The 72,089-nt window shown below is 36.5% G+C and overlaps 4 protein-coding genes and 1 pseudogene across 5 annotated transcripts; 4 read left to right on the top strand and 1 right to left on the bottom strand.

The window, feature by feature from the left end:
- The first annotated feature begins 5,043 nt into the window (after positions 1-5,043).
- On the top strand, positions 5,044-8,227 carry LOC143604002 (wall-associated receptor kinase-like 14). Its single transcript, XM_077080615.1, has 3 exons — positions 5,044-5,737; positions 6,836-6,910; positions 6,982-8,227. Exons 1-3 carry the CDS (start codon positions 5,044-5,046, stop codon positions 8,118-8,120), a joined length of 1,908 nt encoding a protein of 635 aa, XP_076936730.1. The 3' UTR covers positions 8,121-8,227.
- A 12,886-nt stretch (positions 8,228-21,113) lies between these two features.
- Positions 21,114-21,640, top strand: LOC143603999 (uncharacterized). The gene has a single exon (XM_077080612.1). The coding sequence runs from the start codon at positions 21,125-21,127 to the stop codon at positions 21,590-21,592; it is 468 nt and encodes a 155-aa protein (XP_076936727.1). The 5' UTR covers positions 21,114-21,124; the 3' UTR covers positions 21,593-21,640.
- A 21,437-nt stretch (positions 21,641-43,077) lies between these two features.
- Positions 43,078-46,337, top strand: LOC143604000 (protein DA1-related 1-like). Of its 2 annotated transcripts, XM_077080613.1 has the most exons (11): positions 43,078-43,236; positions 43,634-43,797; positions 44,004-44,220; positions 44,308-44,446; positions 44,520-44,640; positions 44,842-44,925; positions 45,040-45,372; positions 45,465-45,527; positions 45,618-45,733; positions 45,810-45,868; positions 45,968-46,327. In XM_077080613.1, the coding sequence occupies exons 2-11, from the start codon at positions 43,675-43,677 to the stop codon at positions 46,291-46,293; spliced, it is 1,581 nt and encodes a 526-aa protein (XP_076936728.1). In that variant the 5' UTR covers positions 43,078-43,236; positions 43,634-43,674; the 3' UTR covers positions 46,294-46,327. The 2 variants fall into 2 exon arrangements, with proteins under 2 accessions (XP_076936728.1, XP_076936729.1); XM_077080614.1 differs by lacking the exon at positions 43,078-43,236 and having other exon boundaries at positions 43,646-43,797; positions 45,968-46,337.
- A 985-nt stretch (positions 46,338-47,322) lies between these two features.
- LOC143603998 (serine/threonine receptor-like kinase NFP) lies at positions 47,323-49,302 on the top strand. The gene is made up of 2 exons (XM_077080611.1): positions 47,323-47,590; positions 47,695-49,302. Exons 1-2 carry the CDS (start codon positions 47,323-47,325, stop codon positions 49,260-49,262), a joined length of 1,836 nt encoding a protein of 611 aa, XP_076936726.1. The 3' UTR covers positions 49,263-49,302.
- Positions 49,303-49,389: 87 nt separating this feature from the next.
- LOC143603997 (lysM domain receptor-like kinase 4 pseudogene) lies at positions 49,390-68,072 on the bottom strand (annotated as a pseudogene).
- Between the last annotated feature and the right edge of the window lie 4,017 nt (positions 68,073-72,089).

Genomic DNA, 72,089 nt, shown 5'->3' with positions numbered 1-72,089 from the left:
CATCATTTTTAGTTTTTTTTTTTTTTCTGAAGACCATAATTAGTTTTGTTGAATTTTGGTTATGAACTAACACACACAATCACATGTGTTAATGTCCCTGGATATACTTACAACAGATAGCTTTTAGTGCATATGATTGATCAAGAATACACAGTTAATGTTTCATCTTTATGAACTGCAAATTTATTTTTATGATGATTGTTCTTTCTGATTATGTGAAGCAGATTGTTTAATTATGGATTTTAAATTTTAACCTGATTAGACCGTTTCACTTAGTACTTTTTAACGAAGAACCTATTACAGTTACATATGGGTTTGAAGGATACTTGAAATTTGATTAATATTTTGTTGCTTATTTAGATAATTAGATGACCCAAACCAAGTTTTATCTTCATTAAACCAACTTTTACCTTCATTGACCTTGCGTTATGATCTTGCCTCCTTTTATCATAAAACAGAAAACAATAAACACATTTACACTCATTGACTCATTGTATGAAACTTTTTGTGTAAAAACCTATATGTGATTAAGTTGCACCCTCAGAACTTGAGGACTTGAACAAAGTCACAAACTACTCAAGCAATCTAAACTTTTCGTTGATACATTATTTTTCATATTGTCAATTTAACGAGACACCAATTTTATATCTTGAATCACCAATTTTCTTTGTCACATTTAATTCTACTCTCTTTGGTTCTCTTAATCTTAGCCTCTATCATTCAATTCTGTTGAAATGTCCACCTATTCTTGATCCTTGATTCAAAGCTTTAGCAATACGTATGAACCTAAACTTACTATAGCATGATTAAATTGTTGTTGTATAACTATTCTAACGTTTTAAAATATGTGGGCAGATTTATATTCTATGACAAGATACGCTAATGATAAAGACTGAACAGTTGGAGCAAACGATAAGGAATCTCAGCTTAGGTAAACACAGCTTCAGGACTAACTTCCTGCTAATGAACTAGGTCAGGTAAAATTAATGCTAAAAACTAAACTGAGTTTGAACAAGCCTGTTTAATAAACGAGTTTGAACCTAAACGATCCTACTATTTATATATGAATGTTATAGTTAAAATATATACAAAAAATAAATATAAAATATAAGAAAATAGATAATAAATAGTAAACAATAAGTTCGTCGAGCTCGAGCCGAGCTCAAGCTTTAGAAATAGAGCATGAAACAAGCCTGTCGTTTTTCAAGTCGAGCCGAGCTCATGTTTATAAACGTTTAGAGATTGTCTTTTAGTTGCCATTTGCAGTATGACAAAGTTCGGTGTTTTTCAAATGGTTAAAATAGTTAAAATTTGTTTATGATTTATAACTTATGTAACTAATTGATATGTAATTTTAGGATCAGACCATCTCTAAGTTCAAGGATTTTGTCAAAAAACTCAACTCACTACTATAAATGATTGTATGTCTCTTTGAGTCAAACGAGTCATTTTAAAAGCATTAATAATGCAACCTCTTATTTTCATGTATTTCTCATTCCTTATACAACTCACTCATATGTAATCTTTAGATCTGGAAAATTGTGCGGGGCCGGTTTGTGTTACAGGTTAGAATGTGTTTGGATCAGTATGGGTTCAAAGCAAAGTGAGTTGGGCCAAAACGGTTCATTATTAAAGTCATCAATATGATTTGGGTCAATACGGGCTTTCTTTCATATGGACCATAAACTATATTCTGTGATTCATGACTGAAGCTAAAAATTTGATGCAACTATTAATAAATGAGGGTAATTCAGTCTTCATCATAAGTGTCATCATTCTTGACATATCCAATTGTTCGATTATTGATAGTTTGTTTCTCTATATCTGGCATGATCAAGCTTCATGGATTTTTGCAAGGTTGACTGCACTATTTGCAAGATCGGTTCACAAAGAATAATGTCATAAACATGATCACACATGGTTAACAGTCTTTTAAAGTGGTGAAACAAGTGGGTTGAATAAGATTGGCTAATGTTAAAAGTTAAAACATAGGTTGTGGATAACATGTCGAGATGGGTTGCATTTTTTAAACTTGGATCAGCCATGGAGGACCAACTTGGGTTGAACCCTTAGATATTTTCTATGTACAATTTGAAATATTATGTGGACACTGTTTTTTTTTAATTATTATTTGAAAATTTATGAAAGATTAAAGTTCGGTTGACCTGTTTACATTTCTTTCAATTGTATGCGTAACTTTTAATTTAAACCCAATGTAGTACATGTGTTCAAACTTAAATACTATGGAAATTTATCTATCATGTGTTTTCGTTATGTATATATTTTGAATTTTTTGGACTAACAAAATTAAAATTTTCAACCCGTGTGGTACACGGGTACCTAACCTAGTAGTATATATATATTATTTCTTATTTGTGTAACTAACTTATTTACAAAGTTAACGTACATTATTTCTTGTAAAGAGTATATAAGTAAAATAAATAGATGTGTTCATTTGTGGATAATCATATGTATTTCATAGTTTAGCATCAGTAATTTTTTTGTTAAGATTATATTGGTTTGTCCATTTATCATAATCAACTGATTATTTTTTTGGTAGTTTCTCATATTTTGTTTGTAAATAAAACATATATAATTTAATGTTACAAGCATAAGCAAGTACACCTCTACAGACTTTTTATTTATATAGGACCAAGTTTCTTTAAGATTGTGAATTTGCGATGTATCCTGAAAGACTTTATATGAAAAACATGTTAATACATATGTTTTTTTATGCTATTTATGAATCAACATATTTGATTAATGATATTCTTTTCTTATGTAATTCAAGTGTTACCAGCTAGGCATGCACAATCATATATAAACATTTTTTTAGATTTATGATAACTTCATCATGTTTCTTTTTTTTCTTCTATCATTTGTAGTTTATTCAATTTTATAAATTTTTATACTCATTTATTAAAATAAAAATATTATCTATCCAACCTATATATCACAAACTTAATAAATTTGATGTGGCTTTACAAACTTAATAAATTTGATGTAAATGTTACGTTTGTGACTAATTTTGAGAACCGATAATGATACATTTATAGAACATGTCTACTTTGTTGATATAACTGATGAATTATGTAATAATTTGTCTTTTTATATCATAAATGAAATGGTGTTACATATGTGTGTGTGTGTGTATACATATATTATTTCTTATTTGTGTAACTAACTTATTTGCAAAGTTAACGTACATTATTTCTTGTAAAGAGTATATAAGTAAAATAAATAGATGTGTTCATTTATGGATAATCATATGTATTCCATAGTTTAGCATTAGTAATTTTTTTGTTAAGATTATATTGGTTTGTCCATTTATCATAATCAACTGATTATTTTTTTGTTAGTTCCTCACATTTTGTTTGTAAATAAAACATATATAATTTAATGTTACAAGCATAAGCAGGTATACCTCTATAGACTTTTTATATAGGACCAAGTTTCTTTAAGATTGTGAATTTGCGATGTATCCTGAAAGACTTTATATGAAAAACATGTTAATACATATGTTTTTTATACTATTTATGAATCAACATATTTGATTAATGATATTCTTTTCTTATATAATTCAAGTGTTACCAGCTAGGCATGCACAATCATATATAAATATTTTTTTAGATTTATGATAACTTCATCATGATTCTTTTTTTTCTTCTGTCATTTATAATTTATTCGATTTTATAAATTTTTATATTCATTTATTAAAATAAAAATATTATATATCCAATCCGTATATCACACGGGATACTAACCTAGTAAATATAATACACATATACATAATGGCATATCACAAGCAATAAAGAAATAAAAGTTAAACAGCCGATTCCAATATTTAGTTTGAAGCACCGACTCAACCCATAAACCGTTACAATATCAAACCCAAATCATATAAATCTCACACCTTTCGAATTCATCGACTTACTTTCCTTTAATGGTTTGATCAAGTTGAAATTGTCTATTAAAACCCATGCTAACTAGACTTGTCCAGATTAACCAAAGTGAAGAAAGGGGTGATTAAAGCTTTAGTGCTGACGGTATGGTGGGTGTTATGGTGGTTTCGAATTGACTCTATTTTAGACATAAATTACAAGATGGATATCGTTTTTATTTCGTTAATTTTTCTTATTTCCGGTAAATAAAATCGCAAGGTGAACTTGGTTTGGTCAACTAGCTTAAAAGTTCACTCTTGATCATACCTAAGCTTTTATGTAGGGTTATGTACATAATGGATTCATCCGTCTTTTTTATAGAAAAAAAACATTTTAAAAACTTAAGTTGAACTTAAAACTATAAAAAAATCCAAAATATATTGCCTTATAATTGAATTACTCCGTAATTGTCAGGGCATGTACTGAAAGTGGAAAACATCTGGTTACGTCAACGTCACACAGACATGATTCATGATTGTTTTTTCCCTAGTTTTATGCGTAGCGGTTGAAGCCCCTTTGTAATGATTAAATAATATTCAAATTAATTAACAAAAAGAAGAAAAAGAAAACATGTGAATTGTGATTGGTCCATTGATCAAACCCTTGCATATTGTTAAGAAAACGTGCAAAAAGCAAGAAAAAAAAAGGGCTGAAAACTCTTTAGCCGTAGCGGTGTGGCGGCGCTTTAAGTGAAAACGTAGAGGGGGTGAAGGGATATAATAATAGTAACATGATAATTTAAAAGCAATGGGTTTAATTCTAATTTAGGATAGATAATATCCCATTCATAACAGAACACATTGTCCAATTTTAACTTTTCAAAGTGGTCATAAATGTTTGTCTACAGTACACAAACGGAAAAATAAAAAATTGAATATTTGTGAGTAATATAAAGATAAAAATAAAAATATGGAATGAAATGTGTTTTGGTTTTTTATAAATAAAGATAAATTTTACAAAATAATAAATTATAGGATAGAATATGACGGGAGGGTGTAATTCTCTGAAATCATTTATTAAAATCCTCAACTACACACATTTACTAATTTCTCCACCCTTAAATCATTATTTTTCATATTAATTTCTTTCTTTCTTTCAAAACATGTTTCTTCATCTTTTTCTCTTGTATGCAATTACATCATCATTAGCCGCATCAAGTTGCAACAATAACCATGACTTCCCAATTCCTTACCCATTTGGATCATACAACTATTCCAAAATCCCTCTAACATGTTCAAACGCCAACCAACTTCTTATCAAAGGATACCGGGTTCTTAACATAACCCCAGATCACATACTAATCAATCTGCCCGCCAGCTGCAACCGCCCCGTGACAGAATTCCAACAGCTTGTAACCCAAAACTACGCCCCCACACGCCGAAACAGTTTACTGTTGGATAGCTGTAACAACACATTCAACCACTGTGTAGTGTCACCAAGTTTAATCAAAGGCCACTTCAATCTTCCCAAGTGTAAAACAATGAATAGAAGCTTAAGTTGTTACTCAGTTTATGATGATGTGTCTGATACAATGGAGTTTATGAATTTGAATGAATTGGAGAAGGTTGGTTGTAGGGATCTGTATTCGTCGATCACCATTGATTTGGATGGGCGGACGGTGTCGATGGGGTTTCAGTCGGTGGAGTTGGGGTGGTGGGTCCCGGGGGAATGCGGTTGCCACCGGAAGGCGGTGTGTAAGAATGTGTGGATGGATAATGCACGAGTGGGGTATCGGTGCCACTGCATTGATGGATATGACGGGGATGGGTTCGTCGACGGTGATGGTTGCCGTAGAGGTTCGTCTTTTAAACCACTTTAATGCGTGGGTCCTGTACAAATAATTAGAGTAAATTACAGTAATAATTAATACTTTAGTGTTATTATTATTATTATTATCATAGTTACTTGTATGTGTAGCATGTTATATTTATTTGTATATGATCTTAACACATTTATTATTAGGATGATTTTAATTAGTAACAATTAGTTTTTGATTTATAAGTTCATTTTGCTCAAATGCACCAAAAATGGTGATGAGCTTGTATGTTGTTTTTTCATTTAGTCAAGATAATGAGAATATGAACATGAGTCACCACTTTTGAATCATGCTAATTAATTAAGTGAAAATTTAATTTTTATGTTCATCACTTCATTATCCTGCCATCTGTTTTTGTTAGTTGTGGTGATTGATCTAATTGCTTTGACTTTGGGCAATGCCGAATATGTGGATCTAGATAGTTAGATGGTTATATTAAATATATATCTTCTTGAAGAATGATGCAATTACAACCACATATTAGTGTTTATGGAAGACCCCCCTCCCCTCCCCCACAAAAAATAATTGAATAGTAGTAGATATTAGATAATGAGTCACTAGTATAGGCTTGAATCCAACTTCCGCGTTATTTTAGCTGGTCCATTGGTTAGCTGAGTATTAGTTGGACAGTTTACATGGTAATTGGAATCTTTAAATAAAGTAGGTTATCGTTTTCATTTTTGAGAGGACTTTTCATCTATGTAGGCTTTAGGAATGTTCAAAAGGTAATTACTTTGGAATTTTAAGTAGGAATATTCGGTTATTAAGGTCGTTGTGCAGTGAATAAATGGTAATCTACTTGTGATTAGTTTTGAACTTTTCATGATTTTGACTTTAGATGCATAACTTGTATAGTATGTTGAAAAATATAAATCAGATCATATGGAAAGATGCTTTCTTGTAAGGTGTGTATATTGAATGTTGATTTAGTCAAACATGCAACTAATCATTCTTGAATGAGATCCTTCACCAATATTGACTATGCAAATCTTATAATAATTTGATGTTTTTATAATTAGAAAAATTAAAGAATTGCATTAAATATTTAAAAACAATTTATATGTATTTACTGCAACAGTGTCAAATTGTAATGCTTCAAAATACATGTCTGGTGAATGTGGTGGAACTACAAGAGTAGCTGTTCTTGTTGCAGGTAAACAATTTAAATTTTGGTCAATCTTTAAATGTACTTAAACACCATTTAATTATCTCTATACTTTTTAGGGATTATCATTGGAGCTTTATTAGTGTCAGCAATCGCGCTTATTTGTTATTGCATCAGAAAACGAACAAACTTAAGAAAACAAACGAGCGCAAAACGCCTGCTTTCTGAAGCCACAGGGAGCTTAAATGTACCATTTTACCCCTACAAAGAAATCTCACGGGCCACAAACGGATTTTCTGAGAAACAAAGGTTAGGTATTGGAGCTTATGGCACAGTTTATGCTGGAAAACTCAGTAATAATGAATGGGTGGCCATTAAAAAGATTAGACATAAAGAAACACATGGAATTAATCAAGTAATGAATGAAATCAAGCTTTTGTCATCCGTAAGCCACCCGAATCTTGTACGCCTTTTGGGATATTGTATCGATAAAGGCGAGCAAATCCTCGTGTATGAATTCATGCCAAATGGTACCTTATCTCAACATCTACAAAGAGAAAGAGGAAACGGTCTTTCGTGGAAAATAAGGTTGACCATTGCAACGGAAACCGCACAAGCGATTGCTTATCTTCATTCGGCTATGAATCCACCGATTTACCATAGAGATATAAAATCAAGTAATATACTTTTGGATTATGATTATAGATCAAAAGTTGCAGATTTTGGGCTTTCTCGGCTCGGGATGCTTGATGAGTCACACGTCTCGACTGCACCTCAAGGGACGCCTGGCTATGTGGACCCGCAATACCATCAAAACTTTCATCTGTCTGATAAAAGTGATGTTTATAGCTTCGGTGTTGTTCTGGTAGAGATAATCACAGCTTTAAAAGTGGTTGACTTGTCAAGGCGGAACAGTGAAGTCAACTTGGCAGCTCTTGCGGTTAACAAGATCGGGAAAGGTCGGGTTGATGAAATCATAGATCCGTTTTTAGAACTGAACAGGGATGCATGGACGACTTCGTCGATCCATAAAGTTGCTGAGCTGGCATTTCGATGCTTAGCTTTTAATGGGGATGTGAGGCCTTCGATGACTGAAGTTGCAGATGAGTTGGAACAGATTAGAGTCAGTGGGTGGGGCCCGGTTGACAATTATATACGCAAAGATAAAGACAGCTCGCCTGTGACGGTGCAAGACGGGTGGTCAAGTGAGCAGAGCTCACCCTCAACCAGTAGTTTGTTAAGCAACATTGTCCAATGAACGTTAAATTGTTTATCAGTCATCTTGTAAATATTAATATTATGCTTTTGAGTTATGACCTCTTGTTGGTTTTGTTTAATATTTATGTAAGATGCTTATGTTAGATCATTGGTTGAACCAAAGAATATAAACAGCAGACTTGTATGTAGAGGTATAACAAGGATGCCCAATGAAAATCGTTATTTTCAATGAGTACCCCCCCCCCCCCCCCCAATGTTTTGATTAAACGTTGATAACAAAGTCTTAGTGAACTATAAAAGATTTTAAAGTGTGGGCAGAAAGTAAAGACAGGTTAATGTGTTACAGGGTGGTGTGTAAGGACTGTGGGAAGTTCGGATGGGGCGGTTGTGGTGAGCATGTGAAGTTGGTGTATAGGGGTATAGAACAAGGTAAGCACTATATGTGTCGTCGTTGGCCTGGGGTTGTAATTGCTCCATCTGGAACGGCTTCGGCTCCAGCCACTGCTTCCACTGCTACTGTCGCCGCTACATCTACTGCAGGTAATCGTGGTTCTATGTATACGGCCACTTATTTGTTGCCTGTATAGTTTCTAAACCTTAAAAGGTTTGATGACTGTAACATAGATTTCATGTTTCTATATTGGCAGGATAGATTGATGGTTACGAAAGGCGATCAGTTAAAAGGCATTATGATGATGTCTTTGTGTTGGTGGTTTGCCATTTTTTGTTTTGATTTTTGAAATGCAACATCTATAACATTCAATAAAACTTTGGCCGAATGTTGTTTCACTTATGATTTTTCAAAAGTAATTCAAGTATGCTGTAAGATGTGTTTTAATAAATGTCCAAACTGGTCGTAGGTTTGATTCCACTTTGGTCGATAGGTTTTAAAAGTTTCAAACTGTGGTAAATGGTTTGGAAAACAGGCCACATGAAACCGGATCGAACTGTAAGATTGGTATAGATTTTATTCTTGTTGATACATATTAGGTATAGTTAATTATTTATATTGCAGCATTTGGTTTTAATTGAATTCAGATGGGTGATATAGCTAAATGAAGTGTCTAATGGATATCTAATTTTTCTGTACATCTGTTCCTGTTTTGAAGTGAATTCAACTATTTTGACTTCTGTTTCCTGTTTTGAACTAATTTTTTAATGTATGATATCTAATTCAACTATTTTGACTTCTGTTTCCTGTTTTGAAGTGAATTCAACTGGTCGTAGGTTTGATTCCACTTTGGTCGATAGGTTCGGGTCGTGTCGGTGGTTCGGTTTGGGTCGGCGGTTCGGTTCGGGTCGGATCATACAATATGATATCTATATATCTATTTTTTTTTTCATTCATTTAAAAATGATTGTTCTTACAATTAAAAAAAACTAGACCTAAAATATTCATAACAACACGAGAGCCGAGAGGAGGGGTGAGTACCTTAGAAGAAGAATTACAAAGCAGCTTGACGACCTTTAAAATTAACCGACTCACTAGTTGAAGCTCTGTGACGTAACTCGCTTGTTCATCATCCTTTTTTTTTAAGAATAAATTGTATCTTGTTTTTTCATGATTTACCTAATTAAGAAGATTCAATAGGGTAAGTTAGAGTAAAATTTCACCATACAATACCAATTACAAGCTTAACTGACTAATTTCCCTAAATCCCCAATTCACAATTGCAAACCCTAATTTTATAATCCTTGAACTATGTTTAACAACACAAAGGTAAAGCAAATAAACTATTACATTGTGGTGGACCGGGGACCGTGCACGAGCAGTGGCGGTGGATGAGTGGCGGATGGGGTGGGCCCATTTGACTTTTTTTTTTTAAGTTTTGTTACGTAACAATCAACAAGCCCCTAATTTTGAGTTCTATTAAAAACTAAGTTTTTTTACAATTTTTATAACTTTTGTTTATAAAAACCGTGAGGTTTTATAAAAAAAATCAAACGATAGGGTATTATATTTAAAAAAAAAAATTGATGGTGACCGGTAGCTTTTTGGAAAAATAAATTGGCAGTGACCGCGCTTAATACCTATAAAAATTTTTGGTAAAAGTCACGAAATTTACCCTATTAACAGAAAAACCGGCAGTGACCAGGGTTACCCCCGGTCCCTTATGAGCTTCACCCTTTGATCCGATGTTGTTCGGGTCGATGTATATCACAAACACTAAGCAATTTTCGTACAGTTATTTTTCTTTCTGTTATCAACAAAAGCCCAATAGAGCCCAAAGTATTTATTTTATTTTCTTTATACTTACATCTAGAGGTGTATAAAACCGGTTTTAAACCCAAACCGAACCGGTTTGGTCAACGGTTGGTTAAAACCGGTTTGACTCAAACCGGTTCGGTTTATAAACCGGTTTAGACACAAGACAGGCCGACCTGGTCACGTCGGTTCGGTTCGGTTTTAAGCCGGTTTTAAACCGGTTTTTCTCAAACTGGTTTGGTAGATCTTAAGGGAAACCGGTCTTGAAACTGGCGATTTGGGTCGGTTTGAGGGAAACCGGTTTTAAACCCAAACCAATTCGGTTCGATTTGCCTAAAACCGGTCCCAAACCGGTTTTTTTGTACACCTCTTAAGAATCAAATAAATCCCACTCACTCTTTGTGCATGTATTAACGAGCATGTTTGTTCACGAGCCAAGTCGAACCGAGCGAGGCCTTGTTCGTTGCTTGGCTCGTTTACAAATTGAACCAAGCCGATTAGCTCAAAATCAAACCGATCCAAAATCAAGCGAGCATTTTCCAAACGTTTTTTGTGCAATATCGAGTGAGTTTCTGAATATTACTTTTCCTTTATTTTCCTTTAAAGTATTTTTATAAGAAACAAATTTGAAATTAAATATAATGTGTACATGAAAATAAATTAGTAGTTTTAAAAAAAGCCTAGTAATAGCTTGCAAATTTTTATAAAGTTATAGTTTGATATTTGATATAATGTATAGAAAATAATTAATAGTTAAAAAAATATTTATATAATTATGTATACACGAATGTATAATTTGTTTTTATAATTATCTTGAATAGTGAAATATTCGATACTAAATATAATTATTTTTTAGTTATTAATTATTTAATGTACTTTGAGATATTCGATACTTAAAAAGTATTAAAAAGTAATTATATTTAATATATAATATTTCAATATTTAAGATAATTATTAAAACAATAAGTTTGCGCATATATAATTATATATAAAATAATTATAAAAATTCGAGACGCATCGAACCGAGCTGATCTTTATTCGTTGCTTGGCTCGTTTACAAACCGAACCAAGCGGAACGACTCGTTTATAATCGAGCGAAAAAATGATTGAGCATATTCCGAGTAATTTCCGAGATAGTGAGTTCGAGCAACGAACGTTTAGACAGCCCTAGTTAAATGCACTCTCCTCTTCCCAGCCCATGACCACCAAAACTTCCTTTAGCAATGATTTCGCTTAATGCCATACCCTCTGTCATCTCTTTGAGAAATGACAATCCTGGCGTAAGTTATCATGGCAAAATTTTTCTTCATGGCTGCACCGAGAAACATTCTTTACTATTGATAAAGGGGAAATAAGTTATATGGACATGTTTGACCATACTTATAAGAAAATAGGCATGGAACAAAAAGAACTTAGTAAAATAGGCAAAGCCAATAGAACAATGACACCTAATCGTTTTGGGCATCACTAGGCACCGGTGTAGCTCGGACGGAATTTCATGCAAAAATGAGTTGGCAACACCTTATCATGCCATGTGTCTCGACGAAGCTACGTTAGTGCCTAAAAGCAAATAAAAGGGGTACACAAGTCCTTTGTCAGCCAAGGCTCTAGTCAGTAGACCCAACTACGCAGGGGCAGACCCACATTGAGAAGATCAGGGTCACATGATGATGGTCGGTTCATTTGTATATATGTTAGTTCGTTAATTGTGTAGTTTTAGTTGTTTATTGCACGAACTTTGGTACTTTATACGTGTTTGTTATATTTTAGGTTATAGGTGATTAAACAACTATTTTGGACCTGCATGAGCACGGAATGAAGACCCGGGATGACCAGCACGCGAAACGAAAGAAGGAATGAAGTTTGCTGGTGAGGAGACCAATCGCGTACGTGACGAGATGGAAGAGAGCCTATTGCGTATCGCGATGGGCTAGTTTTTTTAGGCAGCGTTGTCTTTATCGCGATGAACCCCTGAAGACCCCACCACGTACGAGACTGGTGCCACGAATGGAAAATTAGGGTTTTGTGATAAAATATGTTTTGGCGACCCTATTTGTATCCAACTTCTTCCAGAGCAGTTTCCAAGGCAAGAGAGACCAATTCCATCCTTCGGATTCATCCCGAGATCATCTGCAGGACCTACACATTCAGTATTAAAGATCTTGTGATGTCGAGTCGCGGCTAATCTTCTTGAATCATACCCGGGATTTAGAATTGTATTTTTTAGTTTTCTCATGTGTTTTAGAACGAATGATTTGTAATTGTCTTTGATTAATCTATGAGTGTTGATGTCTAATATTAATGTGCACTCAGTCGTTTAGGTTTATTTCGATCAGAAAGATTAATTTGCCAGTTGTTATGATAATTGCTTATAGAGTTGTTTTGACTAGTTTGAATATGATGAAACATACAATTGCCCTTAGTTGGGTCACACTGGCAGGGACCGTTTGATAACCAGTTCCGTGTGTTAGCGATTGTTGATGCCTAAGGTTTGCCTAGTTAGCTAATTTGTATTGATCATTGATAATTAATCTATTATGTTAACATGAGATTGTTGTTAATTTACTTACTTGAACCCTGGGTTTGATTTGTCTTTATTAATTGCTTGAATTTGCTAAGTTTACTTATTTGTCATTTAATCCAACTATTTGCTAGTGTAATCAGCACGGTTAAATATCACTTTATAATACTAGAAACTGGTTGCATGTCACAATGACCACATACTCCCCGTGGTTCGACACACCCTACTTACCCTAGCTTGCTTAGGTGAGATTAGGAACTTGATTTTATTGTTTTTTACTAAATAGCGACAATCTAGCATCAGATGACCTCATTGAATTCGCAACATATAAGCGCATATGACCAAAAAGTTGAGTGATTCCGTAATAACTTGTTTTTACCCCATATTAACATTTATGTAAATGCAATGATTTTTTTTTTCTCATTTCTAACAACTTCATAATTGTATTATGTCTTCTTAAATTTATGTGTTTTTATTATGGCATCGTATTTTTTGATGTACCTTGAACCGACTCGAAAATCAAAATGTCTAGTTTTGAGAAATATGATTACTAACAAAAGTGATGTTACACCCCGGCTTAGGGCCTAAGCGTATGACCAATAGTTGGTACCTATTTTACATATACATTAGAGTTAAGTTCTTTTAGCGGAAGTCTTTTGAATAAAATATTATTATATTGAAAACTTGAGATTCAATACCCATTTAAATATTTCAAATACCTGTCATTTGAAAATATCATTCTTTATAATATTTTAAATAAAACATCTGAGCCATCAGATAACGTCTGATGACTATATCACCAATCTTCTAATCTGTCTTGCTTGTCTGTTATAACCTTTACTGTATCCCTGAAATGTGGGGAAAATACGTCAGCTATATGCTGGTGAATAACACTGACTCAATAAAATGTTTCATAATTCATCCTAACATAATTACCAATAGCGTTCAACGACTCAGTGGGCCTCATCCCATCTCACTGGAACTAAAAATACCCATAGACCACATAATCGGACTTCACTCGCCCTCGAGACAGTCACTTGCCTCATGGTCATGTCTGTAGTGTGCCAACTACAGAACATATATGTAAGGATCCAGACACGTGTGTATTTTAGCTTGAGTGTTTAGTACTACCTTGTATCAAAACGTTTTAGAGGATTTGAACTAGGGGTGTGTTATTTAACTGTACCCGAATAACAAACCCGAACCGAAGCAACCCGAGACCCAAATAACCCAACTTGAATTCACCTAAATCGATTAAACTTCTAACCCGAACCCGAGATAAAATATTCGGGTCGGTATTTGGGTTGAAATACCCAGATTCGGGTTGACCCGAATAACCCGAAGTAGAATATATCGATGCATGTATCCCTAATTTTATAGGGTAGTTTAGCGTGAAGTAGCACAGTGACCTTATGTATTATTGTTCGGTTGTTCTCAAGACTCCAATTAGTATTGGATCTATCGCATGCCAAAGTATTAATGACCATAAAGCATGCGGATAATGTACCTTCAATTCAAAAACTTATATAGTATAGTATTTAAACCAATATTTATTAAGCATGTTTCTTTAATCTACACAAGTATTAATCCACAGGCTACAAAACTCCTTGATCCCGTCTAATGCATTCTTGTATGATAAATTTCATGTTTTGCTAAATAATATGTGCTATTGTTGAATATGGTTGTATATTATGGTTTTATAATGGCTTGGAATATTGTTTTTTAATTTATGATATTGTTAAAGGTGGATTTTTTTTAATTTGTTAAACCCGAAACCTAACCCAAATTTACCCGACCCATATAACCCGAAACCCGAATAAACCGAACTTATTTGGGTCGGTTCTTGGGTCAATTTGTTTTGAGCTCAAACCCGAACAACCCGAAACCCGAATAAATAACCCGAAGAACACCCTAATTTGAACCAACCCTCATGTAAATATTTTCATAACTCTTTACATATGGATAACATTCCATAGTTTGAAGAGTAAATATCTTTAAACAGTTAATGCATTTAGACGTGTTCACGTCATAAAACATATTCATAAAAAGGTTTCGACGTATTCACCTTTGTTCTTGATCAGTGTATCTTACTGGTTTATGCATTCTTGCTATCTCGAACATATAGTACGAGAATAACCTTTGTATAAATATCTAGATTAATGTTTTGAGCTCAAACCCGAACAACCCGAAACCCGAATAAATAACCCGAAGAACACCCCTAATTTGAACCAACCCTCATGTAAATATTTTCATAACTCTTTACATATGGATAACATTCCATAGTTTGAAGAGTAAATATCTTTAAACAGTAAATGCATTTAGATGTGTTCACGTCATAAAACATATTCATAAAAAGGTTTCGACGTATACACCTTTGTTCTTGATCAGTGTATCTTACTGGTTTATGCATTCTTGCTATCTCGAACATATAGTACGAGAATAACCTTTGTATAAATATCTAGATTAATGATCTAGCTTCAGACCTATAGTCTGTTTCGTATAGCTTTAACCTTGACAGATCATTTGTTCTATAAAACATTTGGACTTTTAGTTCCTTTGTTTATTCATCATTTATATACTATGTTTCTTCTTCAGGAAGAAACATCTATATTGGGTTTCTTTTTCAAGAAGAAACATTAATTTAACTATAACCTTTGCATACATTTCTTAATCATAAAGAAATATTATTTTATTCCTTATGTTTTTTAATCACAAAAAAACAATATTTTGATTATAACCTTTACTTATGAAAAGGTATATTATGCTTAACTGTAACCAAGGTTCGGGCTATACCCCCGACTATGGCCCAAGCCATTATAATAATAAAATAATACTTAAGCGAAATCCCTACCTCACACGGGTATTCGTAGTTAGATGCCTAAGATTGATCGAGCAGCACTTCTACTTTCTATCGCATTGTAGAACTTAAACCGTCAGAGCTTCGGAGTTTGGCACGAGGTCGGCACGCTTCCCTAGGCAAAACGTGTGAAGGTGGAATATTTCGGTGTGTGTTGTGAAGTGCCGAACACCCTTCTATTTATAGCTAAAATTCTGCAACTTCGTGTCGTGCGAAGAAAATTTTCGCGTCGCGTGAACCGTCATAAAGTGGTTGAGTCATCAGACGGGTTGCCACGTGTCACCAGGTGCAGCCACGTGTTTCCACGTGTCATGCATGAAGAAGAGCCACTTCGCATCGCGCGAAGAAGTACTATGTCGATTTAACTATTTTGCCTTTCGTGTAGCCCGAAGATCTTGAAGCATAATCTTTCGCATCGCGCGAAGGAGGAAATTTCATATTTTCATTTCAGTCCTTGTGCGAAGTGCAAGTGCGCCATCAAAACACCACATTACACATTACGCCCATCACCCGAGTCTGTGCGTGTTGCCGCTAGGACTAGAGAGAGTGGTTAGGCACATAAGAATATTACTATGGAAACTCTCTTCCTTATAAAGAGCTTCCATTTTCTTTCTTGTTTCCATATGGGATGAACTTTTCTTATTTATACTCATGTGAAAAGCTTTCATTTTCTTCCACCTTTCCATATATGATGAATTTTTCTTAACATGAGATACCTTATTTCTTTATTTCATTTTTCTCCTATTAGTTGTCTTGGAGAATATTTTTAATTCCTTTAACTTTTAAAATGTACATCTTTGTTCCAAAATAAATATGGAATTTCTCAGGATGTTACAAGTGACCGTATAAGACAAAAATAATGTCGGGTCTACCACTGTTGTCAAGGCACCTCCTAAGGCTTCTCCGCCTAGGCAAAGAAGGTGTCTAGCAGGACTGGTTTGGCACCTCAGTTGTCGTTGCAGACAGGCACCTTTGTAGCTCTTTTATTCATGTTACATGTTAATTTTTTTTTGGGTCAAACATGCCTATTTAGGTAAATTTTCACTTGATATACACTATGTGCATGGAAAATGTTATTTTGGACACAAAGTGCGTTCATCTTCATGATCCATGGTTCAGTTCATTGATCTGACGTGTAGCCAGATGTGTTGTTAGTAACTTCCATGAGTATCTTTTCTTAATGGCCCAAAAAGAATCAAGGTTTGTTGGATCTACCAACCGATCCATAATTTTAATCTTTGGAATTGAAATGTGCAATTTTTCCATGTAAGTTCTACACTAGATGAATGGTGCCCTAAATAAATTTCTATTCTCATCAAAAGGTACAAGTGGAAAGATTAAAAAAATATAAAACATACACGTAACAGCAAGTACCCGCACCATCATGCCCGACACAACACGGTAGGTCGATCACTAGTTATTAACATATGTCACTTCACAAGTTGTATTTTGAGTCTTTGACCCTCTTGATAAGTTGAAAGTGTTGCGTAACATCACTTGCATAACTGGTGTTATGAACCAATTAACCACAAGCATCGATTGATTTTGTAAATCTAAAGACCACCAAAATGTTTAGACTGCATCAACAACATAATATTAGAAGATAATGTTTTTTCTGTATTAGTCTAGATGAGATACGAATTTTCCGTTTTCGATGTCTTTAAAATTCATGCTTTAACTAAAACAAACACTAAGCAATTTTCGTACGGTTATTTTTCTTTCTTATACTGCCCAAGTAGTTGGAATATCAACAAAAGCCCAATAGAGCCCAGAGTACTTATTTTATTTTCTTTTCTTTTTTACTTACATTCATGCAATTTCCAATAGGCCCAAATGCTTGCATAAAATTCAGATAAAGCCCACTCACTCTTTGTACATGGATTAACGAGCATGTTCAAAGCAGTCTCTAATCTCTTCTTCCCAGTCCACGACCACCAAAACTTCCTTTAGCAACGATTTCGCATAATGCCAGACGGCCCAGACCCTCTATCATCTCTTTGACAAATGACAATCGTGGGGTACGTTAAGCTTAATCATGCCAAAATTATTCTTTTTGGGCTGCGCCGAGAAACACTCTTTGCGATTGAGAAGGGGAAATAACCGATATAGGCATGTTTGACCATACTTATAAGAAAATAGGCATGAAAAAGAACTTAGTAAAATAGGCAAAGCCAATAGAACAGTGACACCAATCCTTTTGGGCATCACTAGGCACCGGTGTAGCTCGGACGGAATTTCATGCAAAAATGAGTTGGCAACGCCTTATCATGCCATGGGTCTCGACGAAGCTACGTTAGTGCCTAAAAGCAAATAAAAAGGGATATACAAGTCCTTTGTCTGCCAAGGCTCTAGCCGGTAGACCCAACTACGCAAGGGTAGACCCACATTGAGAAGATTGGGGTCACAAGACCCCATTGAATTCGCAACATTTAAGCGCATTTGACCAAAAAGTTGAGTGATTCCATAATAATTTGTTTTTACCCCATATTAACATTTATGTAAATGTAATGATTTTTTTTTTCTCATTTCTAACAACTTCATAATTGTATTATGTGTCTTCTTTACCCCAACTTTTTTTTTTGGTCAAACATGCTTTTTTAGGTAAATTTTCACTTGATATACACTATGTGCATGGACAATGTTATTGTGGACACAAATTCATCTTCATGATCCATGGTTCAGTTCATAATTCATTGATCTGACGTGTAGCCAGATGTGTTGTTAGTAACTTCCATGAGTATCTTTTGTTAAATGCCCAAAAAGAATCAAGGTTTGTTGGATCTACCAACCGATCGATAATTTTAATCTTTGGGGTTGAAATGTGCATTTTTTTCATGTAAGTTCTTCACTAGATGAATCGTGCCCTAAATAAATTTCTATTCTCATCAGAAGGTACAAGTGGAAAGATTAAAAAATATAATAATGTATGAAGAATCAGTGGCTTGTTTTATAGTCAACAACCAACATCACAGAAAAAGAACAGCCAAAGCTTTCTGTAGCATATTCATAATTACCATTTGTTTAATAATATTCAACCATACGTGTGGATTATGATTTGATGTATAAGTTTGACCATCCCACCAGCCAGATCATACTGCATGGATCACTTCCTTTAATGAATATGGAGCCACGGATCACGGGGATGAATCTTGCTGCAGGTCTCCAGACAACACAGATAAGCATGTTGTAGAAAAAACATTTATATATGACCAACACTTGCATGCATAGGAACAATGTTATTTGTTAAATGTAGTCCTAGTCATTGCTGGTGTTATGTTGCCGGTTGTTTGGTGAACTGTTGAACGTGGATGCTAATTAAATTCGTGAAATCCAGTATGGTTTGGTAGAAATTGCCTCTTGTGAGTGTAGATGTCAAGGTTTCTGAATTATTTAGAGAAATACAATATTTGTCTTTTTAGAAATGAAGACGACTGGTAGCTAGTGGAGCCTAATACAGCTTTGCTGGGCACATGATTTCTGTTTTTTGTGTATTTTTATAAATGATTTAACGTTGGTGAAGCTAATGTGGATGGTGAAATGAATTATAGTATGTTTAAGGGACTTTCCTTGTTGCATGCTTCCTGCTTAATTGCCATAAGTTAACAAACTTTTATTTGGAAATATAACCAAGTGGCAATATATACATGATGCATGGTTATCGTACAAATGAAATCCCTTTAAGAACAATAAGAAGCGTAGAAAAAAAGAGCGCAATAACAATTTGTTAATTACGTGTACAGCGTAACTATACATTATCACAAAAACTAACTTGAATGCGTAATTTTATCACGTTGCAATTTAACAACTAGCTAAAGTGATAAATTTTTTATCACGTACAAGTTTACAACTAGCAAGAGTAACAAAATTATTCAAATAATACGTCCAATTATGAGTTATTATCATCTTTTACATCTAATTATGAGTTATTACATAATTATGAATTATAACAAACCTTTTATTTAGAAAAAATGGAAAATGACATTGCATCCATGAGTTTGTCAATTGCCAGTGGTTTCATAGCTACACTTAAAATTTGTCCTCTTGTGAACTAGGAAAAAAGTTACTGAACATGATGATAAATGTAAAATGATCATTGGGCAGTATTTAGATATAGGAAGAGGACATAGATGTAAATTGATCATGTAGTGGGTATCAAACTATCAGTGGGCCGTAACGGTGCCATATTGTTCTTCTTCCACGTGCTCCTCTCTTGCTCATGCACCGTGGCTATCTGGCTTCAATGAGCTTGCCACGTACATCTCAATATCAACCTTCAACTCACCAATATTAAAAATTTACCAAAATCCCTTAACTTTCACCTATACGTTTGTCTTTATCCTTCAACAAGACATCCTATGTTTAGAACTTAAGAGTCAAACAAGACCCGTCATTACCAAATACATTTCGTGAGGTTTAGAGCACTTGACAACAAAAGAAATTCTCATACGTTCATACGTATTGTCTAAAAATAGCTCCCACATAAGAAACATACGTAATTGTCAACATAAATTTAATGTAATTTAATATATATATTCGAAGTTATCTTCACGAAACCATCTGCGCATGCTATATTTTGATAATAAGATAACAATACATTATTCATTATCTACGGTAATAAGATAACAACAAATGCGCATATATGGTACGTAACAAGCTATAATTTTCAATATTTTAGCCGCAAATGTTGCAACTATCTTTGTTCACTCTTAAGGGGGCGTTTAGGATTCTTTATTTTACCTTCTTATAACTTTTCATTAAGTTAATAAATTACAAAAGTATAACTTATAAAACGTTTCCTTTCATAATATAAGCAATTCCAATCACCTTATTACTTTTCAAAAATTTAATAAATTATAAGTTGATGAAAATAAACAATCTCAACCACTCCTAAGTAAATTATATTTTTCTGCTTATGACTGAACTCAAAACCTTTTATTTAAAAGGCCTTAACCTTTGTAACGTGGAATGGTAAATAGCAAGTTAACTATTTATTATTAAAGCAGTCTTTAAATAACTAATTATAATTTATAAGATGCTTTACTCAACTAAAAAAAATTCTTACAAAATATCTATTTTAGAATTTGTTGATGTAATAATACTTTCGAATTTTGATTTGATAAATATAATACATTTTACGTTTAAAAATTAAAAAACAATCCGTAAAATCTTTATAAACGCAGTTGCTTATCTGCATACGTCATCCCCTATAACCCCACTGTTTCAGTTGTGAATTATACGTAAAAGAATTTACTGTTTCTTGATGCTCACAGCCTGTCCTCCACAACTAACAGCTGGTGTGGGCCCACCCTAAACTCCAAAGCTTCTTAATTACGCTTTTACCATTTCCTGACGTGGCTTGGCGGTCCACAGTATCATTTCATTTGCATATAAATACACACACCTCCTTCATCCCCAGCCCATCTTCATCTTCATCCTCTCTCTCAAAAAAGAGAATAAAAAATGGGAATTTGCAGTTCATGTGATTCAACAGCCGTCGCAACTGCCAAACTAATATTACCCGACGGCACCCTACAGGAGTTTTCATACCCTGTTAAGGTGTCCTACGTTTTACAAAAACACCCGTCCACCTTCATATGCAACTCCGACGAGATGGAGTTTGACGACGTCGTTTCCGCCCTCGGAAACGACGACGTCCTTCAACCGGGTCAGCTTTACTTCGTCTTGCCCTTGACCCGGTTGAGGCGGCCACTGCAGCCAGAGGAGATGGCTGCATTGGCCGTTAAAGCCAGCTCAGCATTGGCCAAAAGCAGCGGCGGTGATAAGTGTCGTAAAAATATTTATTTTGCCGCGCCCGCGTGTCCGACTCATACGAAGAGTTCGGGTCGGGTTTCGGATGTGAGGAGTGTCGGGTCTAGAGGCGGAAGAAGGCGGAACTTTACGGCGATGTTGAGTGCTATACCGGAATAGAGTTGAGGATGAAGAAGTTAATGTGTTTGTAAATAGTAAATAATGTTAATGATTTTTGTAGAATCGGGGTTTTTCGGTTTTTTACCTGAAGAAACGTGGATCGGCTCACTGGTAGACGATCAACTTTCCTCGGGTATGAGTATGCTATTTCACCGATGGTTCTCCGGAGTATGAGTTCTTCCACCTACAAAACGAGCAGCACCGTGAACTTACCCCTCAGAAAGGGACAGAGGGGTCCTCTTTGGGGTAACCCTCCGGTGTGAGAATAAGAGATTGTAGGAGAAGATAATAATAATCTGAGAGTGAGTAAGGAATTGGAATGTATTTTCTTGCTTACCTCCCCTTGTGGAGGTGGTGTGGTATTTATAGTGTTAGGGTTTCCAATGATTGGGCTCAGATCCCATTAGGGCCTTTTTGGCCTCCTCCTATTGCTTTGCGCCACGTGTCCTTAGGACACCTGGTGCTTTTTCATTGATTATTCTCTGACCCAGGCATTTTACCTGACCCATGTGCAATCACGTGGTAGCACATGGGTTTTGCTGAGTTGTCCACCTTTCATTGGCAGCTGTCAACATCAGCATATTCTTATTCCTTAAAGGATACCTTCTGGAAGATTGTCTGACGAGCACAATCAAGGTTGTCCTTATCCTGATTTGGATAAGGACGAGGTTGATTATGTGCACGTGTGATATGCGCCTATCCTGAGGATGCGCGAAGTCTTCTCTTTATTCTCACGCGCAGATGTTTCATGCGCAGATGTGATATGCGCAAGCATATGTAATATGCGCCACGCGCAGATGTGATATGCGTGAGCATATATGATGCGTGAGCATGCGAGATGCGCCACGCGCAGATGCGCCACGCGCATATGTGATATGCGTGAGCATATATGGTGCGCGAGCATGTGATACGCGTGAGCATATGTGATGCGTGAGCATATATGATATGCGTGAGCATATGTGATGCGTGAGCATATGTGATATGCGCCGTGCGCATAGGTTTTGGTTTTGTGCCTTCATGATATCTTGATTTCAAGCCTCTTGTCTATATCTTGTGGGTTGACCCGCCCCGCTCGATGTTAAGGCAGGTACATACCTCTTCATTACCCATGAAATGAAATCTTGATTAGAAAATTAATGTTCATTATAGTTTAAGTTAACCAGTATTTATGATCCGTGTGTATAAGCCTTTATAATCGTATCGAAAACAGACGTGAATGGTTTACCATTCACTACGGCTAAACGAATACAAATTTTATGTGTGAAACTACGAAAAAGTTTATTGTATTCGAAATTTTGTATGATAAAAAACCAAATCTTTTATTTAAGCTTGCGCGTTATAGCAAGAAGTTGATAATATTCCAAAACGTACTTAAAAATGCTTAGCGCGTTGTGGCCAGACTGCTAAACCAAACACACAAATATTAGACTAGATAGTTGATTATATCTGAAAACATACTTAAAAATACTTTAAAAAAATGTCATGTCAAGGGCGTTGTGACTGGACTTTTTAACCAAGCAAAAAACGAGACGGTTACGCATGTATGTTGACAAAATTAACTCGGAATTCAATGTGGTTTTTTTAAAGGCTAAATTCTTTTTTGAAGATTTTAACCCGAGACCTTCTAGCCTCCTGTTTAAAGGCTTTGTTGTCATTAGACTGCCAATCCAATGAAATTCAAATTCAATGTAGTTTGAATTATAAAATTATAAAATGACATAATATTAATTATGATAATTATTATAGTTAAATAAATATAAAAATAGTTTATTAAAATGAGATGGTATTAATTATAGTAATTATTATAGTTAAATAAATATATAAAGAGTCATTTAAGGATTTAACTTGTAATTCAATGGAGTTTGAATTACGAGAGGGTATGATATTAATTATATTAGTAATAATATTAATTATAGTTAAATAAATTTGTAAATGGTTTATTGAAATTAAATAAGAGGGATATGAGTTATTTAGTATTTTCAGTAATAATTTAAAGAAAAAAACTACAATGTATGACATGTAAATATGTAGTAATAGCTTGTATAATGAGCTTACTTACCAATACCAAATAAACAGCTTAAAAACGAATTAGACCAGAAATTTAACTGCACACAAAATATAAATATATAATAATAGCTTCTATAAGCGTTATGAGTTGTTTAGTAGTCTCTAAATGATTTCATTAAAAGACTGTCTCTGAATCATTAAGATACAGAATGTGTTTGGTTATACCATTCAATGGCTCTTAAAGTCTCTTAATGGTTAGGTTTTGAAACACATACTGAATTTTTTAGATATTACATTTTAATCAGTCAGACTTCCTGTTAGTTCGGTACTTAATTGCCTAACATGCCCTTACTAACATTACTAAAGAAACAACTAAAAGGCCAAATTAGACCTAAAATTAAATTGCACAAGAAAAACGAATAGAGTCTGTATAAATTTGGTATTTTTCTTTTTTGAACATGTAATATTTTCTTATTGTCTAAAATAATACTATAACCCGTAATCTTTTAGTTAAGAGTCATGTATTAGAGCAAGATATATAAATTCTTCTAAACAGTGGCATGAAAATAACTTATTAGAAAATCAGAAAATCTAACTAATATATTAAAGCAACACAATTTTGTCCGCATGTCCTTCATCTAGGTTGTCCACATAGGCTTTCATGTCATCAAACCTTCCATAAATCTAATTTTCACATATTCATAGTAAAATTTTAATCAATAATATTTATTTTTATATTTTTGAAACTTATTAATGTAATTATGATATTAATTATTCTAATTAATATTAAAATTAAAAAACCTATTAAATTTACTTGGTTTAAATTATTCATCGTTTCTTCTTTAAAAGGCACATGTTTCGGTCAAAAATCATAACGCTCCCCGTCGTTTGTAACCAGATTCTTTGCCTCATCTATAACCAGTTCTTCATGATTTGTCGGTTTCGTAATCCAAACATCATCAAATATGTTCATCGTTTGCAATTATCAGGTATGATTTATATTTTAGTGTTTAATCGATTTTTGTGAAGAACAACATCAAATCGATTCACTATTATTGGATTTAGGGTTTTAACTGCATGATTTTTTATACTAACGGTTAATAGATTTGATATTTAATCTATTCCTATTATCGATTTATGTTTTAATCTATTTAGGGTTTAAAGGTATTATATTTTTGTTAAATTATCGGTTATTCGATATGATGTTCAATCTATTTGTTCCTTAATATTATGTTTATATATTGTGATTTTTGTTCCTAATACGCCTAATTTGACTACATGTATTAGATTCCTCATTTTTCATTATGTGGGCATCCAGTAAGCAAGAGATCTCATTTTAAAGATTCACGTGAATGATGTAGTTCAAGTACACATGTAGGTTGTTTGCAAAAAAGACTTGGTTTTAAATGTGAATACTCTTCATGTGATCAAGTATGTAGTGGTTTAATTCATGTAAACTAAGCATTTGTATGATTTTGACCTAATTGTTTATTTTTTTTCTAATGTATCTGTGTTAAAATTTACATAATGTTTATTTTGGTTGTATTTTAGTTATTGTGTACGAGGCATGACATTTTGGATGCCGATTTAGTTAGACGATTAACTTTCAATTAATATGTGTTTTTTGTTCTCATGTTATAAGTTATAAAGATGTTTTAACTTTTATTTATCTTTGTTAATATTTGTATGTTTTTGTATTTGAATTAAAATACAATTTAATGTCTCATAATTTATGTAAAGATATCATTTTTTTATAAATATGGCATTTACATTTTACTAAATTTATAATATATACATATATATATAAGACGTTTTAAATATTTTCTACCCGTGTGTAACACGGGCACTATCCTAGTATTTAATAAATATTTAATAAAGTAGCATGACACGACAAACAAAGAGACTTGTAGCATTCAAAAAGAAGTTGAAACCATGACCATCACAATTACACTCGGTGATAAAGAGTTGTGTGTATCTTGGGTTTATTTGACATCTAAAAAGGTATGATTTTAATGATCTAGTTAGGTGTTGGAGCAAAGTCAAAAGACCAAGACCAAACTTTAATGCCATTTTCCATTTTCGCTTTGATACATTGAGGTAGCTCGCTTTGATAATATTGCTTGCCGTTCAATAAAAAGAAAAGCAGTTCATATTTAAAGGCCAAAAGTCAAAACTCAAAACGCTATCGATTTACCGATAATGTAAAAGCATTTACTTTAGATCAAAATAATTTTAGGTTAAGCTATAATACGTATTTACTTTACATGTTAGATTTTAGGTTAAACTATAATACGGTTAAAGATATAATATAAGACTAATTTTAAAAACCACGGTTAGAAATTAGCGGTGAAGGCCATTTGCACTCTGGTGGGTATCAGGAGGTTTTCTAATTTCTCTAAGGTCTTGTTCGTTTCAAGAATTTTTGGAAGGAATTCTAAGAAATAAGATTTTAAATCCCATGAATTGATATGTTCGTTTCATTAAATGAAAGAATAGGAATGGAAACTAAATTCTATCAAATCTCATATTTCATGAGATTTTAAAATCCCACCTATTTTATAAGGATTGTTATGGAAAGTAAAAGCCCCTCTAAAAAAATTCGAAAAAAATCATAACTCAAAATATAAATCAAAAACGAAAAATGTGAAAAAACTAAAACGTTTCTGCCGTTTCCCTCGTTCTTCAAAAAAAACCGAGAATGAAGAAGATTCCAATTCCAACACATATTAACTAACCAAACACATGATAGGGATTCTCAAACATTCCATTCCAATTCCAATTCCAATTCCAAATCTTTTAAAAAAAGCCCGTGAAACGAACACTTAAAGGTTTTCTTTATGTGGTTGGTAGGGTTTGAGTCTCTATAAAATGAAAATTTGCCAAAAGTAACCTTCATTGGTCTTTCAGATGTTTGTCTCTCAAGTATTTGCAGTTAAAAAAAATAAGAAGAAAAAGAAATCGGTGGTGAAGTTTGAATCCAATCAAAACTTCAGATGAAAATCAAACATTTTTATTCCGATGAGAAAATACAATTTCAAGGTTGGATTGTGTAATCAAAGGACGTCTTGTGTGTTATAAGGTATTTTCTTCTTCAGAGGTCAAAGCCATGTGATGGACATTGCACATTGGTTTCCTATTATTAAGAGTAGATTATAGTCTTTGCTTCCGATACACATTAGTGATATTTGAGGCGAGACTTTCTTTATGGCCTTGTATCTCTCAAGTTGACATATCATAACAAAACGATTTGGTTGCTTAAGGTGTTACAACCACTCCCGTTGGGACGTATCATCCCTGATGAGTTTTTCCACTATCGTGAACATCACATAACCGAAGTGGACGTGAGACCATTTGCAACATCAAGCCACTGTTAACACCAGCATTCAATCGCAAAAGATAGAATCTTTAGAAGGAAACCTGATTCAATCGCAAAGGTAGTGGAAGGGGTAAGATAAATTCGTCTTCATTGATAAAAAAGCGTGTTAAAGTTGGTCTTCCTGTATTGAACATTTGATGTAACTTTAGTTTGGTTAACTTTCTTGTTTCGCGCTATACATATATTGTTGGTGTGGTTTATTTGCTGTCATCACACTTAAAACAACCAATCTAATTCTATCTTGATAATTAATAAACCTTAACATCCAAGATCAACTACTTTCTGGTCAAAAGCAATATCCTTAAAAGTCATGTTGCTCATTGTCTATACATAAGACATGGCTCACTTTGAAGGCTAAAATATGATAATTATTATTGCTGTTTTGTTTTCGATTATCATATATATTCTTATAAACTAAAGTACGTAATACCATTACAAATTAACATACATCAAAGCAACTTCAACGTATGCCCTTTCAGACGTCCTCTTTTCAACAAGTTAGAATAATATGTATTTTGGAAAAATGTTGGTTGTGTAGCCGCTCACCACCCCCGTCCCCTTCCGCATTCGGAATTCTAGACGAGTTCGTGAACGTCCAGAAGTGAACGGGTAATGAGTATATCCCCCTTTGCCGTCCCCTTTTGTCCCACGTACCATTTTTGCTTTTGTATAATGAATATGACCTAATTGTTTTAGAGTTAGGCTAAACGTACCTCTCCCTTACTTGTTATACCTCCTCCCATGAATTTTCAATTCCTTTAACAATTGTATTTTGCATATTACTTCCCTCTAACATTATTATGTTACACAACATTATATATTTTATCGTCAATAAAATTTGTGTAGTTTATTAGCAGATGATACGCAATTGCTTTAATAAATGCAAACTATCTTTAAAAATTATTTAAAAAAGAACACTATCTAAAACAATAAAACAATTATAGGAAAAAAAACCTTATTTTAAATAATAAAAAATGTTTTTTAATTAAAAACGCTTTTTGTTTTTTTTAAATAAAAAATAATAATTTAAAAAAAAAATGTGTTTAAAAATAACAATTATAAAATATAACATAATGACAAAAAAGATACGACAAAGGTTTTGATTGTATTAATGTAAAACTTAAGAGAGGGTGTATGTTTATTAAAAATAAATAGGGGGTATGTTTAGCAACACCCTTACTTTATCCCATCTAAGTTTTAGTTCGTATTATTTAGTAATTGATTCTTTGCTCATACTTAATTTTTTTTACACTTAAAAAGTTACATAAAACCACTGGTACAATTTTAAAGAGATGATATTACAAATTATGATATTTGCTATTAAAAATATGTAAAAAATTTTAAGTTAATATAAAAGTTTAAAGTTAGTAACTAACTAAATATAAATACCTATTATAAAAGTAATATAAATAAATACATGAATTGTGTATGTCTATACTATATACGTGAGACATGGGCAAATTAAGACAACTGAATTTTAAGAGTTTTACAACTTGTAATGTATATGGTACACCCTATAAAACATGTAAGATAAAGGCAAACTTGTATATAACAAAACTAGTTTGAGCCCCGTGTATTACACGGGTAATTTATGAAAATTGTAAACACTAGCCATTAATTAAAATTCAGTCAACAAAATGATCATATATTGTTAATACAATTACAGTTTACATTAAAATTGTAAAAAATAAATAACTAAGGTTACACAAATATGCTATAAATAAGTAAAAAAACTTCCTTGTACACTAACTTGTTGTTGTATTGATCGGTATACATTATTTATCAAAAATCAAAATCTTTAGTTTATGTGTTATTGTAACTCTTAATAAGATAACATATAGGTTTGCTTGTAACTCTTGATGTAGCCATGTATAGTTGTCCGTCTGACAAATAAGGTTCGTTCAAGTACATACCAACCCTAAATAGTGAAAAATATATTCATGAAACTAACAAAAAAATATATTCATAAACATAAAATATCATACCTTTTAAACAATTAATATGATGTCATTTGAGATCATCCGCGCTCATGTTTATCCAAAAAATATGATTATCCCAAAAACACAGATTACATGAACTTTGATGATATAATCATCCTTGAAATCTTTAGAATCTGAAATTGATTGATCATGATAAATTTGTTGTCATTAATATTTGTGTATGACAAATTTTTAATTGATTTTATATTTTACAATTAAAAGTTGTATAATCAAGCAACAAATAAAATCAAAAATTAAAATATAACAAAATGATTTGTTTCATTTCATATGAATGCAATTCATAGGAAAATGACAAAGACGTACTAACCTTAAAGTCATTGTTCAAATAACAGTGATTATTCTGAGTTAAGAGAATATTAGAAGATTTAAATTTGCATAAAGTGAAGATAGTGATTCTTATTTATAATATTTCAAAATATTGGAAAAGGAATGTTTAAATTTTGAATACTAATACCGTGCTATTAGTTAATATTATGGTAAGTTATTGAAATACTTAATTAATCGAGATATATGTATATATTTTAACAAACTTATAGAAGAAGAAGAAGCAAAGATTTTAGGTTTTCTAAAAGCATGGTAAATGACTTTAACCTAATTAACTATTTTTTTTACAATTAATATGAAAATGAAATATCTTTGAAATGTAACGAGGAACACGATTAAGTTATAAATAATAAGAAAAATAAATATAATAAATTTCTCTATTAAGTTACACTATGATTAACGTGTGAATCTTAAAGAATTTTTATAACATATTTTAATAATAAATGTTATAACTATAATTTTTTTTAAAAATTTTGTGTATTACTTTATTATTTTGAATATAAATCATAATAAACACTTTAATTATGTATTAACCAACAGAAAACACTAACCTAACCTCAATTCGTTATATTTGTATAAACATAAAATTAATCTACCTATTCTAATAAAGTAAAATAAATTGAGACACTTGTCATGTTTTGGTTAATTCTCACAATTTTTTTCCTCCAAAACTAATATACCCTAATATATGTAATAAATCAATAATTATTCACTTTCCTTTTACACTATATTTATATAATAATTATATATTTTTATAAATATAAATATTAACATATTATTTTACTATATATTTCAAAATACATGGTGAATTCCAAAAATTAACAACAAATCATGTTTCTCAAATGAAAATTGTTTCGGGTTTTTTGTGAAAGTTAAATTTGATTTTATGGGTCAAAAGTTGGTAAATAAATTGTTTGGTACAAGTTAACTACATTTAGGTCAAAATTTGTTACGGGTCAAAAGTGAAAATTTTGAGTATTTTTAAAAGTTTGAGAATGCAAAATAGATTTATCGTCAAATTTGTTATGGGTTCAAAGTGTTAACTTTAAAATGTCAAAAGTATGAAAGTTAGAATTTTAAACATGATTCAGGTTTCAAGTTTATTTTTAAAGGCATTTTTTGAAATAATCAAAAGGTTCGGGATTTGGCAAATTGACTATTTTTCCCTCAATTATTGAAACTTAAGAAAAGATTGCGAACACTTTCGACATGCCACCCCCAGGCCTATCAATGCTTATAACTTTTATCAAATTTCAAATATTTATGTCAACATTAATTTTTCCTTCAATGGTGATGAGAACGTTGTATGGGAAGCATGTCATGCAAAACTATGCTCAAATGAAACAAAATATTCACAAAATTTAATGGGTTAACATGTTATTTTTTATGTTGTCATTATGAAAAAGTCGAGAAGCCCTCTGAAACTTATCAAAATTTTTTTTATGGTGTAGCTCAGAAAAACATAGTTCTTGAAGAACATCCATTGTTACAATTTAATATCCTTCTTTCCTTTGATGAGTGGTAAATTGATAAATATATCAATAAAGGTAACGCCTCTTTTGTATTTAGGCTGAGTGGTTAGAACTACTATCGTATAATAAGTCTTATTTTCGAAATTGGTTCATAACCAAAATTCTTTCAATTATACATATACGACACCGAGAATGAATTTTTCAATAGAAAGAAGCATTCTCGGGTACGATTTTACACAGGCATTTTTTTTATTAAGTTCATTTGAAAAAACCATTTTGTGATATATATTAATCAATCTATGTACACATTGTATAGATACAAGCATAGATGTAATACATTTTTTTATTCATATACGCTATGTAATTATTTATTTTATTTATAATTTTATAATTTGAATTATCCCGTGTGTAACACGGGCTCTAAAACTAGTAAGTTAATATAATATTGAAACTATGTAAAAACCTAACGAAAACGATATTTTATTAATTTAGGTTTCAATATCCTAAATGATTTTTGGAAAGTATGTGATTAAAATAGATTTTTTGGTTTAATATTTTAAATTTGAATACTTTTAATTAAATAATTTGTCTTATAGGGCATATTAAATTAAATATATTTAAATGTATACATCAAGTCAAAAAATATATGTTTTGAAGCATTTTGTTTTGAGCTATGGAAGAAAATACTGAAAACTAAATATTAATTTTCTTATTACTAAAACCATTTATGTTACATAAAAAGTCAAATAAATAAATGACATATAGTTCATATAGTAAATCGTTATACATATGGATTGTAATTATAATATTCAACTTTAATGAATTAATTAAAGCTAAACACCAAGATTTATGTAATAGGTATTCTCCATGTTTGCAATATTTACATAAAATGTTTAAAGAAATTTAAGAAAATACACATTTTTCTACGTTCAAATGCACATGAAAAAATTTTAAATCCAAATCTGAAACTAGCCTTATATAAAATATTATGCATTGTTACTCGAATCCCAATTTAAAAATAATTTGTAGTTTATTACCATACAAATCCATTTCTTCGACAATGACGCGCTTTTATTTTCTTTAATTTGCAATTATCTGTGACTTGAAAATTTTATTTTAACAGACCTGCAATTTCAATGGTGAATTTTTTTTTATTTTCTTATTTCACCATTAATGTTAATGAATGAATCGGTTAGGATTTATTTTTAATAAAAATAAACTTAAATTCATATATTGAAATGACTTAAAGATAAGGGACTATATATTATAATAGGTTGAAAAAAAAGATGATGATGGTTATGAGATTGACAAGTGACAAAAGTGAATAGTCTTTTATTAGATTAGATAGATATGCTTAAAAATAATTACAATATTTCCCTTTTACTTAACTCAAGTTTTGTAAATTTATAAAATAGTTTCAACTTTAGTCCATCATCTTTACTCATATATCCCTTTTAAATTCAGTTATAAACCAACTCCCCTTCAACGATTTTTAAACGATTATAATTTTTTCATACGTTAATATTTTTTTTTTAAAACTGCACCAAAAAATAAGCATCCTATTGTCTTTAATTTGAGTATGATTTTACTATAGTTTTTATTCAATTAAAAAAAATTAGCATGTAACTTATAGGTGTTCTCAATTCGGTTTTGATGGTTTTTATTAAGTTAAATCGTGAGCCAAACCGCCAGTAACATTTTGTTGTCGTTGAAGATTGAAACGTACCGTTGAAAATTTAAACCGAATCGTGACCAACATATTAGTTTCACGGATGGAGCCTTAATTATAAATTTACCGCCCGTCCAGGTTTTATATGGTCGGTTTTCGGTATAAACTGCAAACCAACTATTTGCCGTTGTTTGAAAATTTAGAAACCCCATGACCAAAAGTTAAAGGAAAAAACCAACCATGAAACCAAACCGATGACTAGTAATAAATGGTTTCAAGGTTTCAAACAAACCATGAACATCTTACATGATTAATAGGATTTGGTGTTACCTGCTACATCGGACCGTGTGGTAAAGTTAAAAATGGTTTGGGTGGCCTAATTTCACCTTGTGTGCCAACTGCCAACCTTACACGGCTATACTCGGGTCATAATTTCTAGTTTTAAGTTACGTGGCCCACCTTTTGCTATCAAATACTTTTTTTGGTAATACCAAATAATCATATTCTAGATTTTTTAGATTTTTGTATTACTGAAAATAAAAATAACATGGTGAAAATGAAGTGGCTAGACAATGAAGTTGATGGTACGCATCTTCCTTTGAGTTGATCCACTGAATGTGCCTTACAAAAAGACAACGTATAATATCTTTCTTTCATCATTGTTTTCCCAAGTTGATTAAATCGTGAAATAGATATTATGCATTAGGCCATTAGGGTATTTCCTTAGCTAAGCTAAGGCTGTTTATAGTTTTGACAAAACTAAACTGTCTAATTGAATATTCTGAATTTGACTATATGGTTTGGATTCTTAGTTTTTGGAAACAAATGATCTGCATGTTTGGTTCTGGATTGGATTTAAGTAATGTTTGGTATGAAGCAATGAAGGAAATATGAACCGCATGTTTGCTTTTGGATTGGATTTATGTAATGTTTTGTATGAAGTAATGAAGGAGTGAATGAAATAACACATTTAAATAAAATGAACATAGAGATCTTTGGTTAGGAAAATACTAAAATGACACGTGTTACCTAGTGATTCATTTTCCCTTTTTTTGTTTTTTAAAATTCATCTCTCTTGATTTTGTCATCTTATTTTCCCTTCATTTGTTTGACGATTTTGTGCATGGATGATTTTCTAATTTTGTTTAGTTGGCAAAATAGACACATAAGAAAACCAGACTCTGATCCAAAACCAGTTCTTAAGCTGGCTCAAAAACCAGTATGGAAAACCCCATCAAATACCGATACACAAGTTTGAATCCATATGAGAATATATAAGTTGAAACCATCTGAATCGAACATGAATAAAGCTGGCTTCAAATCAAACCCAGTTACTATTATATATATTAAAAAGGAGATTTTATCTCCTCACATAACTATTATTCAATTTACTATTCAAGTTCATAATATTTTATTAACTCAATTGTTTTTTTTTCATGTATTGCATTTTATTTCTTACTACTTAAGGTTTATTTTTATTATTTGTTATTTATATATGTTTTAACTTTTAAAAACACAATAGAAATCTATACATAATACACTATTAGATGGTTTTTATTCTCTTTATTTTACTTTTTGTTTCAACTAATTATAATAACAAACTATATTTTTAAACTTTGAAATTGGATAAGTATCGACTTTACATGTTTTATTTGTCGGTTAAACGATTTTCTTAAACTTTGTTTTCATATTTGTTATAGTTGGTCTTTAAAATAACCAAATCTTTTTCATGATTTAAATTGCCCATTGACACATGTCTTTATATTCGCGTTTCGACGTTTGATGTCTCGCCTTTAAAATATGTTTTTTTGGCTTACTAATTCATGTTTACTAATTTGTGTTGGTTATACCGATGCTATCTAAATTTGTGCCACCTCTACATTTGTACTATTACTATAGACCTAGATAGAGCTTTTGTTCACAAGTAGCCCATAATGAAAACCACAAAAAAATATTCGACTGAAAGGAATTACCCAAACACTCTCGAGGGTGTGTTGGCCCAAACACTATTTGAAAGTTGAAATTGCGTTGGTCCAAACACTCTTGAAATTATGTTGGTCCAAAAGCTATGACTTCTAATTCGCTTGAACTGCTATTTGCCCGGAAAATGAATATTCATTCAATCATTCCAGAATAATCACGTCCGATGGATTCACATGGGAAATGTTTGTATAGTGTTTTGTTTGTATAATTGTATAAAAGTAAACAACCAAAATCATTTTGACTTCTCGTAGTTTATTACATGTTTTAATTATACAAATGCTATGATTGGCAATTTTGATTATCAAATACTTGTCTTTTTTTTTTTCATGTATGTATAGGGACATCATGGTGGTAATGGTATAACCCACTAACGGCTACCTAGTAGAATCATGCAGTGTGTAGGCTTGGTAGTATTAGGCTAATTTACAGGATCATAGTAAGTACTAAGTAGCGAGTAACCACTATTAAAAATATACTTGTATTTATTTAGGAGTAACTCAAAATTAAACGTAGTTGTTCAATCGAAAAAAGTATAATCTAAATAAGTATATATTTGTAATATACATCATCTCATAACAACCAATATTATCCTTTTGACAGAATTACAAAGATTGTCTTTTGTGTTTGTACCCAAATTCAAAGATTGTCCTTTATGTTCAAAATTGACCGGGTTAACACTTTTAAGTTTTTAAATGTTACAGTGTTTATCTTTTGACCCTAACTCAGTTAAATTTTCTCATTAAATATAGTCATGTACAAATGTAGCAAAGCCTCAAATTTACACCGAATCTCATTTGCCTCATGGTATCCGGCAATTAAACTGGAAGCCCAATCCAAAGTATCAAAGCCTCAAAACCACCTTAATGCCACTTCCTATCCAACAAGCACATTTCCTTTTACTTCCCAGTAAGCTTGCCAATCACCTCTTTATACCCTATTAAGTTAGGTGCCCTTGTCTTATATAGGTTCAACAATTTAAAAGAATTATAAATAAAGTTGAATATTGCATTAAATAAGTAAAAAAGTTATATTACAACTATAATTCATAAATTAAAAAATAAATCATAAATCTCTAAATCTTTTTTCGATACAACATTAGATAATACACTAAAAATATGGTAACAACTAAAGTAGAATAGCATTATGAGAATATAACCGGTACAATCGAAACAAAACGAACCTATCATCAGTGGAAGATAGCTTTCGATTAGTCGAAGAATGTGCAGTAAAAAAGAATCGACATGGTTTTAATTAACAATATATGGATGGAGAAAAAAAGGCGGGTCGGGTTCAGTAAAAAATCCACGTGTGTTTAACAATGAACCCGAGTAAGTATTAAGGACAAAAATGATTCATATATCTGTAAATGTTTATATATATATATATATATATATATATATATATATATAAATGATATAATTCGTATTAGAGAAGTTAAATCATGAAAAATGCCCAATTTATAAAATGTTTAATAAACAAACCTAACTTTTTTTTTAAATAAAATGCATTTTGTAAAAGCATTTATAGAAATCAAAATGAATTAAAAAATATGTATGCTTAATGTATAATTAATAGGAGAGAGAGACGGGAAGAAAGAATAAGAATGCACCAGAAAATAACACGTGACAAGAAAAAACTTTTATTTATTATATAGTATAGAGTTTTCTCAATGATTTTATAGCAGCATTCCATCAAACTAGTTGGCCTAAATCCCCATGGTCGATAGAATTTGTGGCTTTGCTATAAGAGACTAGAGTTTCACCCGGCGCGTTGCGCCGAGCAGCTAGATAAAACGCAAGAGGTGATAAAATCCAAGGAATAAGGCTGTAAGTTGACGCAAATTCGTTCGGTTTTGGTTACGCGCATTATGGAATCGAAACTAAAACCAAAAATAAAGAATATATATATATATATATATATATATGATTTCAAATGAGGTTCCACTTTGAGTTTTAAGAACTCGAAAGAACTCAGTGTAAAAATTTTTTTTAGAATTTTTTTTATACATGCGTAATATATGTAGGTTACATACACGTAAAAAAATTACATAATTTTTTACGCACCTAGTCAACTTTTTCCATATGTGTAACGGACACTAAAAATTAATGTAACCACTTACATCTTTATTCTCTTTCCTGCTTTGACTTTTTTGCCATATTTAATCTCAACCACATATTCCAATCCATTTAATTAAATGTGTGGCCTAGAATAGAGTTCTTAAGTTCTTAAAACTCAACATGGTTCTCAAAAGATCATTCCTTATATATATATATATAAGGATCAGGATCATGTGAGAACTTTTTGGGAATTAAGAACTATAAGAACCATTTTGGACCACAAAAAAACCCAAAAATAAAAAATCATAAAACAAAAACAAAAAAAAAAAATAAAAAAAAATAAAAAAACCAAAGTTCTTATTTATCATCCCGGTTTCTAAAAAAACATAAAAAAAATCCCGATTTAGCTAAATTATACATATATGTATAATATGTATATATATGTATACATATGTTTTTCTAATATACACATATGTATAATTTAAGGTAAATGATAAAGCACATATGTGTACATTACGTAACTAGAGATTAAATGAAAGTATACATATGTATATAGATATAATACGAATTAAAAAGAAAAAAAATGGTTTTTTTAATGGAATCGTAATGAAATATAAGAATTTTGGTCTTTTTTACTTTTTTAAAATTTTCATTTTTTTGTTTTATAATTTTTTGAATATTTTTATAGAGGTTTTTTTTAGTGGCCCAAAATGGTTCTCAAAGTTCTCAATTTGCCAATGATTCTCTTAGGATCTTTACCCTACATATATATATACCATATATAATATAGCACTAATGGGCAAATTAAGACGCTTAATTTAAGTAATTTACAACATTCAATGCATTAGGTACAACATTCAATAGGGGCAAAAATGTCATTATCACATTAAATCTCATGTGCATTTCAAATTTCTTTAAAATAAATACAATTTTCATCCTCTAAAGTTACAACATTGGTCCTTCATCTCTTGCTTATATATTCTTTTGTTTTTACTTTAAACCCAATTACCCCCACAATTTTTAAACGGTCATAACTTTTCGTACATTAATATTTTTTTTAAAATAAATGGCATCATAAACACGAGCATTTTATTATATTTAATTCGAGTATGATATTGCTATAGTTTTCGAAGTAAAAAAAAATTATGAAAAGTGTTTGCGGTTCGGTTTTGATGACTTTAAATTAAATCATGAGCCAATTTTACACATTTTTTTTCGTCGTCGAGAACCAAAACTAAAATGTTTAAAATTAAAACCCAACTAAGCCACTGTTACCAACGATTAGGTTCCGATATAGTTTGTACTTCGATAATAAATTGAATTTAAAATATGAATTATTAATCTGTGTATACCTTCACTTTAAATTAAGCAACAACTAATACGTTACTTAAGATAATCATAATATGAACAAAAATATATTTGGTCACATAAATGATAAATCTTATTAATCTCTTGCTTATATATTCTTTTGTTTTTACTTTTAACCCAATTACCCCCACAATTTTTAAACGGTCATAACTTTTCGTACATTAATATATTTTTATTAAAATAAATGGCATCATAAAAACGAGCATTTTATTATCTTTAATTTGAGTATGATATTGCTATAGTTTTCGAAGTAAAAAAAATTATGCAAAAGTGTTTGCGGTTCGGTTTTGATGACTTTAAATTAAATCATGAGCCAATTTTACACATTTTTTTTCGTCGTCGAGAACCAAAACTGAATTGTTTAAAATTAAAACCCAACTAAGCCGAACCGTTACCAACGATTAGGTTCCGATATAGTTTGTACTTCGATAATAAATTGAATTTAAAATATGAATTATTAATCTGTGTATACCTTCACTTTAAACTAAGCACCAACTAATACGTTACTTAAGATAATCATAATATGAAAAAAGATATATTTGGTTACATAAATGATAAATCTTATTAAAATAAATAGAAGGCGAATTTATAACAAGAACAAAGATTACAAAAAAATCATACTTGAAATTGGGATAAATTAAAGTTGTAATAGACGAGTTTATTCATATCAAACAAAACTTTGTTTAACTATATTTTAACTATATCTAATCTATATTATAAAACATATCTAATACTAAATAAGTAAATAATTAACATTTCAATATGTACGGTCAGCTCCGGTTTCAACCATGAAACAAAACTGAAATGTCTCACAGTTCACAAGATAATGAACACCCATAAATTTGTTACATGATTACCAAAGTATGTGTTTCTCGCTGCATCGTGCGGACACTCTTCTAGTGTGTATATATATATATACTAGAAAAGGATCTGCCTATTACTTTGAGAAGAGAATTGTTGGTTTGACCGACGAACTACGTGGGAAAATGGACCTAGCTAGATTCTCAAGCCACCCGCAACGGCCTTAGTCCTCCCAGTTTCTCACTTCCCTCCGGTGCAGTAGATACTTAAGAGAGAGGGAGGGCAAAGCGGGGAACTCAACCAAGGAAAGGAGATTACTCAACAGGCTCTGTCCCTGTGCTAATAGACCCACTCCAATCCCGAGAACCCTACCTGAGCTACTAAAATCTTGGAAATCGACTAGCCTTACTTCTTTCGGGGCTCCATCCCTCTTGACTATATAGGTAGGGGCTTAGCTGCTCCTAGTCAGATAAAAGTTCTAATATATATATATATATATAGGGGAAGTATAAAATGAAAACCCACTTGAGTTGTGAAAATCCGTGAAAACCCTATGTACATCGTTGTTTTTTTGTTACACACGTAATATATGTTGTAACATTTAATACAAAACATCGAAATATAAAAAAAAAATTTGTTTTGCTATTGTAACACCCGTTAACGTCCGGTTTAAAGATTTAAAGCATGTAAGATATGTATAATTCTCGGGATTTAACCGACCGTTCTCAGAAGCCCTCTCGCCATCCCTGTACGTTAAACGTTAATTTGAGGGTTGTCGATCAAGTCGGTTGTGCGCGAATTGTCGTTTAAACGTTAATTTGAGGATTGTGTAAAGGAACCGCCAACCATATCGACTCATCTGACATAATTATGATACATGAGCAAGTTAAGATGGGAATTTGGTCCATTTGGGGCTGATTTGCTTGTCAATTGGTTTAAGGATTTACTACGCGCGTATTCGACTCGATTTGCATACCAACTGGTGAATTGTGCATCATGGTTAGCCCCGACCATGATCATAGGGTGGGTTTGGTTAATTGAAAGGTTTTAGGGGCTGAGATAAAGTAAATGAGTATGGGCTAGGCCTCGGGTCAAAACTATTTGGTTTAGACGATCCGTTAGGCGAGTGTGTTATTACGGGCTGGCTTAGTAACGCGTTGTATACAAATTACAGGCTCTTACTTGTGAGTGTGCACTTAGAGATTCCCTAGCTCGTTGCTGGTGTTTGGGTGATTTCAGGTGAGTTCATTATGCCCCCTTTTTAACTCTTTTTAAGTTTTTGGGCTAGCATGCACACCTAAGCGATTTGCTTGATGAAACGTTTAAACTATTTTATATAGGCTTGCTAGTATATGGCAGGCCTTGGGATGTTATAGTATGTATGTGTATATATATATATATATATTATTGTATGGCCAATATTTGACGATGCTGTAGTCGTATCGACTACGGATGTTACGTATGCCTACTTTGTGTTTGCATACGTTGATGAGATGTTACGTGTTTGGGTTGTACGTTTGCTCGACCCTGATGTTATTACTTGGATGTTATATGTATAATTATGTATATATAGGAATGTACTTATAAAGATGTTTATATATGTATGTGTATATATATATAAGAATGATTATTTACCAATGATGATGGCTTAATCGATATACTCCTTTTACTTTTAAACTCTTGGAAAGACTATTATGAGTATTATTATTGATGTTATTTATTAAAACTTGAACTCACTCAGCTCAAGCTGACTTTGTGTGCATGTTAGTGTGAGTTTTAGGTTAGGAGGAGGATGCCTTATCGCTTGGACGTGCGCGAAGTTACTTGGACGGTGAAGGGCATACGTGGATAGAAGATTTCATTATTGAACATTTTATTTTAAAAAGTTTTATAAATTATATTTAAATTGGTTTTGGGCATAATTCCTGAGTTTTTGGGAACTTATCTTATTATTTATGTTTTCCGCTGAATTATACTCTGAATTGGTTATTTTAATGAAATGAATTATTTTCAAAATTAAATATTTTTACAAGTATTTTGTATGAATACCAATTGTAGGGTACCCGGGGTTCGGGGCCTTACAGCAAATTTTTAACATTTTTTTACTAATTTTTTTATATGTTTTCAGGAGAGAGAAAATATTATATTTATGTTTACATTTTTTTATTAACTTTAATTGTAGACCACATGATTCAAACTTTAATTAAAAACATATGGTTGAGAATGAGTTTCTAGAGTTTTCACAACTCATGTGTGTTTTTATTTTAACCTAACCCTATATATATATATATATATAAAAGTGTTGGAAGTTGAAAACCATAATTTATATTATTTTAATAATAAAACTTCAACTGAGTCATCAGATCGTCTAACGGTTATCCATCATCTCCAAACACCTAATCTTGGTTATCTGTAAAGCAGTTTATAAAATACGCTAGCAACACATGCTGGTGAACACGTTGACACAAAATAATCTTGATACTTAGTTATCCCCTCGAGACATCATACGCCTCGGCCCAATGTGGCTTAGGAAATAACCAAGTTCTGAAAGTCTGAATTACTATTACAAACTCCAGCTCAACTCGAAACCACTCAGCAAACTTCAAAGCGTTCGAGGACTTAGCAACTACCAATATACATAAGATAATCCCCTCTTGGACGTTATGTCCGGCCCAACGTGACAGAGGCATTACCAGGTGTGATGCGGTGTGCCCACCCTCTACCCACATATGAAAGGATCTAGACAAACGTATACGATAGCCTGAGGGTCCGCGATTACCTTTATTTATAAATTTTTAGGGATACATAATCCCATGTAACATTTGTAAGACTCGATTTATAAAGTTGTAAAAAGTTTATACGTATTTATCTTTGTTCTTATCAGTGTGTCTCGCTGATTTATGCTTGCTCGTTACCTTAGACTTATAGTACGAGAATAACATTTTATAAATATCTACACTAATGATCTAGCTTCAAACCTTTAGTTTGCTCACATAACTTTTACCTTGATAATCGTTTCTTTATAAAATATAAGGACCTTTAATCCATTCTTTGTTTATCATTTATACACCACGTTTCTTCTTTATGAAGAAACGTATGTCCTAGGTTTCTTCTTTCATAAGAAAATTTATAAAACTTTATATTTATAGGAAATAACATTCCAACCATACCCTTGTCTTAAAATCTATATTTCAGTTATTATCTGATAAAGGTATGAGCTATATCCACGACTAGGGTCTAAGCCTTATATAATAAATAATTGGGCAGAACTCCTACCTGTATAGCTTGCTTAGAGAAAATGCCTAGGCTTCACGCGAGCAGCACTTCTACTTATCATCAGGTATTCCAGAGAATAAATCGATAGAGGTTCTACTACTTGCACGTACTTCAAGACACGAACACGTCGAAACATGGCACGCATTTCGATGTAACATGTGTGATTAGAGTGTAGATGAATGAATGAAACTTCACCCTATGGCCACCTATTTATAGGCTGAAACTATGTTACTTCGCGTCGCGCGAAGCATTTTAACTTAGCCGTTCGCGCATCACGAATGACAAAACAACAGCATTAGAATATTTAATTCCTTCGCGTATCGCGAAGGATTATATGATAGCCAATCGTGTTGCATGAAGGACAAGAATAGGCCTGATCTGTCATCACCTAGACCTGCCACGTGTCAGCCAATGGCACGATTACTTCACCACTACTTCGCGTAGCGCGAAGTGTTTTGTCCACCACTACTTCTCACGTCGAGCGAAGTAACTAAAATTCAGAATTTTCATTTTAGTCCATTGACTTCTAAACTTGACATATTTGGCTCAAAAATTTAGAGATGCTACAAGGTACAAACTCAAGGCTCTTCGTATGGACACTAAAAGATTTTCAGAGCCTAAGACAAAGTAGAAAACATAACAAGAAACACAAACTTAATAAAACTTCATAACTTATATAATTTGAACGACAAAGAAAAACATGATAAATCACTTTAGTAACGAAGAAAAATAAATTTATTGTAAAAAGATGAATAATTCAACAATTATGTTCTCATTCACCCACCCACATAAATGCTTAGTTGAATAACAAGACTCGATTTCAAACTAAAGCTACACACAAAACCACTAGTTTTCATTATTTAATTAATAATAAAATAATACTCTCATATCCAACTAAACATTTGGATGTTACTCAAATGTCTTTGTTAAGTTAGGCCAAAATAGCACAATCTAGTAAATTATAACCACACTATCAACTGGGGAAAGAAACAAGGTAAACAGTTGGTTTCATAATCTTGACATGAGGATCAAAGTGCTCAATCTCAACATTCTGATTCTACTACAATGGTAACAATTAATTTCATAATATTTTTTTATACTTATACTGCCTTGTTTTTTACCCTAATTTTTTGCTCTGTTTTTTGGTAGAATCTTGTGCAAATTAGGTTCAAGATCCTCCCTTTATTGCTATTCTTGAGGATTTGGGGTCTCATAATTGATGATTATGCTTGTAATTGACTTCAGTTTCTTGGATGATTTCTGGGTTCATCATCTTCATTGGTTTCTGTGGATTCTTTGAATTGTTTTAAGGTCAGATTTTTTATACCCACAAATATTATCTATTTATCTGCACACTGACGTCATAAATGAAAAAAATTATTTGTCTGGAAGATTCTTGGTTTATTTCACTTTTCATAGTTGCTGTTGTTGACCCCTTTTAATAATACCTGATGGTGTTGGTGGAAGTTGAGATCAATTATGGGTTTTTTATCATAAAGATTGCCCTTTTGTTCTAAACGTGTCCAAAATTAATTTGATTTTAAGCAGTATTGTGTACATGTTGTTCATTTTTTACGGGCTTTTGCCATCATACGCGGTAAAGATGTTAGCTTTATCAAATCTTTATTTGTGCAATTGCTAATCTTTAGACTTCTTCACGTGTTTTAACAATTTTAGTGTAATTACTAAAGAATGATTTGGCTTGTAGCAAACAGTTAACAAGCCCAATTGTATACAATATATTGTGGTATGGGTTGGCTAACTAAGATATTCAAAGGGTCAAGCTTGGGCTCAAGTCATAGAGTCACCGAAGGGCGGTATCGTGAGAGATATGAAAGTGACGGAGTTTGGGGGGACCCGCCTACTACATCGGTATATTATACTTTTCTTTATATGGTAATGAGTTTTTGGGGTGGGGGGTGGGGTGTTGGCATTATGTTTTGAAAGTGATTATGTGATATGGAGTGATCAGAATTAGATAACCAGATAATCACTTTTTAAAACGGAATGTGAAACACTCCCTTACTTCTGAAAACATTCTGTAATAATATTGTACTTAATTTCTCAACTTCATGTAGGATGAATTGTTGGACTTTGATAATGAAGAAATTGATCGAGCTATTGCACTTTCACTTGCTGAAGAAGATGAAAGAAGTGTGTGTTCTGTTGTAGAAGATGATACAAAAAGTGTATGTTCAAGTTTAGAAGAAGAAGACGAAGAGGAAGAAGAAGAAGATCAAAAGGATGAAGTTCCATCTCATACTGAAGAAGATCACAAAGGAAAAAAAGTAATTGGTAGGTTGTATTTTCTGATGATTTCTCATTCGTTTGCAACATATTAGTATTATTGCATATATTTTAATTGATAATGCTTTTTATCAGATGACGATTCTTATGTCAAGGAAGATGAAGAGCTCGCGAAGGCTATTCAGTTAAGCTTAAACGCGGATTCGCCACCGAGGAATAATAACTATGGAAGCCTGTTTCCTCGTTTGCCAAGCTTCTTTCAAGGTGTTCACAGGTAGATATTCTTATATTATAACCTTTTGTTTTCAAATAAATAATGGAAATAATGTTTCGACATGTGATTGTAGGACATGTGCTGGTTGCAATGGTAGAATTGGTCATGGGCGGTTTTTGAGTTGCATGGGGGGAGTTTGGCATCCTGAATGTTTCCGTTGCCATGCTTGCAGTTTACCAATATCTGATTTTGAGGTCAAACTCTACTCCAAGTCAAACTTACCTTCAATTTTGTAACCCTGACCGCCTTAGAAAGATTCATATTTTGAAAAAAGATGTCAGCTTTAGATTCAGAAATCAGAATACAAATCACATATCACTCCTCCATCCATGAAAAAATTAACATTTCTTTTTCTATTGTTACTTTGATTTTGACTTCCCTGCTCATCTGTGTAGTTCTCCATGTCTGAAAATCGTCCCTTTCACAAATCATGCTATAAAGAACACCATCACCCGAAATGTGATGTTTGCAAGAACTTTGTGAGTTTCTTTTTTCTTTTTTTTTTTTTTTTTTTATCACACAGGTACTACTTTATATGCGATTGTAGATTATTAGTATATTTTACCTTTTACCTTTTCTAAAATTATACACAGATACCAACAAATAGAGTCGGTCTGATTGAGTACCGGGCCCACCCGTTTTGGCTACAAAAGTACTGCCCGGCCCACGAGCATGATGGGACTCCTAGATGTTGCAGCTGTGAAAGAATGGAACCTAGAGATACAAGATATTTAATGCTAGATGATGGTCGAAAGCTCTGCCTTCAGTGTCTTGACTCTGCAATAATGGATACTCATGAATGTCAACCTCTTTATCTTGAAATTCAGGATTTTTATGAAGGGTTAAATATGAAAATTGAGCAACAAGTTCCACTGTTGTTGGTTGAAAGACAAGCCCTAAATGAAGCCATGGAGGGCGAAAAACACGTAAGCATAAATACATTTGTTATTACTGAAACTACACTATGAATTTATAGTTGTCATATAAGTTTCAAGATTTATTCTTTATTTATTGCCAGGGTCATCATCACATGCCTGAAACTAGAGGACTTTGTCTTTCAGAAGAACAAACCATCAGCACTGTATGAATTTTGAATGTTAAGTAGTTAAAATTTCCAGGCTTTTTTTTTTAGTTCTTCTAATAGTTGCTTTTATTTTAATGATAATACCAGATCATAAGGAGGCCGAGGGTTGGTGCGGGACGAATAATAGACATGTTTACAGAGCCTTATAAGCTAGTTCGTAGATGTGAAGTGACGGCTATTCTCATATTATATAGTCTCCCTAGGTAATTTTTCATATATGGATTTTATATACTTATAAATAATGCTTTTATAATTTATTGTAAAACTTCATAAATTCAGGTTGCTAACGGGCTCAATTCTGGCTCATGAGATGATGCATGCATGGCTCCGGCTTAAAGGTTCTTTTTTCTATTTATATCAGAACACATTGACAAAAATGTCCTCTACCTTCCAACTTTCTTGTTTAATACCTGAGGTTAACTTAGTAATTTCTACAGGGTACTCAAATTTGCCGCCCAATGTTGAAGAAGGGATCTGTCAAGTTCTTGCTCATATGTGGTTGGACTCGGAGATTATGGCTGGAGCTAGTGGTACCAGTGTTGCTTCATCATCATCTTCATCTGCACCCGCACCTGTATCATCAAAAAAAGGCAAAAGGTCGGAGTTCGAGAAGCAACTCGGTGAGTTCTTTAAACACCAGATCGAGTCAGATACATCTGCAGCTTATGGCGATGGATTCAGAGAAGGAAACAAGGCTGTGCTTAAGTACGGTCTCAGAAGCACTCTTGATCATATCCGGCTAACTGGAAGATTTCCTTGCTAGTTAAACTTCACCATCAACAAATCTTGATGATTAATTAAAAAAAACATAGTATTTATAATCAACTATTTGGAATGGTGGCATTGCAGTCTGCCCTGTGTTCTGTAAAAGAATAATGTCTGATACACAAAAATCCTAGGGTTTGCTGTTCTGTAAAAGAATATATAGGAAAAAGAATAATGTCTGATACACAAAAACATTTGTTTCTTTGTTATATACCAGACTAGGGTTTGCTGCTCTAAATCCTATTCCTTTTAAATTTCTTGAAATGCTCGTTTCATTCTCTAGCATGTACAAATATCACACATCAAGATTCTTTTTTAATACCATTTTGAAATGCATTTGTTGCCACAAATATTATCTTTCAGAAAACCAGGTGTGAATCCAAACCCGGTTCTAAACCTGAACCGGAACAAACTGAGCCTGAGTTTGAACCGCTTTGAACCCAACTCGAACTAAGCAATAAGGTTGAAATCGGTTTGTAACCATATACTTTAAATTTTAAAACTGGTTTGAATCTGTTAAATCCGAACTGCACTGGTTCAAACCTGGCTTAAACCCAATTTGTGCACATCTACGGGAGAGCCTTTTACCCTATGAGTGGGTTTAACCGTTTTAAGTCCCTTTTACACAGAATAATGTGGGTCAAACCTTAATGGATCCACTTGGAGTGGGTCGAGATCCACTTGTCCTGTAATATTATTCCGAAGTTGTCTTTTTCTGGTTAACTTCTGCAAATATGTTAGCGCTTTATTTTGGTATTTTGAAAGCTTCTAACCATTACCAGACAGCGTTTAGCTAAGATGTTGCAGCTAATGTCATATTAAGCCGGCTAGACTTGGTTTATTGGTCAATTAAATGAATATTTTATACGATTTTTGGAGTTATCTTACTTAATAAATCAAAATGGCATAAAGTTATGCACATATTTTATTTGGGCTCACTTTTATATTAAGGACTGAAAGCTACATAATACTAGTAAGTAGTAACAATATAATAGCACCTGTGAATGAGGGTCATTAGCAATTTAGCATGGCATTCTCATTTCTTCCATTGCTAGCTCTTTCTGTATTCTTATTTTCTCCAAATAATGTCTATGCATTACCTGCAGACACTAACTTCACGTGTTCTGCTGACTCACCGCCTTCCTGTCAAACCTACGTCACATATCGTGCCAAGCCACCTTACATGGCTCTCGGCAGCATATCTGATCTGTTTGGTATCAGCCGATTGAGTATAGCAGAAGCTAACAATCTCACTTCAGAAAATGAAAATATTCTTTATGATCAGCTTTTGTTGAGGTAAGTAGGCCCTTGCGAGCGGCCCGGATGTACCTTTTAGCCGCGAGGGGAACCGGGTAAACAAAGTCACGATCAGAATGAATGGTAGTTTGCTGGGCCTGCTTACCCGTTACATGTAGCTGTAACGGGAGTCATTATTTTTCTAATGTCACATATGAAACACAAAAAGGTGATAGCTTTTATGTTGTTGCATCTTCTGTGTTTCAGAATCTGACCAATTATCATGTTGTTGAAGATATGAATCCTACTCTAAACCCGACCAACTTGACGGTTGGTGATCAAGTGGTTTTCCCTTTGTTCTGTACGTGTCCTAAACAGTTACAAAATCAAGAAAGATATCTTATTATTTATGTATGGCAACCAGAAGATAATATCTTGATTGCGAGCACTATGTTTAACACAAGTTCTTATGATGTTGCTAACGAGAATAACTTCTCGAATTTCACTGCTGCTTCGTTTCTTCCGGTTATTATACCTGTCTCTGAATTACCGACCTTCCCGCCACCTCATCATATTCCTGGTTCTGAAACTAAAAAGTCAAAAAAAGTTCAGACAGTCTTTGTAATCTTTGGAACAACTGGATCTTTCTTTGTTATTGTTCTGTTATGCTTTCTGACTTACAAATGCTGTTCGCGCAAATTGAAAAGGATATTGGCTCGTAACGAGTCGTCTTTTGAATTCACTGATCTTCTTTACATGAAGAAAGCTGCAAAACATGAACCGGTCGTGCCCACGAAGAAGAATCAAGATAAACTGCTTCCAGGGGTTTCAGGCTATTTAAGCAAACCGATCATGTATGGCACGAAAGAGATAATGGAAGCAACCATGAATCTTAGTGAACGGTACAGAATTGGTGGAGCGGTTTACAAGGCCATGATCCGTGGTCAGACTTTGGCTGTAAAAAAAACCCAAGATGCAACCGAAGAACTCAAGATTTTACAAAGAGTACACCACACAAATCTAGTGAAATTAATGGGAATTTCATCTGGTTTTAACGGGAATTGTTTTCTGGTTTATGAGTATGCTGAAAAGGGCTCACTCGATAAATGGCTGCTTTCAAGACATTTATCTTCTTCTTTGGGTTCACATGTTAATGCTAATCTCTCATGGTCTCAAAGATTGAATCTAGCGTTAGATATTGCTAACGGTCTTCAATACATGCATGAACATAGTCAACCGAGCATTGCACATAGAGACCTCAGGACAAGTAATATACTTCTAGACTCCAACTTCAAGGGCAAAATTGGAAATTTCTCCGCAGCTAGACCTGCTATAAGCTCCATCATGTTAAAAGTTGATGTTTTTGCGTTCGGAGTTATTCTATTAGAATTGCTTTCAGGCAAGAAAGCCATAGAAACTAGAGATGATGGAGTGATTTGTATGGCATGGAAGGAAATTAAAAAGATACTTGAAGTGGAAGATAAAAGAGAAGAAAGTTTAAGGTTATGGATGGATCCAAATCTAGGTAGCTTTTACCCGATTGATGCTGCTTTGAGTATGGCTGCATTAGCTAGAGCTTGCACATCTGAGAAATCTGCAGATAGACCAGGAATGACAGAAATTGTGTTTAATTTGTCGGTTCTCAGTCAATCATATTCTGAAAGATCTTCGACTTCTTCAGGTTTAGAAACCGAAGACGTTCATATAATCAGTTCGGTTATAGGTCGTTAAAACATGTAAACCTCATAGGTTATATCATGTTTCTTGAATATACGTTTAGTCTATTTGTATATTCTTTGTAATCCTTACACTTTTTATAGATGAAAAACAGATTACACAATAAGACAATATATTTTATACATAATAAAGATACACAATGAAACATTTTACAAAATCATCTTCCCTGAACTGAAATGGTCAGCGAAAAGTCTCCAGCTTGTGAGGCGGTCAGAACCCTGGAAAGACACTGTGAAACCTCATTCATATCTGGGCGAGCTGATGGATCTTTATCGAGGCAGCCATCAATCAACTTGATCACAGACATCGCGAGCTGTGGAGGAATATTCCCTTGGAGGCGTGGGTCAATGAAATCGGTCAACTTTTCATTTTTGTCCATGTTTTCTTCCTGGAGAACATCATATAAAACCTCAGACAAATTCTTGTTCACCTTCTCGTATAGATCAGAAACATGTTTTCCTGTAACTATTTCAAGCAACAAAACGCCAAATCCGTAGACATCAAGCTTTGTGGAGATCAAACCGTTTTCCAAATACTCGGGAGACATGTAACCTCTAGTACCAACAATGTGTCGGGTCAGTGCGAATTGACCTTCTTGCCCTTCAGCAGACCTTGCAAGATCAAAATTTGTAATCTTGGCTCTGAAATTACCATCAAGAAGAATATTGCTGCTTTCTAGATTCTTGTAAACATACGGAGGCGTGGTATAACTGTGGAGGTAATCAAGCCCGTTTGCTATGTCTAAACCAATTTGCATTCTCTGCATCCAGTTTAACAATTTGTTGTTGCTTTGTGCATTATAATAGATCCAATCGCTTAATGGCCCATTAGCAGCAAACTCATTAACAAGGTACCAATGACCATCACTAAAACAAACACCTGATAAACTTATAAGATTATGATGGTGAATAGTGTTAAGTAAACGAATCTCGTTTGACACGTCACCATGCATTTTCTTGATGGCAACACGTTCTCCTTTGATTGTACCTTGGTAAACCGATCCTTTAATCAAACATTCTGGGCTAAAATCTTGTGTGGCTGATTCAAGCTCTTCAATTTTGTAAACTTTAAGGGATTGAGCTATGCTACTTAAACTCTCCATAAATTCCGAGTCTTCATCAACATCCAACTTCTTATCCCATGGTTTCTCAACGGCTTCGAAGCTCTGAGAGGCAGAAGGAACCACCACGGGTGGAGGCACTTTCTTTTTCTTTAAAAAGAAAACGCACAACCCGATACCAAATGTGAGAACAACCCCTGCAAGGACTCCTACAAGCGCATACACCCATTTATGATCATTGGCAGACGTAGCAGGTGATGGCTCTAACGGTGATGGTGGAGGCGGTGTGGACGGTGGAGGCGGTGGTGCTAAGGTTTGCAATCTTGAAGGCGGATTCGAAAGCGGAACTAAAAGGGTGGTAAAGGGGTAGATCATATCATCCTGTTCTGATAATCCATTAGCTTCAAGAGTCATCTCAGTATCAACACCAAAACTATCACTTATATCCAAAACTGCTTGCCCCCAAGTGATCAAGTAAGATAACAAATACTCAACACCAGCGGTAGCTTGTTTTTGAGTTGGACAAGCACATCTTAATGGCACAGTTAGTTTAGAACCTGGATAAATATCAACAGTCTTACTGCTTCTTTCAGTGTTAATAGCATGACAAGTGGACAACCCTCCGAACGTGTCGTTAGCGATCAAAAAGATCGTGTCTCCAGACCGGACAACATACGTAGCGTTTCGCTTGGTAAACCTGGCCTAAACACGAACACCGGGTGGGCACAAGCACGGTTTGACCGGTTTCAAAAGTGTAGGTTTCTGGGACAGAGTTGAGTTGTGAAAGCCGAGTTTGGTTTGCATTTAACAGGCTGGAGATGGATTCGACTGTGTTGTAAGGCGGGTTGGATCGGTAGGTGAAGAAACACTAAGTGAACCCTGGACAGATTATAGATAATCTGGGGTTTACGTAATGTTTCCCACGAGGATGAGGTCTAGCAGAGAGTTGTTCTTCAATGGACCTGCAAAACAGACACCGTAAGCTCGTCACTGAGAAGGGGGGGGGGGTTCCTCCTTGTGACCACCCTCCGGCGTGAGAATCAGACTAGATTGCTCTGAATATAAGTATATTAAGAGATTGCTAGATAAGATTGAGATATCAGATGATGTCCTTACCATTCCAAGGTGTTGGAGTATTTATAGCCGAAGGTAGGTTTCCAAGCAGGTACAGCCGGCTGAATAGTATTCCTGTTCTACCAACAGTGGACTACGCACAGGCCATGCTGGTTGGTGGATAGGTTACGGCCAACAGTAATAAGGTCGGCTGTATACTATTCCTTTACTGCCGGCTTACACACTGTTCCACCAACTGTAGGCTGCGCACGTCCCATTGTAAGGGTTGGTGAGTAGGCAGCGGCTAATAGTGACAAACAGTACTAGAGGGTGCTCCTCCTCGTATTGTTGTCGGTGAGCTGTCACCCTGTGATTAGTTCATGGGCTGCTCTAGTCAAATTGTCTGTTCCGCCCATACCTTAGTAGGTATAGTACGAAAGACCTTCCAGAAGCATACGGACTGGCTCATTTAGGCGGGAGTATTCCCGCCTTGCTCATTCCTTCATGTGACTACTGAACGAATGCCTTGTGCGTGTAGCCTTGCTGTTAGTGCGGGTAGCCTTCCCTGATGGCTTGTATCCGCAGCTGCGGGAACAGGCGGGGTACTTCACCATTAGGAGGCTTTCCCTGCGGGTACAGCTGGCGTACTGCGCGTAAGGTTCTTTGTGCATGGTGTGTCCTGCTGGAGCAGTTGGTCATTGCGCAGACGTCCCTGTTTAAGGTGAGTCTTGCGGGTCCAACTGGGCTCTGCTGGGACCTACCTCTTCAAGTCCCCCCAGTCCAATGTTCTTCTCATGCATTATTAATAAGTGAGGTGAACTTTTGGACTTAGCAAGGGGTTTTGAAAAGGGGTTTAGTTTTTCGGTTTTCCGTGGTGATTCATCCCGCGGTTTTCCTGATGTCACGTAGAAATTCCCAACTTTTCTGCTTGATCTTTGGGTGTGAAGCGGGTAGGTTTGTAACCTCCTCGCACGTCAGGAGCCTTGAGTTCCACTTGTGTGGATTCTCCATGGGGTCTTGGTAGTTTTCAACATAGTGATCAATTATGCTAAAACCACCAATTCCATCTTGGAGTTTCAAACAATATAGTTCTCGACGTTCCCGTCGTGCGGGGATGTTATTCCCGTTTCCGCAAACATGGCCCAGAAGATCCTTCTTGGTTTGAATTCCGTGCAGTGCTAAGTACGTGAAGGGTTTTGCCTTGACACTGTACCCGCACTCGTCTTACGGTTACTTTACTTCCAAGGTATTCTTGGCTTCAATTCCCTACGGGTGCTAGGTACGTGAAGGGTTTTGCCTTAACGCTGTACCCGCATCCGTCTGACGGTTACTTGGTTGCCAAGTTATTCTTGGCTTCAATTCCCTGCGGGTGCTAGGTACGTGAAGGGTTTTGCCTTAACACTGTACCCGCATCCGTCTTACGGTTACTTGGTTGCCAAGGTAAGGGGTATTTTCCCGCTTACTTTTGAATCTTTTTGAATTTTGAATTTTGAAATTCGAAGAGTTGGTGAAAGGATAAGAACAGTCCAAACCTCTGAAACGTCGTGCGACGGTTTCTTCTGACTGTGTCAGGACGTGCAGGAAGTTATGGTGACGTGACAGTACATGGTCATTCCAGACGCTTTTTCAGGAGCGTGGGCGCGATTTTTCGGGTGCGTGGCCGCGAAATTAATGGTATGCGTCCTATCAACAGCTGTTGCCAGCTTGCTTTTTGCCACGTGTCATAGTTTCATTGCACCTTCGATTTCTCTCTCCTCCGCATTAAATTCATCGCATTAATTGCGATTAGTATATAAAGGGGGAGAGGGTTCTTTGTAATCCACACTTTCACTATCCTCTTCATCCTTTAAGCGATTTCCGGCGAATACTCCCCTTTTCAGGCAAGCATTCTCCCGAAATCGTTATTTCTTCTTTCTTTTGCAAGATGTCGTCTCGTGATGTCGAGTCCTCAGCCGATGACAAGAGTACTGCTGGCGAGTGCCAGTGTGCTCTGCCTGGTGATCTGTACCGGTATGTTGTCAGGAAATTCATGCTCAAGTCTCTCGTGTAACACCCCGACCAAAGGCGGATTATACATCGGGGCGCCACATATTGTTTCATTACTCGTGACACTATTGGGTGTCAATATTTAATAAATACATTCATTCGCGCACGCGCAGGGTAAACAAGAGAACATAAATCATCATAAATCATAATATTCGAACAGCAATAACTTGTCTTGATACATTTTAATCTAGGTCCAAAATAAAGAAAACTTCCTATGTGTCCACAAGCTCCAAAACAGCTACTGCAAACCTGAACATGTGTTAAAATAAACGTCAAACACTTGCGTGTTGGTGAGAAATCAAGTTTAATACAATACATAGATAGCAATAAATCTGCGCGCAACATGTGTATGTCTGGTGTTTAACAAGGGTGCAATCAGATTGTGATCAAGCCTAAATAGATCATAGCTCATAGTTCATAGTTCAATCCGTGCTCCCAATTGAGCACAAAAACGAGAAAACATCTGTGCAAGTGTAAACAAAGAAAACCGTAAACGATAGGTCTCCCGTGTTCATCTAATGGATCCATGAAAACTGCGGAATAGGCCGAACAAAGCGGTTAATGATACACACATACAAATAAACAGCCAAGTAAACGTCCTCAACACATGGGATACTGCGCGACTAAAGCTCATAAACAAGTTTAAGACTCTAAGTTTGTATGAACACATGAACATCCCAAAACATTAAAAGCAAAAAGGGATTAGGTACGAGATTACTCACTTGATAAACGATGCGGTGATAGATAAAGCAAGAACCAACTTTAAACAAGCACAAGTTAACCTATAAATAAGATTATTGTTTTAATGATTTGTTTTAAGTCTTGATTATAAGTTAGCATAATTAATAAGTTATTATGTATAATATATTACCGGAAAACAGGGCAGAGGAGAGGAGAAAACGGAGGCAAGAGAGGAGGGAGGCGGCTGAAGAACAACGGCAGAGAGCAAAAAGGGAGGAAGAGAATAAGTGTAGTGTGTGAAGTGTTAAGAAAATAGTACTATATATAGGCAAACCCTAGGGGACACAAACCCTAGAAAAGATCTCCAAAAGTAAAAGAAAAGATATCAACAGTAAAAAGTTCTGAAAAGTAAAGATATCAAAAGATATGGTAGCAGGGAAAAAAGAGAAAAAGGCTGACAGGATTCAGAAAAAGGCATGGGAGAGGACAGATAAAGTTACTGGTTAAAGCATGGCAAAAGCAGATCTCAAAAGATAATGTCAGTCACTTTTTCTACCAACCAATGGGGTTGGTACGCATGCTGCGCCGAAAGTAACCATTCAGACATTAGATAGGTTAGGTCAACAGCTCAGAAGAAAAGACATTTACAAAAGCAAACGGCTAGAATAAACAGAAGATACAAGGGTAAAGCGCGGGAAGGCTGAGTGCGCGAGCGCGAAGGCTGGCACAACAATCCTTAGCGCACTGCGGGAAGAATCACAAATCCTTAGCGTGCTGCGTGAAGAACTAGAATTCTAAGCGCATCGCGGGAAGAACATACATTCTTAGCGCATTGCGGGAAGAACATGCATTCTTAGCGCGCTGCGAGAAGAGTTCTCTTCACGCATCGCAGGAACAAGATGTCTTCACGCAGGCTTCCATGTAAGGAGTCTGGCGCGTGGAGCTGCAGACATCCTTAGGCGGGAAGAACCAAAGGACAAGCAAAGAGTTAGAAAAAGAGGGAAACAAGGCGTAAGGGCGGGACGGCGACAAGAGGGAAAAGAAGGCGGAAAGAGAGAAGGAAGGGGGAGGGGACGGCGGAAAGAAAGAGAGAGAAAGAGGCGGGAAGGAAATATATATTATTATTAAAAATAAAATATAAGTATAAATAAATATTAAATCATAAAAGAAAGAGATCGGGTCAGAGAAACGGGTACCTGGGTCGGGTCGGATCGGGTCAGATGTCACAGTCTCCCCTACTTTAAGAAATTTCGTCCCGAAATTTATCTCGAAGTAGGTTGCGCAGAGAACAGGTGCGGGTACTTGATCTTCATTTGATCTTCCCTTTCCCATGTAAACTCGGCTCCGCGCTTGGACTCCCAGCGAACTTTCACGATAGGGATACGACTGCGCTTGGTTTGCTTAACCTCGCGATCCATAATCTCAACAGGCTTCTCAACGAAATGCATAGATTCATCAATTTGAACTTCATCAAGTGGAATGTGAAGGTTCTCGTCAGCTAAACACTTCTTGAGATTGGATACATGGAACGTTGGATGCACATTACTGAGCGCGGGCGGCAGGTCAAGTCTGTTGGCAACTTTTCCCACACGCGCGAGAATCTTGAATGGACCAACATAACGAGGAGCAAGCTTACCTTTCTTCCCAAAGCGGACAACACCTTTCCAAGGCGACACTTTGAGGAGAACAAGATCACCAACTTGAAATTCGAGAGGCTTTCGCCTACGATCTGCGTAACTCTTCTGTCGGCTCCTGGCAGTCAGCAGATGATCACGGATCTTGGCGATTTTATCGGTTGTCTCTTGAACAAGTTCGGGTCCTGTGATTTGAGTTTCACCCACTTCGCTCCAACAAATCGGGGAGCGGCACTTACGACCGTAAAGTGCTTCAAATGGCGCCATACCAATACTGGAATGATAGCTGTTATTATAAGAGAACTCGATCAAAGGCAGGTGCGAATCCCAATTACCTCCAAAATCAAGAACACAAGATCGGAGCATATCCTCAAGAGTCTGAATAGTTCGCTCAGACTGACCGTCAGTCTGGGGATGATATGCCGTACTCATGTCCAAGCGAGTTCCTAGCGCAGATTGGAGAGATTTCCAAAAGCGAGATATAAAACGGCCATCGCGATCGGATATGATGCTCAAAGGAGTACCATGGCGGCAGACAATTTCCTTGACATAAAGCTGCGCGAGTTGCTCAACACGGTAGTTTTCACGAATGGGCAGAAAGTGAGCAGACTTAGTCAATCGATCCACTATTACCCAAATGCTATCATGTTTGCTTGCTGTCAAAGGTAACTTGGTAATAAAGTCCATCGCTACGCATTCCCATTTCCACGTAGGAATTTCTGGTTGTTCGAGCAAACCAGATGGGCGTTGGTGTTCAGCTTTTACTTTAGAACAAGTCAGGCATTTAGCTACGAACACAGCAATATCCTTTTTCATACCGGGCCACCAATAAGTTATGCGCAAATCCTTGTACATCTTATCAGCGCCAGGATGAATAGAATACCGAGATTTGTGCGCTTCACCCAGGATATCAGCGCGAAGATTCTCATTAAAGGGAATCCAGATGCGATTGAGATAACAGAGAATTCCACTCAGATTGGGCACAAAATGCGTTTCCGCGCCACACGCTAACTCGGCGCGAAGGTTACCATTACTGATGGATGCGCGCTGCGCGTCACGAATACGCGATTCAAGGTTGCTTTGAATCGGCGCGAAGTGAAGCTGCGTGCGCGGCAAAATACAGTTAAGCTGGCAGGGTTTTCGGCTGAGCGCATCGGCTACCACATTAGCCTTACCAGGATGATACCGGATCTCACAATCGTAATCGCTGATGAGTTCGTTCCATCGGCGTTGCCTCATGTTGAGTTCCTTCTGATCAAAGATATGCTGAAGGCTTTTATGGTCAGTGTAAAGGATACACTTAGTACCATAAAGGTAGTGTCTCCAGATCTTCAAGGCAAATACGACTGCACCAAGCTCGAGATCGTGAGTAGTATAATTCTTTTCGTGAACCTTAAGTTGCCTTGATGCGTAAGCGATAACCTTGCCTCGTTGCATAAGAACACAACCGAGACCTTGGTTGGAGGCATCGCAGTACACGACAAAATCATCATTACCCTCAGGTAGCGCAAGAACAGGAGCTTCACACAACAAACGCTTGAGCGTTAGAAAGGCTTCTTCTTGCTTCGAGCCCCAAATATATGGTTTACCTTTGTGCGTTAGAGCTGTTAAAGGCAAAGCGATCTTTGAGAAGTTCGAAATGAAGCGCCGGTAATAACCAGCTAAGCCCAGAAAGGAACGGATCTCGGAAGGAGAGGATGGCGTAATCCAGTTCTTGATTGCTTCAATCTTGGATGGGTCGACATGAATACCCATCTTGTTTACAACGTGACCAAGAAACTGTACTTCATCAGACCAGAATTCACACTTGGAAAGCTTAGCATAGAGTTGCTCAGCTCTAAGCTTTTGCAACACCAACCGAAGATGTTGCTCGTGCTCGGCCTTGGTCTTAGAATACACCAGAACATCATCGATAAACACGATCACGAATTTATCCAAGAAAGGCCTACACACCCGATTCATTAGATCCATGAAAACGGCGGGTGCGTTGGTTAAACCGAAGGACATGACCAAGAATTCAAAATGGCCATAACGAGTTCGAAAAGCAGTCTTCGGGACATCTTCATCGCGGATGCGCAACTGGTGATAACCAGAGCGGAGATCAATCTTCGAGAAACAAGAGGCACCTTGGAGTTGATCAAAGAGGTCGTCAATACGCGGTAAGGGGTACCGGTTTTTAATGGTGAGTTTGTTCAACTCGCGGTAATCAATACACATGCGAAACGATCCATCTTTCTTTTTAACGAACAACACCGGAGCACCCCAGAGCGAAGAGCTAGGGCGAATGAATCCTTTAGCAGTCAACTCTTGAAGTTGGCTGGCCAATTCTTGCATCTCAGCGGGTGCAAGACGGTAAGGAGATTTAGCTACGGGGGAAGCACCAGGGACAAGATCAATACGGAACTCGACTTCACGAGCGGGAGGGATACCAGGAAGATCATCAGGAAAAACTTCAGGGAAATCACGCACAACAGGGATATCGCGAAGCTTCTTCTCTTCAGCAGGTTTAACCACATGTGCTAAAAATGCAATACACTTCTTCCGCATGAGTCCTCGGGCTTCGGCGCAAGACATAAGTTTAAGACCGCGGGAGGGTTTCTCGCCGTAAATATGAAGATCACCATTTTCTCGAGGTATGCGAATAAATTTCTTGGCGCAAATAACTTCGGCGCGATTCTTCGAGAGCCAGTCCATACCAATGATAACATCAAAGCTTCCAAGAGGCATGGGGATGAGGTCGATCAGAAAATCGTTTTCGTTAAGGTTAAGCGTACAATCTTTAATCACTGAGTTTATTAAAACAGTTTCACCATTAGCCAATTCAACTGAAAAATCTTCTTTTAAGTCATCGCGCGGTCGCGCAAGCTTCTGTTCGAAGGCGCGAGAAATAAAACTTCGATCGGCGCCAGTATCAAAAAGTACAGAAGCATAAAATCCGTTAAGCAAAAATGTACCATTAACTACGTCATTATTCGCTTGCGCTTGGTGCGCGGTTATGTTAAAAGCTCGTCCGCGTGTCACTTGGTTCGAAATCTGGTTCACCGGATTCGCTTGCGTAATCTGAACTTGTAGTCTCGGGCACGCGTTCCGGAAATGACTGGGATCACCGCAGTTATAGCACGACCTGGGTCGTGGGTTTTGGTATGTTGGTTGTGGGTTCTGCGGGTAAACTGGTGGTGTTGGCGCAATTGGATTGGCGGGAAGGATTTTACAGAACTCAGCAGAGTGACCAACGCGGCCACATCGGTTACATTGACGACACGGGGTTTGGGTTGGGTGGTGAAGTCTACAGGTTGGGCAAAAGGGTTGATTTCCTGTGTAAGGTTTCTTAGTTGGCGGGGCAGGGAGTGCGGGATTGGTTAAGGCATAGTTATGGACTACAGGAGGTGTTGGGTAGGCTGACAGAGGGTTAGGCGCGTAAACTGGAGGTTGGTAAGCGGGTTGCTGGACAATGGGCGGGTTGGTAAGCGCATAGGCCTTGCGCCTGCGCTTGAGGTTGTTACGGTTTGAGGGTTCAGGTTTGGTTTCTGTTGGTTCAGGGGCAGTCTTGGTGAGTTTGGTCTTCTCAGTTCCCCGCAGGAACAGGGTTCCTGCTCTGACATGGTTGTCGCTGAGCACAGCGGCCAACTCAATGGCGTCAGAGAGGGTAACTGGGTTTCTGGCCCATACAGAATCTTGAATTTCCATGGGGAGACCCCCAAGGAATTTCTCTATGGCTCGGCGGGAAGGGGTAACAAGGTGAGGGACAAGCAAACTTAGTTCATGGAAGCGCGTCGCGTACTCGCGCGCTTCACCGCTGTACTGCTTAAGATTCCAAAATTCCTCCTCCAGGCGCTTAACTTCGTTGGGAGGGCAGAATTCTCGCGTAAGAATTTCCTTGAATTCCTCCCATGTCATGCTAGAAGCAGCCTCTGCGCCACGCGCATGAGCTACTCCATTCCACCATGTAAGCGCTCTGGATTCCAGGACACTGGAAGCATATAGGGTTCGTCTGTCTGAGGGGCATTGGGTGTGGAGGAAAGTGTTTTCGATTTTCTCAAGCCACTGGAGCATCACGGTGGCTCCTTCAAGACCTGTGAACTTTGGAGGGTTACCCGCGTTAAAGGACTTAATGTTGTAACTGGAGGTATTGTTTTGGCTCAAGGCTTGGGCTATCACGGCGGCCATTTCCTGGGAACGTTGCTGTCTACGCATGCGCGAGGCTTCTCTTCTCTGAAATCGGCGAGATAGCGGAGGCATTCTATAAAAGTTTTAATTTTAGTTAATATCTTGGTTTTATCGCAAAGTATAACTTTATAAAGCTTGGTTTCGCAGAGTTAGATACTATCAAAAGTTAAAGTAGATTAAATGACCCTAAATGCAGACTTAATAAAGGTAACAAATTCGAATCAAGAATCGACAATTCATGTATCACCATGACTTTCCGAATTCCCAATTTAAAATATACGAGCAAACGAGTATTGGAGATTGACGATTCATGTATCACCATGACTTTTCAATCTTCAATATAAAATACACAAGAAAATGAGTATTGGAGGTTGACAATTCATGCATCACCATGACTTTTCAAGCCTCCAACCTCAGAACATAATCGTAAATGGAAATTGAAAATCAACTATTCATGTATCACCATGACTTTTCGGATTTTCAAACCCAACAACCGAATATGTAAGAAAAATCAATAAAAATCGAAATTCAACAAAAATCGAAATATCGCGAAATAAAACATAAAATCATATACTGCGCAAGCGCGAGCATACTCATAAATAACGAGTAATTAACAATAAGCGCGCAAACATGAGATTTCTCTCATGCGCGAGAAGGGACTCTTAGGTATTCTAGGCCGTTACGTCTAACCACCTATCCTAAAGTCAACGAGCTCTGATACCAATCTGTAACACCCCGACCAAAGGCGGATTATACATCGGGGCGCCACATATTGTTTCATTACTCGTGACACTATTGGGTGTCAATATTTAATAAATACATTCATTCGCGCACGCGCAGGGTAAACAAGAGAACATAAATCATCATAAATCATAATATTCGAACAGCAATAACTTGTCTTGATACATTTTAATCTAGGTCCAAAATAAAGAAAACTTCCTATGTGTCCACAAGCTCCAAAACAGCTACTGCAAACCTGAACATGTGTTAAAATAAACGTCAAACACTTGCGTGTTGGTGAGAAATCAAGTTTAATACAATACATAGATAGCAATAAATCTGCGCGCAACATGTGTATGTCTGGTGTTTAACAAGGGTGCAATCAGATTGTGATCAAGCCTAAATAGATCATAGCTCATAGTTCATAGTTCAATCCGTGCTCCCAATTGAGCACAAAAACGAGAAAACATCTGTGCAAGTGTAAACAAAGAAAACCGTAAACGATAGGTCTCCCGTGTTCATCTAATGGATCCATGAAAACTGCGGAATAGGCCGAACAAAGCGGTTAATGATACACACATACAAATAAACAGCCAAGTAAACGTCCTCAACACATGGGATACTGCGCGACTAAAGCTCATAAACAAGTTTAAGACTCTAAGTTTGTATGAACACATGAACATCCCAAAACATTAAAAGCAAAAAGGGATTAGGTACGAGATTACTCACTTGATAAACGATGCGGTGATAGATAAAGCAAGAACCAACTTTAAACAAGCACAAGTTAACCTATAAATAAGATTATTGTTTTAATGATTTGTTTTAAGTCTTGATTATAAGTTAGCATAATTAATAAGTTATTATATATAATATATTACCGGAAAACAGGGCAGAGGAGAGGAGAAAACGGAGGCAAGAGAGGAGGGAGGCGGCTGAAGAACAACGGCAGAGAGCAAAAAGGGAGGAAGAGAATAAGTGTAGTGTGTGAAGTGTTAAGAAAATAGTACTATATATAGGCAAACCCTAGGGGACACAAACCCTAGAAAAGATCTCCAAAAGTAAAAGAAAAGATATCAACAGTAAAAAGTTCTGAAAAGTAAAGATATCAAAAGATATGGTAGCAGGGAAAAAAGAGAAAAAGGCTGACAGGATTCAGAAAAAGGCATGGGAGAGGACAGATAAAGTTACTGGTTAAAGCATGGCAAAAGCAGATCTCAAAAGATAATGTCAGTCACTTTTTCTACCAACCAATGGGGTTGGTACGCATGCTGCGCCGAAAGTAACCATTCAGACATTAGATAGGTTAGGTCAACAGCTCAGAAGAAAAGACATTTACAAAAGCAAACGGCTAGAATAAACAGAAGATACAAGGGTAAAGCGCGGGAAGGCTGAGTGCGCGAGCGCGAAGGCTGGCACAACAATCCTTAGCGCACTGCGGGAAGAATCACAAATCCTTAGCGTGCTGCGTGAAGAACTAGAATTCTAAGCGCATCGCGGGAAGAACATACATTCTTAGCGCATTGCGGGAAGAACATGCATTCTTAGCGCGCTGCGAGAAGAGTTCTCTTCACGCATCGCAGGAACAAGATGTCTTCACGCAGGCTTCCATGTAAGGAGTCTGGCGCGTGGAGCTGCAGACATCCTTAGGCGGGAAGAACCAAAGGACAAGCAAAGAGTTAGAAAAAGAGGGAAACAAGGCGTAAGGGCGGGACGGCGACAAGAGGGAAAAGAAGGCGGAAAGAGAGAAGGAAGGGGGAGGGGACGGCGGAAAGAAAGAGAGAGAAAGAGGCGGGAAGGAAATATATATTATTATTAAAAATAAAATATAAGTATAAATAAATATTAAATCATAAAAGAAAGAGATCGGGTCAGAGAAACGGGTACCTGGGTCGGGTCGGATCGGGTCAGATGTCACATCTCGAGCCTGAGTTTCCTGAACCCCATCATACTGTGTACGATGCCCCCAGAGGCAAGATCGGGGTATATGCTGCATTCTTTGTCTATGGGAATCTTAGGTTCCCATTGACAAAGTTTGTTTACCGTGTCCTTGAGAGGCATGGTGTTCACTTGACCGAGCTGCACCCCATGGCGATCGCCAAGATTCGCCACTTCGAGTGGGTGTGCCGGATTTTGGGCGTTGAGCCCTATGTTGACCGCCTGATGACCTTCTATACTTGGAGGTGCATCCAGGGGTGGTACACGTTGACAACCCGGATAAGGGTTTAAAGATCTGCGCGACCGAGCGCAGTCTTCGCGCGTGGAAGAGGGAGTTCTTCTTCATATCCGCTCGCGCCATCCCCATTGCCATGAAATTCAAGAACGGGCAAGCACTTCCCAGCCTTCACGCCTCCAGCTACCAGGAGGCGGAATGGTTTGCGAAGATATCTCGGGTCCAATCTCCGGTTTACCGGTTTGCGGAGTCCGGGATGGTGATGCTGGGGATGAGCCGGGTGTGGAAGGAGGCTGATGCGCGCAAGATTCTGATCGACCTCGAATACGGTTCGAACTCTGTTCCTTACGGTATGCCTTTTTTCCTTTTGTTGATTTTGAATTTCTTCTAACTTCTTTCCTGTTTATTTCAGAGGGGAACGACTTGCAGTCGCTCCTGAACCCGCGGGAGGCTGACGGTCCCGCACGGATGGGTACTCGCGCTCTAGATGAGAACGAGTTGCCCATCCTAGAACAAACGGCGGATCGGTTCGTGGAGGTCTATCCGCTAGGCCATAAGATCCTTAGCGCCCGTCGGCCAGGTAAGGCGCTCTTCGACCCTCGACCCCTCAATGTTGAAACCTCTGCTGGAATTCCTCTAATCGTATGTTCTGATGAGGAATCCGCAGATGGTCCTCCGTTGGTGCGGAAGAAGAAGGCTGCCGGCGGGAAGGGGAAGGAGAAGGCCTCCACTGCCGATCCAGCGCCTCGGTCTGATTCGGAGACCGAGAGCGAAGAGGTGGCGGGGAATCCCGGTGGTGATAAGACCACAGCTCCGGAGGTTGCGACTGTCACCTCCGGAGAGCCAAAGAAGACGACGGTGACCGGCGCAAAGAGGCCGGCTCCATCGGGTCCGTCCCCGCCTCTCCGTACCTTTAGGCTCAAGAAAACCCGTAAGTACAACTTTCCTTTAGCTTTTATCTTCATAGGTTAATATCTTTTAACACTTTTATTCTTTACGCAGGCGTGGATGTTGACGCATTCCAGTGTGAGGCGCCGAGTAATACCTCTCCGCCAATGACGGTAGGCTTGGTCAGCCTACCTGAGGCGTCGACCCAGGCGCCTGCGCCTGCTTCCGCTGGTTCAGTTGCTCACTCCTTTGAGCCGACTGTTCCAGCCGAGATGACGTCACCGCCGGCTGTGAGTGCAATTTTTACAGCATCCTTCACCGAGCCGGCGGTTACTATTGCTGCGGATTCGGCGGCGGCGACAACGGCGGCTGCTACCATGCCCCCGCCATCGGCAACGACGGCCGGTCCATCAGGTACGCATGGGGCTTCCCGCCAATCTTTGCTACCTTCCCATCTGCCTGACCTCTTGGATGGATTTCCTTTGGGTTCAGGTGATGGGTTCGGCGGCTATCGGCCTGTTATTGACCCTACAGGTGCGTAGGGTTCTTCTGGCCCATTTTATGTATATATATTTTATCATCTTTTCCTAACTGCTTTGTGTTTTTTGCAGTGTCGGATTCCAATGAAGTGTATGTTCCACGATGGAACATTCGCCGAGGAACAACCCTTCGCACCCCTGTGGAGTGCGTGGAATGGGCTCGTCACGCTGCTCCCAGTGGTGCGTTGGGGGAAGCCATGGCTAGCTACCAGGAGGGTAGGCTAACCAATGAGCTTCGGGTTCTCCTGGCCCGGATGCAGCCGCGCGTCGAGCTGCTTTGTCGTGAAAACGACAAGTTAAAAGCAGCTCGCCTCAAGGAAGTAGCTCAGGCGCGGGCTGTCCGGGAGGAGAACCAAAAACTTGCCGCAGTGGCTGCGGAGAAGGAGAAGGCCTTCAAGGCCCTCGAGGTTGAAGTTCAGGCTCGACTCGAGGCCCGTTCCAAGGCTGCCCAAGCTGTTAATGAACAGCTTCGGCTGGCTAAGGAAACTGCGAGGAACGCAACCGAGAGGGCCACCAAGGCTGAAGCCGTTGCTGAGCCTCTACGCGTGGAGAATGAAGAACTTAAAGCCAAATTAGAGGCTCTCCAGCAGGCTCATGATGCCTTGGCGATGGAAGACGCCAAAAAGCTCCAGGAGATCTTGGACCAGAGGGGGGTGCTTGACCATACTGAGCGAAAGCTAAAGGGCGTCAAAGAGGCTGCGGCTAAAGAAGTGTTGCTTGCCAACCTTAACAAGAGTGAAGCCGAACGCGCCCGTAACGAAGCTCAAGCTGCCCTCCAAGAAGCTCTGGTTGCCAAGGAATGGCTTCTTCGAGAAGCGTTGTCTCAGGTAGGCTTTCATGTCTTTACGCTTTTCTTTGTAAATAGAAAGGGTTCTGATACTTGTATATTTTCTTGTAGGTTGTGCATCGGGTCTTCTCAAAGACATCTTACGACGATGCTATGAGCGCAGCCCTCAACGCTTCTCACGAGGATGGGGAACGGGCCGGCTTCCTGCTTGGTCTAGGGTTCGTTGAGAAAGGCGTCCCGCCTTCCAACTTCCCTTTGTATAATGTGGATACTGAAGCTGCTTATGACCAAGCAGTGAACCAGTATGCCGCCTTCCCGCATCCGGTGGTGGAGAAGGTGAACGAAGTCGCTGCTGCTGATAATGGGCTTGCTATCCTTAGAGCTTTCCTTGAACCACCACGCTCTACTGATGGAGCGGGTCCAAGTGGAAGTGGTCCTGAAGCTTGATTCTGAAGATCCCTTTCCACCACTAGCGTAGATTTTTGCTTTTGTATAGCTCTTTGTAATATTTGAATTTTGATGAAATAAAGATTGTGTTTGTTCTTTGCCTTGTTTATTTTACGCATGTTTTAACTTAGCAATTTCTTTAGTACTTAGATAAGTTAACTTTTTAACGTGGTAAATTATAAGTTTGTTTCGCTTCCTCTTTCATGATTGTGCGGGTATGACCGTCACTTACACTTAGTAGGATGGCTTAACTTTACTTATATCTAACCTGCGTGGAAGTTTTCCTCATCTTTTCTGAGGATAAGTTAACCTTTGAACGTGGTAGATAATAGGTGTGAAGTTTTGCTTCCTCTTTCGTGATTGTGCGGGTAGGACCGTCACTTGCACTTAGTAGGATGGCTAAACTTTACCCATATCTAACCTGCGTGTAGGTTTTCCTCATCCTTTTTTTGAAATTTTCTAAGTGTTCAGAATAAGTTAACCTTTGAACGTGGTAGATGATAGGTTGAAGTTTTGCTTCCTTGTACGTGATTGTGCGGGTAAGACCGTCACTTGCACTTACAAGGATGGCTAAACTTTACTTACATCTGACCTGCGTGTAGGTTTTCCTTATTTTTAGCGTTGTGTTTATGCGGGTTTTGCCGCCTTCCACACGTAACGACTTACTTCTTCCCCCATTTGTGCGGTGAATACCGGCACCAGTGTGGGAAGTTCATAAGTATAAGGCTATCAACACATTGTGAAAGGAGAAATCATTTCCATTAGAAGTGGCTCTAGGCCTTTTCTTTACAAGTTTGGAATTGATCTATATATAACATTTGCGTAATTGAGCTCCATTCCATGTTCTTGGGATGGGAGTGCCATCGAGCCTTTCGAGCCGGTATGCGCCCTTTCCCAGGACTTCTTTGATAATGTATGGCCCTTCCCAGACCGGGGCCAGCTTTCCTGGGCGTTCTTGGTTCGAAGCCTCGTTGTTACGCAGTATGTAGTCTCCTATATTGAAGTTGCAGAGTTTTACCCGCGTGTTGTAGTACTTTTGCATTTGTCGTTTGTAGTTCTCTTCACGCACTGCGGCTAAGTCTCTGCGTTCCTCGGTTAGCATAAGGTCCAACCGTCTTTCCGCATCATTGTCTTCTGGCTGAATCAAGACCCTTGGTGAGGGTAAACCAATTTCGACCGGGACCATGGCTTCAGTGCCATAAGTGAGACTGAACGGGGTTTCTCCCGTACTGGCATTCGTCAGCGTTCTGTTTGCCCAAAGGACGTGCGGAAGCTCGTCCACCCAGCCGGATCTGTGTTCCAAGAGTCTTTTCTTTATGCCTTCGACGATGCTCTTATTTGTTCTTTCCACCTCACCATTACCTTGCGAGTGTGCCACTGAGGTAAAGGTGTGGGTGATTTGAAGTTCTTTCAGCCACTGTTGTAGCTTCTTGTCAGCAAAGTTGGTGCCGTTATCGCTCACCAAATTCTGTGGAAGTCCAAAACGACAAATAATAAATTCCCAAATAAATTTTTTGATATGTTTCGCGGTTGTTTGGGCTAAAGGTTTTGCTTCTATCCACTTGGTGAAGTAGTCGATGGCTACCACTAGGAACTGAACATTTCCTGCTGCTGTAGGAAATGGGCCTGTCACGTCGATGGCCCACTTCTGAAATGGCCATGAAGAAGTGACTGGAACAAGTTCATTCTTCGGGCGGTGCGTGTTGGGTGCGTAAAGCTGGCAAGACCTGCATTTTCTGATGTATGCCAGTGCATCCGTATGCATCCCCGGCCAAAAGTATCCCGCGTTGTTTAGCTTGGCTACAACATCGCGGGGACCTGCGTGTACTCCACAGATGCCTTCGTGTACTTCCCTTAGGAGGTAGTCAGCATCTTGGTTGTCCACGCATCTTAAGAGTGGGCCAAGAAAGTTACGTCTGTAAAGGATGTCATCGATGAGTTGATAATTCAGTGCTTTACAGCGTAGTTTTCTTGCCTGTGTTTTGGACTCCGGTAGTGTACCTGTCGCAAGGTATTTTATTATTGGTGTCATCCACGTTTCCGTGCCTGTTTGGATGACACAAATTTCCTTGTGCGGGACCGATGGTGTCTAGAGGAGTTCAATGCGGATATCCTTTCCTAAGTGGGTGAAGGCTAATGATGCAAGCTTGCTTAACGCATCCGCAGATTTGTTTTCACTTCGCTTGACGTGTATGACTTTGCAGTCATTGAAATCGCGCATAAGGGATTTTGCTTGTGCGAGGTACAGGGCCATTGTGTCGTTCACGGCCGTGTACGTCCCGTTGATTTGATTGGCTACTAACATGGAATCCACGTGGGCTTCCAAGTTTTTCACTCCCATCTTATGCGCAATTCTCAGCCCAGCCAGGAATGCTTCATACTCGGTTTCGTTATTCGTACTTGGAAAATCCAGTCGAATAGCGTAAGTGTATTCTTGGCCTGCTGGGTTGGTTAGCTTTAGCCCTGCGCCTGAATTGCGCATAACCATATACTGAAGTTGAAGCGTTTCTGGTAGTACAGTCTGTGTTGTACTCCTTGATGTATGGCTGTTGGGCTTGGATCAAAACATGTGTACAAAGTAAGAGGAAATAATAAACGAAGAGGGATGACATGTTTGGATGGAGTTGACTTGGGTGAATGAAGTGGTGTTGATAAAGACGAAAGATAGATATATAATGACATGTTTGGATGGAGTTCACTTGGGTGGATGAAGATGAAAGATATATAAATATTGTTTGAAGGTTTTGAATTGAAATGGTGAACGTGATTTGATTGGAGTGAATACGATAATTGGTGGTAAATGGAGTACTCTGTGGGGGTCAACGGTTCAAGTGTAAGTGGGAAAAATTAATTCAGCGTGTTGGCATCTTGTTACCAAGGCCCACGCAACTAATTATAATTAAAAAGTTGGATCCCCCTTTCTTACGTTATGTTTTGGAATCTTGTGTGTACTTCGTAAATTGATTTAAACGTCTCGAAACAGTTTTGACTATTAGCCCGTGCTAATAAGGATAAAAATGTATTTATGAACTATTGGTAGTGTTTTATGAAGCAAATAGTATATTATGGTTATGTGAAGATTTAATGGTTACGGGAAGTATGCAGAATGCAGGATAATGTAAGCATAAGGAAGGCGTTGACCGTGTAAGTATTATTAATTTGTTTTACGTGACAAATGGAATGATGAAGTGACAGCCATCACCAGATGGGCTGCATGTAGCGGCGCAGCTTTTTGGGACCCGGGATGGCCCCGGTCATTATCGTTTTTTATATGTATTAAGCACAGTCATCCTAATGTATTTTTCAAAATGTTACTTGTCACCACTAATTTTTTTTTTAATATAATACCCATCGTTTGATTTTTTTTTTTATAAAACCTCGTAGTTTTTATAAACAAAAGTTACAAAATATTACTCGAATAGTAAAAAACTCTGTTTTTATAAAACTCAAAAATAAGAAAACTATTTGTAAAAATAAAAACTTGTTTAAACAAAGCATAAAAAAATAGTGTTTGGATTTTGGAAACTCAGTAATTAACTCACCCAATCACCTGCACCCATGTTCCTCTGTTCTGCTGTTCTTACTGGAGACCAACACAGGCCACAGCCACTGCCATCCGCTGTCCATCGCCTACCGCCTGCTGCTCAGCCCTCTCAGCAAGGTAATAGTTCATATTTGTGTTGTTGATAAACATAGTTCATCTTTATGTTCAATGATTATAAAGTAGGGTTTGTAGGTGTGGAATTGAGGATTTGGAGAAATTGATCAACTAAGCTTGTAATTGGTATTGTATGGTGAAATTTTGCTTTAACTCACCCTATTGAATCTTCTTAATTATGTAAACTTTGAAAAAGCAAGATACTATTTATTACTTTTTTTTTTTCAAAAAGGATGAAGAACAAACGAGTAAACGTCACATAGCTCAACTAGTGAGCCGGTTAATTTTGAATCTCCACTACCACAGTCGTCCAGTTGCTTTGTAATTCTTCTTCTAAGGTACTCACCCTTCATCTCGGCTCTCGCATTATTATGAATATTTTAGTTCTTTGTTGGTTAAAAAATTAACTAGTTTTTTAATTGTAAAGACAATCGTTTGAATGAATGATAAAAAAATTAGACATATAGTCATTGTTTGATCCGACCTGAACCGAACCACTGGCACGAACCGAATCGTTGACCTGAAAATTTTTGGGTCCGTGACTACCGTCGTGACGAAGCCAAGCTTTGCCACTGGCTGCATGGGCTTACACAACAAATGGAATGATGATGATGATGGCAACCATTGCCCGACGAGACTGAATGGTCTTATGTGACAAATAGAATGATGATGACGACAGTCGACAATCATCATCCAACGAGGCTAAACGATTTTGTTCGACAAATAGAATGTATAAATTGGCATATGATAGGATGAATGCTTATGTTATATGATAATCTGACATGAATTATGACCCGACTGAATTGAAAGAAATTGAACATAATCATTCACAAACAATCCTAAAACTTTCCACCACTCATGAAAAGAATTTCTGGATTGTCATTATTACTTCATCAATTACACTTTAATTGATAAATCTCTAAATAGCTACAAATTGATTGTTGTAGCAGTTGATGTTACGGATGAGTTTGATAACAGCGCTAAAAATACCAATATCGAGAATCCCGATACCGAAACCGTATTAAAAAATTGAGTAAATATACAGTACCAATGCAGAAACCTTAAGGCTGCGTGCTATGGTGGGGGGCTTCGAAGCCCCTCCACAGTGCCACGTCAGCGCCACGTGGGCACTGGGGGCATCGAAGCCCCAGGGCATAATGCCCCTCCTCTATGGTGAGGGGGCTTCGAAGCCCAACCTTTTCTCTCTCTCTTTTTTTTTTAAACAAAAAAACCAATACAATAATATATAATACAACAATAAAAAAAATACAATAATACTAAAATACAAAATAAATTAAACAAAAAAAGCGTCGCTCGCAGTCCCGTACGCTAGTTGACGAATTGCAGCCGTGCATTTTTGCATTGTTGAATATCCCGGTTTACCTCTCGCGTCCGCCCGTTGTTGGAAGAATGCATGAACACTTTCTAAATCACCAACTATTCGTAAAAATAGTTGGCGACTCATCCGAAAACGGCGCCGAAATCGTTCCGAATAAGAAGTCGCGTCCGGCGAAAAATAATCTTTCATCAACCGGTCATGCGCACCTATGCGATCCCGTTGAAGATGAGGCCGTCTTTTTAGTGGTTGTGAGCTTTTGCAATGCCGGGGTTCGAGTTGGGCAGCCTCTAGAACGGCACTAAATATCGCTTCATCCTCTGAATCCGAATTGGAAATATCATCGATATCGGGCTGGAAGTCGAGTGTGAAAGATGAGTCGGAAGACATATTTAGGGAGAACGTTTTATAAAGTTTAAATAGGAGAATGAGATTGGGTGAATGGTGTGTATATATATATATATATAGTATTTTATATTATTTAATTTTTTTTAAATGGTCTTATTTATAGCCGTTGGTGGTGAGCCCCCCACCTCACCCCCCCCACCCCACCGCGCCCAACGTCCCTCCACCCTTCCCCCCTCCTCACCTCACCCCACCCCTCTATGGTGTTTGAAGCCCACCGCGCCCCTTCCCCTCCCTTCCGCGCCCCCATAGCGACTAGTCTAAAGAATTTATGCTGAACCCGATACCACTTGGCACTTGGTAATCCCCATCTGATTTATGTTCAAAACCACGCTCATAATCATGGAAGTTTGTAGTCCAGGAAGAAATAGTTGAAACGGGAAGGAAAATGGAAATTGGTTGCTAAGAAATGATCTTGCAGTCCGGTAGAGAGGCCATAACATCGTGCTTCGTGACAGTGAGTTCTCCTTCTATGATTTGTCATTTGAGATAGAATTAGGGCTTGATTGTTCATCTATACTATACTCGCCAAATTAACAGTTTCTAGGTTATGACATTCAATGACAATATAGCTGGCAAACACAAGAAAATGATATCTGCACATTATACACACCAATACAATTCTTTCTTTCTTCATTTACTGTAGGTTACATCTATGGCATTGGTAATCAATTAAGAAATAGAAATTGACGGTTTGCTCAGATCTACTTCGCCGTCCCGAACACCTCTCTCGTTTCTCCTCCGGTGGGGTTGTTCTTCGACATCATCTACTTCGTTGTGCTTGAAAATGTGAAGATCCGCCTCTGTTTGCGTTGTGCTGGTGCCAGCCACGGCTGTTTGGTGGTAGAGGAGTTGTGTTGGTGGCGGTGGAGGTCATAGGAGGCCGTGTGACGGTGGAGATGGATTGGGGAAGTGGTGGTCGTGGGCCCCACTATCATCCACGCCATCAGAAATTAACGGAGTTAGACTTCGTTAGAGAAAAAAGCTTGGTGGAGGAAAATAGATTGAACATTAGGACTGTCCTGAATCCTGATGCATTTCTTAAGTTGGCTTTAGTGCTAGCCAATGAGTCAAAGTTGCCGTTATTGATTAGTCATGATCAACAGATATTAGTTCTTCAAGCTTTTACCCCCCAACTTTCAGGTAGGTGTTATCATCCGTAAAATACGGTCCAGTCGATTTCTGGATATAATAAATGCGCACTTAGTTTTATTATCGACCACATAGATC

Source organism: Bidens hawaiensis, unplaced genomic scaffold (assembly GCF_021521415.1).
Source record: "Bidens hawaiensis isolate Kalapana, Puna unplaced genomic scaffold, B.hawaiensis_p1.1 tig00063623_1, whole genome shotgun sequence".
Lineage (NCBI taxonomy): Eukaryota > Viridiplantae > Streptophyta > Magnoliopsida > Asterales > Asteraceae > Bidens > Bidens hawaiensis.
The sequence above is the reverse complement of the archived record's forward strand: the minus strand, read 5'-3'. Positions and strand labels throughout refer to the sequence as shown.

Bases quoted from the DNA above. Each gene is read 5' to 3' on its own strand.
- LOC143603998 (XM_077080611.1), top strand. From the start codon at position 47,323: ATGGCATTCTCATTTCTTCCATTGCTAGCTCTTTCTGTATTCTTATTT. The intron at 47,591-47,694 runs GGTAAGTAGGCC...GCTGGGCCTGCT, and splicing joins TTATGATCAGCTTTTGTTGA to TACCCGTTACATGTAGCTGT.
- LOC143604000 (XM_077080614.1), top strand. From the start codon at position 43,675: ATGGGTTGGCTAACTAAGATATTCAAAGGGTCAAGCTTGGGCTCAAGT. The intron at 44,447-44,519 runs GTAGATATTCTT...ATGTGATTGTAG, and splicing joins TTCTTTCAAGGTGTTCACAG to GACATGTGCTGGTTGCAATG. The intron at 44,926-45,039 runs GTGAGTTTCTTT...AATTATACACAG, and splicing joins GTGATGTTTGCAAGAACTTT to ATACCAACAAATAGAGTCGG.
- LOC143604002 (XM_077080615.1), top strand. From the start codon at position 5,044: ATGTTTCTTCATCTTTTTCTCTTGTATGCAATTACATCATCATTAGCC. The intron at 5,738-6,835 runs GTTCGTCTTTTA...TTACTGCAACAG, and splicing joins CGGTGATGGTTGCCGTAGAG to TGTCAAATTGTAATGCTTCA. The intron at 6,911-6,981 runs GTAAACAATTTA...TATACTTTTTAG, and splicing joins AGTAGCTGTTCTTGTTGCAG to GGATTATCATTGGAGCTTTA.
- LOC143603999 (XM_077080612.1), top strand. From the start codon at position 21,125: ATGGGAATTTGCAGTTCATGTGATTCAACAGCCGTCGCAACTGCCAAA.